The sequence below is a fragment of the Centruroides vittatus genome, unplaced genomic scaffold (genome assembly GCF_030686945.1).
Source record: "Centruroides vittatus isolate TY-2023 unplaced genomic scaffold, ASM3068694v2 scaffold_2569, whole genome shotgun sequence".
Lineage (NCBI taxonomy): Eukaryota > Metazoa > Arthropoda > Arachnida > Scorpiones > Buthidae > Centruroides > Centruroides vittatus.
This window is the reverse complement of record NW_027122690.1, coordinates 1031951-1090153: the sequence shown is the minus strand read 5'-3', so window position 1 is coordinate 1090153 and position 58203 is coordinate 1031951. Positions and strand designations below refer to the sequence as shown.

At 33.5% G+C, this 58203-nt stretch overlaps 5 protein-coding genes across 8 annotated transcripts; all 5 read left to right on the top strand.

Moving 5' to 3' along the window:
• The first annotated feature begins 1488 nt into the window (after positions 1-1488).
• Positions 1489-16934, top strand: LOC136987705 (venom metalloproteinase antarease TserMP_A-like). Its single transcript, XM_067285472.1, has 14 exons — positions 1489-1646; positions 12651-12868; positions 12958-13130; positions 14504-14593; positions 14669-14795; positions 14871-15034; positions 15451-15522; positions 15616-15752; positions 15821-15873; positions 15948-16077; positions 16142-16309; positions 16377-16560; positions 16624-16734; positions 16811-16934. The coding sequence occupies exons 2-14, from the start codon at positions 12793-12795 to the stop codon at positions 16835-16837; spliced, it is 1512 nt and encodes a 503-aa protein (XP_067141573.1). The 5' UTR covers positions 1489-1646; positions 12651-12792; the 3' UTR covers positions 16838-16934.
• A 5332-nt stretch (positions 16935-22266) lies between these two features.
• LOC136987675 (venom metalloproteinase BumaMPs1-like) lies at positions 22267-23050 on the top strand. The gene is made up of 4 exons (XM_067285425.1): positions 22267-22377; positions 22491-22660; positions 22739-22828; positions 22910-23050. The coding sequence occupies exons 1-4, from the start codon at positions 22320-22322 to the stop codon at positions 23048-23050; spliced, it is 459 nt and encodes a 152-aa protein (XP_067141526.1). The 5' UTR covers positions 22267-22319.
• An 88-nt stretch (positions 23051-23138) lies between these two features.
• On the top strand, positions 23139-24704 carry LOC136987719 (venom metalloproteinase antarease-like TpachMP_B). The gene is made up of 7 exons (XM_067285487.1): positions 23139-23275; positions 23636-23704; positions 23775-23929; positions 24024-24073; positions 24143-24254; positions 24312-24479; positions 24556-24704. Exons 1-7 carry the CDS (start codon positions 23177-23179, stop codon positions 24584-24586), a joined length of 684 nt encoding a protein of 227 aa, XP_067141588.1. The 5' UTR covers positions 23139-23176; the 3' UTR covers positions 24587-24704.
• A 5252-nt stretch (positions 24705-29956) lies between these two features.
• Positions 29957-34485, top strand: LOC136987723 (venom metalloproteinase BumaMPs1-like). Of its 4 annotated transcripts, XM_067285492.1 has the most exons (7): positions 30000-30088; positions 32946-33010; positions 33124-33293; positions 33403-33486; positions 33562-33697; positions 33775-33840; positions 34170-34485. In XM_067285492.1, exons 2-6 carry the CDS (start codon positions 32953-32955, stop codon positions 33816-33818), a joined length of 492 nt encoding a protein of 163 aa, XP_067141593.1. In that variant the 5' UTR covers positions 30000-30088; positions 32946-32952; the 3' UTR covers positions 33819-33840; positions 34170-34485. The 4 variants fall into 4 exon arrangements, with proteins under 4 accessions (XP_067141595.1, XP_067141593.1, XP_067141591.1 ...); XM_067285490.1 differs by lacking the exon at positions 34170-34485 and having other exon boundaries at positions 33775-33957; XM_067285494.1 differs by lacking the exons at positions 32946-33010; positions 34170-34485 and having other exon boundaries at positions 29957-30088; positions 33775-33957.
• Positions 34486-43456: 8971 nt separating this feature from the next.
• Positions 43457-46083, top strand: LOC136987710 (venom metalloproteinase BumaMPs1-like). The gene is made up of 11 exons (XM_067285479.1): positions 43457-43566; positions 43672-43841; positions 43958-44047; positions 44112-44235; positions 44311-44489; positions 44588-44656; positions 44730-44884; positions 45366-45415; positions 45494-45608; positions 45676-45843; positions 45922-46083. Exons 1-11 carry the CDS (start codon positions 43509-43511, stop codon positions 45956-45958), a joined length of 1215 nt encoding a protein of 404 aa, XP_067141580.1. The 5' UTR covers positions 43457-43508; the 3' UTR covers positions 45959-46083.
• Positions 46084-58203: the final 12120 nt, after the last annotated feature.

Below are 58203 nucleotides of genomic sequence, written 5' to 3'. Positions count from 1 at the left end.
GGTGTTTAGCCGGAGGAAAAAGGGGTAAAAAGGGAGAGGGGAAGAAGGAAGGAAAGGAGATAGACAGTAGAGAAAGGTCGGATCCCTCTGAACGGCGTACGTATGGCTACTGTACAATCTACATTTGATGTTGGCGTACAGTTTTTAGGCTGCAAGACTGTAGTCCCCCGAAGGTCTAAAAGAAAACCTGAGTGTAGTGAACACCAATAATCGAGTGTCGCCACAAATAGCTAAGTGCAGAAGTTAGTGCCAAGTGGATGATAGTAGGAAGACTGATAAGGCTAAACGCAAACGCAAACCTTAATACTATTAACAGCTAGACAGACAGTACAAAAACAAACGAACACAACGACAAACTAGACGAGAGGAATAAACCGACAGAAGACAAACGAGCAAGACCTCAATTTTTTTTAAACATTAACTTACTCACTAAGCTAACCTACCATAACCTAGGACGAACCTAATCAGATGACTAAAGCTTACAAACTCTAATCATTTTAACCTAACCCTGAATACCACAGTCACATTGTGGATTGTCCCCAAAGTTAAATCTATGCAATTGTTGCTTAAAGTTGCCGTGTCCTATAAGTAGCTGAGTGAGGGTGTAACTAGGGTAAAAGTGACGAAGAGTCGCAGTAGTGTCAATCTTTGAGACGAAAGTGTAGGTGAACCAACCAGTGGTATCATGGTCTCAGCTGTCTCGCCAGGGAATGAAGATTTGTTTTTTGACGTAATTGTTGATGTACGAGGTAGGAATGTAACTGAAAGTACTAGTGACTGAAGACTTTGCAGCTTGTTTGGCAAGACGGTCAGCGGTGTTGTTGCCAAGGGCCCCCGCATGATCCGGGACCCTTTGGAAATCTATTCTAATGTTGTTGTCTATGTGTCTAAGAATGTGGTGTATGAAATGGACGAGATTTAAGCGGCTATCAGACTTCTCAATCCTGTGTAAAGCTACTCTGCTGTCAGTCAGAATAAATGCGATGGTGTAAGTAGTGTCTTTTGTCCCTCCTATGCCTAATATGAATTAAGCTGATACCGGCGCCACTTAGTGGAAACGTTGATCCCAGGTTGAATCATAGAGTTTGAAGCTCTTAACGTAATGTACGATGCCCCATTTTATAGCTTGTGCTCCGTTTTTCATAGTCTGCAGGCGCCACCGAAACACACACAACAGACCATACAAAGAGAAAGAATTTTTTGACATTTTTGGGTTCAGAAGTCTGAGATTTACAGAAAACCCGGAGAGTCGAATTTAACACGATTACAATATTTTCATATTTTTTTCATATATTTTTAATATTTTCATATATATTCATATTTATATAACAGGCGAGAAAGTAAAAGTTATGTTTAAAATAAATTGCCAATTCTCTCGAAATTATTAGAGTGTTTCCGTCATTTTGTGGTATAACATCTGGACATTTCAAACGTGCAGCTGGAGTTATTGCCGAAGCTTCCGTATAAAAGGCATTAACAACTAGTCTCTGGTCAGAGGTCATGCGAAACGTTTCTTTTCGCTGGTAGATTTTGAAATTTTTGGGGAATTTCAGATTCTCTACGCTTCTATATATCAAGACTCGTATCTGCAACGATACTGAATTGATGATTTATCGTTCATCAATACTCATCTTGGAAGAAAAGAGGTAACATTAATTTTATTCTTTAGGATTCTTACAAGATAACTAATAACTTTACGAAATTCATCTAATTTTATTTGATATGTAAAATTTGGAATACGTTTTAAAATGAAATACAATAATTATGATAAATACCCGGATATATTTTTGTTTGTATACGGAAACGCGACAGGAGGGGGATTTTCTATAGGAAACTGGTCCCTTTTTAGGTGTTGCAAACGTGAAAAAAATTGCACGTGGCTAGCCTGGGCTCGAAAAGTTTGGCCATCCCTGTTCTAGAACAATCCAAAGTCACGTACTATGTGAGTAAGCGATCGTAACAGAACATTCACCCTTTTATTGTAACGAGAAATGAAATGATTAATATTGAATTATTCATTATTAATAAAATGTAATTTTAGATTTGTTGTTTAAGACGATTTTTACTTTCTCGGCCTTTATATATAACAGAGGGAAAGTATGGCTACAGTACCCTCTGTGTTTGATGTTGGCGTGCAGTTTTTAGGCTGCAAGGCCGTAGTTCTCCGAAGGGTCTAAAAAAACCTAGAGTATAGCGAACACCAATAATTGAGTGCCACCACGAATAGCTAAGTGGAGAAGTTGGTGTTATGTGGATGTTAGTAGGAAGACTTACATCTACATAATACTAATAAAACTGAACGCAATCGCGAATCTTAATACTACTTAATAGCTAGACAGACAGCGAGAAACTCCGTCAAACATAAGGAAATTTGTGCCAATCTTCTGTGCTTACAAGTGCAAGGTTCGCTTCTTTCTTAGCGACGTGGCCTGAATTGTATGACGATACGACAAAGTCACACGATGTCCTAGTTAAACACTAATTTGAAACCCTTAGAGTATCATTAATTAGGCCTATAAATAGAACTCTTCCTCGGAAAAAAAATTTGATCATCTTATTCTGAAGTGTAATATTTCACCAATAACTGATAGATAACTGATATATCAAAATTTAATTTAAAAAAAGCCTTTGGAATAATCCCTACACGTGTTTTTAATTAAATTCTCTAACAGTAGATGGTGTAACTGAACAGTTTTTATAACTAGCTTATTTTAAAGTGGCGATAACGGGCACAGTGTCAATTATATTGCATACTTTCAAACATTTCCAAAATTTTTTAAACAAATGATTCTGATATAAATTTATAAATTCATAATAAAATGCTTAACGAAAAGAAAATGTCACACATTCTTTTGTTTATTCACTGCTTTAAACGCCTGGAAGAAAGCGATACGAAACCATGCTAAGCGGTAAGAAAAAAAAAAAAAAAAAAAAGCTAGCAATGTTGTCGCTGGACTTTTCCGACATTCTTTGTTTTCATCTCTAAAAATTCTTAACTACACTTTTTATCTTTTCAGATGTACATAAAATTACTAATACTAGTGATTACTCGTATTTAAAACGGGGATCAAATTATTAAGGTCATATATTAAGGTTTAGGTGCCATATCTCCCGAACCAATGGTCCGATTTTCTTGAAAATTTCTAGAAACAAGTTTTTCTAATACTTAAACCTCCGCGCATACTTTCAGAAATTTTCGACAAAATCGGGAATTATTAAGCTTGGGATTGGGTGAACATAATCGTACCCCGTACACACGTATACACTAACATCTATATATTTATTTCTTTAAACATACTAGTACATGACCAAAACAAATATATGCAACTCATAACTATATCACAATAGTGAAACAGAAATTAAATTCATTTTAAACTAGGAGAACCATCAAAAAATAAAAGTAAAATAATTACCAGATAACTAGTCTACCTAAAAATTGAAAAATAATTACTCTCTTATTCACAAATCGGATCGTCTCCCAAATATCAGAAGCTAACCGCTGGTTAAATAACGTGCAAAACACGCCCCCACGGAGCAATTAACATAAAATTACTAACAATTTTCACTATAAACATAAAAAGAACCACACACACAAAAAAAGCAAAATTACCGTAAAGCCAACTCTGTGAGATAAACAATTTAACCTTTTTTTAAAAAAATAAACACCTTGAAAAACGAATCAGAATCCAAATGCTTTCCTAAAATTATTAAACGAAAAACAAATAACACCAAAAATCTCAACTAATTTTGACAAAAAGGCACAAACTGCAATCGCGTGATGGTTAGTCAACCGTACAGTACATACATGTAAATGTCCCTTCTGTAATTACATAAAATAAAATTAATGAATTACACCTAACTTGCATTAATATTGCCATAACATTACAAAAAATATTACTGTTATAAATAAAACAGTCAAAAAAGATTTATTCAAATTTTGATACCACCAGCAGTAGGTACTGTACTTAATAATATGTCATTATTCAGTTTCAAAATATGATTATCAAAAGTATTTAACTTTAGTAAATAAACTCTATTGACATTTTTAAACAAATGCTCAAAGTCAATCCCATTTATCGTACAATTTACAAACAGATACTTCGTCCAGGGCGACTCTATCCGTTTCAAAACAAAACGCCAACAAATGTTGCTAACACGCTCTTCTCCCAAGCTTAATGTTCTAAACACCCAATTAACGTATTTGTTCAGGATCATACAAGGTATTAGGCAATCGAATCAATGAGCATTTCATACGTACTCAATATCCAGGAGTACATCTTGGAAGTCCGTACAATCTCTTAACAAAAGTAGGTAATACTCCTCAATGTCAGATGTGGTAGCTGCATAGTTAGGGTACGCCATGAAAATGCACAGTAAGAAGGGATTTTGGAAATTCTCCCCGCGGGGGAAAGGGAAAGAGTTAAAACATAACAATGAATATAATAGTTATTTTTGTATATGTGTGCGAGGCCGAACTAACATCAATAAACAGGTGATATATGCTTTGCGCTAGATCGGGCAAGCAAAGAAATTGGGTACCTTAAAACTTAATTGTCGCATTTCTGGTCGTATATCTCATGAAAAAGAGAGGGGTGACACTGATAGAACATTTTGCAGTCATTTAATCCCGAGTCTAAATCGAAAAAATAAACGCTTCCTCGGGGAGATGCGACCCAGGACCGTGCAGACACAGCTACTCCTTGCAACGGGAAGAAACGCGCCATTTTTGTAATTTACGGGACAATTGTTCGAAGAAACGTAACCCAACCGTAACATTCTTCAAGAAGAATGGATCCGCATCGGGATGCAAGATCCATCCCATTTGTTCGTCGAGGTGTTTTCGGGGGTCGAGGAAGGTGACGGTTTGAAACCAATCAGAAACCGAAATTCGGAGACAAATTATATAAAAATCCTTATTCTCGGGGTCGTTTTCGTCCGGTGAATCCTGCCGTCGCCGCTCCGAGCTTTCCCATCTCGGAGTGCTCCCCATCTTTTCCGTGCCAGCATCAAGAACTGCGCTACTAGTCTGCACGAACCCGAAGTACCCTCTCTCGACAAGAAGAGCGACGGCAGGATTCACCGGACGAAAACGACCCCGAGAACAAGGATTTTTATACAATTTGTCTTTAAATTTCGGTGTTTGATTGGTCTCAAACCGTCATATTCCTCGATCCTCCGACAACACCTCGATGAACAAGTGGGATGGATCCTGCATCCCGATGCGGACCCATTCTTCTTGAAGGGTTAGGTTACATTTCTTCGAACGATTGTCCCGTAAATTGTCCTCTAAAGATATTTATTAAAAAGGACCACCAGATAGTAAATTGGATAATATTTAATCAGAAAGTTCTCTCAATCTATATTTTTATTTTCAAATTAGATATATATTTATTTTAGTCTTAATAAAACAAATATATTTGTATATAATAGTTTCGAATTACTGTAATAAATGTTTTTATTTTTATAGTTTAAATTAACGTTTTGAAATTTAGCAAAAGTAAGTCAACTTGGGTTACATTATACAGGGTTAAAAACTAATTTTTTCATCAGTGTCCAAGTTAAGAAAGACATTATTAATCAGCTAAAGAATATGGCCCGGTGGTGGTGAGGTCGACTCTGAAATTTTAAACCGAATTATATCAAAGTATTAACATATTTGAATTCTACGCTAAAAAGCAACAAATTTTAATCACAGTTTCTACAGGAAAAAGCCTAAATAATGGTTAAGAAATGAGTAAATAAGTCTGAAAAAAATTATAAATTTTTATTTTTTTTAAACAGTAGCCAATTTACATTTAAACAGTTACTTTTAGTCTCACTACATAATTTTTTCGAACATCTGCTAACATTGTAGGTGTGATTAATGCACAGGTTTTTTTGTGTTCCCTCTTTCATAGTTTAACGTATTTGCCTAAACCAGCGATTCCCAATCCGGGGTACGCGTGCCCCTGATGGTACAGGAGGGTCTAATGATGTGTTCACTTGTTTATAATCGATCAGCGCCGCCGTAACTTATCCGTTACAATTCCCAGACACGCACCTGTTATCAAAGAGTTAACCGTTACGATTTGACCGTTACGAGATTGACGGTTGCGATTTGCGCTGATCGATTATAAACAAGTGAACACATCATTAGACCCTCCTGTACGCGATAGGTTGTTTAGGGGTACGGTAAAAAGTTAGTTATTATGACAGAAAAAATAATATATTATGTATCACAAATTAAAAATTATTAGGTAAAAAATGTTTCTTGCAACAATCACAAACTTTATTATACATTTCAAAATGCAAGAATAGAAATACAAACTTATGCTGCCGATTGTACAATGCAACAGATCAATAAATGTCGCGCAGTCGGTCAATGGTAGTGGGGATACCATTATGCGTGATTAGTGATTATGCTACGGACTTTTGATGGTGGGGTGTGTTACTGTTATTATTATGATCTCGCAACAATATTCCCACGTGTTGTTTGTATTTTTTTTTTGTTTATAAAAAGTATTTTTTATTGTTAGCAAGGAAAAGGACATAGCTAGTTTCTCCAGATTTTCTCTACAAGCGGTAATTTTTTTCGTTATTTATTCAGTGTTTTTATTAATCTTTTATTGACAAGACTGTCTTCTTTATAAAATCGTACTGCCTGCTGTGTTACCAGCTTAGAGGTATGAAAGAGTACATGTCAGAAGTTGCAATTTGGCACAGAGTAATAGATGCCCAAATCATGCGCGCATAAAAAAACAAAAATAATACAGACTTGTAGGAACTCAGGGGACGGAGAACCCAGTCAAATTAAAATTCAAAATGGCGACACTCTCTACAAACAGGCAGTGAGAGATTTGCGCATGCGTTGCTCATTGGGAAGTTAGAAATGCCACAGGGGTATGCTAATGAAAAAAGGTTGGGAACCGCTGGCCTAAACGTATGAATTTAAATGGGATGTTTTTTAAATAAACAAAAATTCACAAATTTTATGTTTCGAATTTATTTCTATACCAATTTGTTAACCGTTACTTCTATTTTACCCAACGCTTTTTATTAAAGCGATGCGATTTTAAAGACACGAATGAAGCGCCATATGGGAATTCTTTAGCTGAATGGCACCTTTCCTTACTTGAACACCAAACAAATTGTTCTTAATTATTGATTGATATGTGAGATATTGAGCTGCAACACTTTATTGGGCCATCCTGTATAAGCAATGGAAAAAATTCAGACAATTTAAATGTTTATTTTTACTTGAATAAACGAACATAAGCAGCTTATTAATTCCAAGTTTGTTGCTATTAGCTCTATAACTATTAATCCTAGAAAGCAACCAATTTAAAAAGTCAAAAATTACCAATTACCATTCATTTTAATTTTAGTACTTGGACATTAATTGATTAACTTCTAACTCTAACTTTTGATTGTTGGTTTTGAATATGACATGAGGGGATTTTTTTATTGTATCGACACGAGTTCAACTAGGCCCTTAATGGCAGCGAACGAGTGTTAGTCACTTAAACCTACTTACTTTCTTTATAATCGTCGAGCCTTTATTCTGTACCGAGACTTCGGTACAGAACAAAGACTCTCCTTTGAGCTACAACTCTAATCATGCTCTGTTTCTAGATTTAATCATTAAACGACAATCCAAATCAGACCAATCATCTATTTCCACCGTTTTTCTAGTCCTGTGATTCAACCCATACACTCTAGCAATCTCCATTATGACCTTACTCAACTCCAGAAGGGAGATATTAGAAGTCTGTTCCAAGCAGACTTCAAAATCAGCCGAAAACGTCTCTATCAGATCATTATCGCAAAAAATCCTTTCATGAAAACTACCGGTACCACTCAAAGAATCTGTAGAAAAATCTTCCAAATAGAGAACCACCGAACAATGATCCAACCAAAAACGATTTTCAATCTATATATATAAAACTACTTGTCCTGACTGACTGACTGACTGATTGATTCATCATCGCCCAGAGCAAACCGCTCAACCTAAATAGGTGAAATTTGGTACATAGTTAGGGTACATCATGGAAACGCACGCTAATAAGGGATTTTTCGAAATTCCCCCGCGGGGTGGAAGAGAGAGAGTGTTAAGTCTTAACCGGAAGAATGGCTTCTATTCTTCTATTTTAGATGCAATTTTTTTGTTTCTGATGGTAATAACTTAAAAATTAAAAATAAAATTTATATATAAACATCTAAGAAAACTATCTGTTAAATCTTAAAAACATTTCTATGAGTAAAACGAAATAAAAACTTTGTCAATTGATCGATTTACAACTCAGAAAGAAGCATTTGAAAATAGAGTAAAAAAACAATTAACATCTATTGACTTTCGCGGTAGGGGTAACGCGGGGTCTGTGGAAAAATTTTCTCGCAGTAGTACGAAATTTCTACTGACTTCACTTGAGAGTCATATTTCCTCCCTATTTACAAACAAACCCGATGGCAATCGGTGAAACTTGAGATAAATTGCATCGAGTTGAAATCTGATATGTTTATTTTTTGCGTTTACGTATCAAATTACCTTAAATTCGACACAAATAAAGCATTTGTGTCAATATAAAAATATTTTACACAGTTTAAAAGTAGAGAAAATAAAGATGTAATAATAATTTTTGAAGCAAAGCCAAAAATTTTACAATTTTAAGATTAAAAAAAATGGCATCTGTTGGAGGCCACGTGACTGAAATTAGATCGAAAAATCACATCACATGACTGCAGAAGGGTTAATTTCCAAACATACAATATTTACGTATTACGATCTTTTAACCAAATGAAGGCTCGAACCGTTTAAATTCGAATTTATTACATATTTGTTCGATTATAGTGTGGCCGTCGGCCATGATATTGTATACTGTATTTGTATATTTTATTTGAATTAATCTTAGCCTTCCTTCCTGTTTCTTTGTTCTGAATTCCTTTTAGAACTTTCTTATCTAACCCTTATCTTGGGTAGAATTATCTTTTCCACGAAAATAAGTAGAACAAAAGACGGTGTGGGGCCCTGGTGCCAAACGGACAGAGAGTCACTTTTGGTGAGGACCTCGAAGTAGTAAGAGGGAAAAAGAAAGTTAGTATAAGTTGATACGACCCACGTTTGATTGTCGCGCGTGTGAGTATTTTATATATTTAGATTAGATTGTTATAAATTAAATAATTACTATGGTGTCTGAAATACTAAATATAAATGGTGTTATGACGCCCCACACCATCGTTCCAATTATAAACGATGGAGCTTGCCTCTTTAGAGCAATATCCTTTGTTTTATATGACACTCAAGTGATGGCCAAAGAAGTACGTGCAAAAATAGTGGCTTGCGTGATGAGTCACTGGGATGAATTTTCGATTATGTTACATGATAGTGATGGAAATAATTATAGCAGTTCTGTCGAATACTTCGACGATATGTCGCGATTTCATACTTATGGAAGTTTGTGCGAGTTAGTAGCAGCGGAACAAATATTTCTGTTAACTTTCGAAGTTTACTACAATGGCAAGCTGTATGAGAAATTTGGTGTAGAAGGAAATCCCGTGAAGCGACTGCGTTTTAGTTCTATGCAAGACCTGTCTCATGCAGGACAGGGCCGGATTTACATAAGGGCATTTGCGGCCTGTGCCCAGGGCCCCAACAAAATAGGGGCCCTCACAAAACTAAAAAGAAATTATGTTTAAACATAATTTTTTTCTATTACCGTGACAGCCTAGTGTGGCCTAATCATGAGGGCAACAGGCAGAGAAAACCAAACCCGGGAAAAAACCTATGAAACGTCGGAAAATTTCTGGAAAAAATTTCACATAGGTATTTTTCAGTTAAATTGAAATAATTAGTTTTACGCTATAAAATATATGTGTTTACAATACCCTTATTTTTAAATGAAATTTACAACTTCCTAGTTCAAATCTAATTGAAAGTACAGTATTTTGTGTAAACTTTCTAAATCATCAAATTTGCCTACTCTTAAAGGGGGAACCCCCACCGAATTTGTGCCCAGGGCCCCTGGATTGGTAAATCCGGCCCTGGTCTCATGGACATTTTGATGTTTATTTGTTAGTAACAACTAATGATTGAGAACCTTAGTGAAGTACCGAGGGAGGATTATTTCTATCAAATTGCAAAATCCGAGCGGGCAAAGCCGCGGGTAACAGCTAGTTTAATACAATTCCACATACAAGGGGTAATTGTTCCCAAATCAATTACTGAAAACACAAAAGTATACTTTTCCGCTTCATCACTACACGCTTTACCATTTAAATTGCGAGGATCTGAAACCCCCTTTCCCTTTTTGAGTAGTATAGCTCTTTTTATAAACCTTTTAATTTTATGTAAGAATTTGAAGTAAGAATTTTAAGGAGACCTTCCAAGGTTATCGACCGCAACGATCTTTACGAAATGGTTGTTAAAATATATATCAACAAGAAGGAAATAATCGTTTGTATTACAGTAACTCGATAGACGATAGAGTCAACAAAACGGGAAGAGGCGATGTTTTTCATCCCCCCTTTGTTGCACGTGACACGTGGCTGCAGCAATAAATCACCCAGATCGTCGTCGAGCCCGACACTTGACATAAACAATATCGAGATTGTTGACCAAATTGTAATAGTTATTGTCAGCTAGACGCTAATTGATGGGTGAGAGCTGTCATATCTATAGAAATTTATATTTTAAGTTCACCTCTGCGAGGTACTTAGGTCTGTAATTTAAACAAACGTCTCAATTCCCGGCGTCCGTACCAGCCAGATCCGGACATGAACACACCAACAGGTGTGCGTATAAATCCTGATAGTATGACAGTTCACACCCCTTGAATTTGGTATAAAAAGGGCTCGCACCCCCATTAGAGAGATGACGTCAAGGATACTAGACCAGGACTGACCAACTTTCATCCGCCGTGCCTTCGACACTAATTGACGCCGACAACAACAGATAGCGAGATAATTCTTGACTTATTATATGGAAATCTCTCTCTTCCCTCAGTTGATCGAGGTTTAGTTAAGAATAGAGAAAAGGGATTAAAAGCCTCTAGCGGATCGCGAATACGTACGGCAAAACCTCGCTAACCGCCTTGTTAGTAATTCCGTTAAGGATTATTGTCGTTACTATTATCTTTATTATTATTATTATCATTATTGTCATTATTACTAGTATATGTATCTTTTACATAATATCCTTATTAAATCTGTTTAGTATCTTAAATATGTGTGATTACTCGAACACGGCCAACACCTTATCGACTTATCCGCGACCTCCCACTCGAAACGTTTGTTTTTTTTTTTTGCTCTCCTAAATTGCCATCCACTAACTACGTGAGCGGGACTCACCTTCCCGTCGTCGGAAAACGGGTAAGCCCCGTCGCTTAACCCCCGATTCTCACAAAATAATCAAATTATCCGCATAGTTTGCTAGAATGCTAGAGCTTTCCAACCTCTGGCATTCGTATTTACGTCTTTAGAAAGTTAGCTTCTCTCGTTAGCACCAATACCAAAACTACCACATATACATGTCGAAACCTCATTATGAGCACCCGTTCGTAAATAGTCACCCAGCATAATCCAATTCGGTTCCTCAACCTCAAACTTAGACAACACTTCAAAAATTTCTTTCCACCTTTTTTCCTGTATGTAAACAGAACAAACATTACATTCTCCAAACGGTAATAAAATATTAACAAGCACAATATAACTAGCTCTATAAATAATTTTAAATTCTGACGAAAACCTAATACATAGCAACCTACTGGTCATTGCCCTACCCCCTACTGCGATCTCTCAAAGCATCACAAAAATACACGGGGGTGCAAAAGTAGGTATACCTACTTTTGCACCCGCCCTGTATAATGATGATCGCTTAATTCCTCCCAATTACGTTTACCACTACCCTCGAACCATGTTTCTGATAAGAAAAACACATCATAAGTATAATAAAGAGATTTTTTGAGTACAATAAAACAATTTTTTGCAAATAGTCTTTAATTTAGGGAATTCAATATAAAGTTGATCGTTGATTTTTACGGCAGCGATGAAAAAGAAAAATTTAATAGTAACATTAAGACGACAATATGGAGGGTGTAAACAAGTAGTATTTCTAGTATTGACGGAGGGATACGAAGATAAATATATTGGGATGGGAGTAGATTGTTAATCATTTATAAGTATATATAGGCCTATACAATAAAATATTCAATGCGTTTATAGAAATTAGGCAAACCTAGACGAACACGTGCTATTTCTAGAGATTCTGTAAAGGAGAGGTTAGAAATTTTGTTAAGTAAAATATAAAGTTTATTCAGGATAGAAGCGAATAGGTTAGGCACAGTCTATTATAGATCGTATGTTGGCGAATAATAATATTCTAAGAACGTTTTTACTAGAAATTATTCTAATGTTTTTCCACAGCATTTCCCTACAAATCGAGACTTGTTTGATTAAATTTTTTATATGTAGTTTGAAAGAGAGTTTCGACTCTTATTTTTGGTAATAAGTCGAAATTTCTCGAAAAATTGACGTGTTCTATTTGTATTAGTGATTTTATTTTGTCTTCAATTGATATAATTTTTTACTATTATAACAAATATTTTTTAATTAAATAAATATATCGAAACTAACGAGAAAAACTGATTTGTAATTTATTAATTTAATATTTTTAAAAGAATCTCAGAGAAAAATAGGAATTTTCCATAACACTTGCAACGTTGTGCAACCTGCCACGCGTAGGAAGAATTAACATTTGGTAGAAGTTGCATGCACAGCATATATATTCCAGCTTGTATATAGCTATATTATCATCGACTAATGAATACGAAGTTTACGATGCTGATATTCCTGCTAAGCGTTTCGATTTTTGTCGCAGTTTCGGGGAGACTTACTGGTAAACATAATTTAAAATATCATGAAATTTTCAAAAATATCGGATATTTCGATAGAAATATAAAATTATTTTGAATTAATTTATTCCAGGACGAGAAGAAATAGTGTTTCCATCTATCGAAACACTCAGATCCGGAGAGAAAAGATTAAGTTTTCGAGCACTAAACGAAGATATCGAACTGAAATTAGAATCTGCTGGTAACGTGTTTGGAGAAGGATTTTTTGTTGAATCAATTCACGATGGTCGATCAGCTATTCCTGAGGTAAGGTCTTTCGTTAATCTGTATACTGTCTAAATAGAGTTGTATATTTGATTATAAGAGTAGTAATAAGGGGTTGCGGAGGTGCGGGCCATCTTGGTGATAGCCACAGTACATAGTAAACTTAGTATAAGTTACCAAACGGAAAGAAAAATTCTCGGAGGAAATATCAGAGGTAATGTGAACGCGGAAAGTAGATAAAAATATACATTTTGACATTGAAGTTTGGATAAATTTTTAGGGAAATTCACTGGTTTTTTTTTGTTCTTTTTCGTCTCTTTCCGTTCTGTGGATATTGAAACGATATTTTAAAGTCCGTTTCAGGTTCTACCAGGCCTACAGTAGGAACCGGGTGATGAGGAAGAGGCCAGACATATTCGGAAAATATTTTTGGGGTTTCCTGTCAGGAGTGTCCTTTAGCATCTCGGCCATCTGGTCGGCAAAACTGACTGGTTTAGCTTTCATGTCAGGATGCGTGCAAGCTTACATGCCTGACAGCTCTTTGAAATTCGCTATCTCAATGCTCGCGCATATATACTCGAAAAAGAATATCGCGATGGCAACACGTAATTAGTCTATAATAATTATAGAACACACAACACACAGCACATAACCATAGTATACGATAGCGATTTTATGGCGATAGTTGCGAATGACACATTGATTGTAATTTATTACGAAAATGCAAAAAAAAATCCATCTCGGGTACAAACTATTCTGATTTTTTCATAAATTCTGATAATCATTAATTTGAAATAGCATTCGATCGAAATCGAGAATACAGTTATAAAATATGAATATTTTTTCAAATAAATTATGATTAGTTTCTAAAATTTTGATGTTTGTTCTTCAGTTATTAGAGAGTTTGCGGCCGAAGTTTTAAACGCGAAAACGTGTACGTCGGACGTTCAGCGCCGCTTTTCTGTAAGCCTAGAAGTTTGACAATGGCGTTTGGAATGTCGAGCATGATTCCACTGACTTTCCAAACGCCATTGTCAATCTTTTAGGCTCACAGGAAAGCGGCGCTGAACGTCCGACGTACACGTTTTCGCGTTTAAAACTTCGGCTTCAACCTCGCTATTAAGATTATCCCAGTTTTTTCTTCCATAGTATTCGATTATTGCATTTTCTTTGCATGATTTATAGCAGAAGTTTGTCATAAGGGAAAGTGGGGCAAGAGATGTAAAAATGTGTGGCCCACTTATTTACTGAAAGTAATGTTTTTTAATACAATTATAAGTTTTCTGCTATATATCACTATAGCAAAAGCGTGCCTTCTTGTTTCACTTTCTTATGTTCTTGTTGTTTGTAAAATTGTTAATCACGTAAAAACAATTTGAATTTATTACACTCATCAACTTATTTTATATTTTAAGCTAAATCTTCACGATATAAAACGAAATCTCTACAAAGATAAGAGGGCTGGAGCATCTCTCCATATTGAAGAGAAAGAACACACATTGATTGTAAGTTTCTTTTATAGTTATAATAATTAATTTCTTAATATAAATTTTTCGATGATGATAATTTTTCCCTTCCAGAGAGGAATCATAAATCACAAATTGAGAATCGAACCTCACGAATCCGAAGCGAGAATAAGAGACGGAGTAAGATCTCATCGGATAGTCGAATATATAGAAGAGGATGGCTTTCACGAAAACGATGCGGGTAACGCTTTGTAATATATTAGAGTAAAAAAGAAACATTAACATAACAAACTTTAAACTTAAAACATCATTTTAGTCATTCCTACTAATTTTCATGCGAATATTAACAAGTCTAAGGACGGTTTGAGATCTGGAGAACCGATATATGTGGAACTTTGCATTGTAACCGATATTGCTTTTTCTATATCATTTCCTAACGATCACGCTATTATAGTATATGTGGCTATTTTAATTAATGGGGTAAGTATACATTTATTGGTAACAATATGTATAAACCTGTTATATTTATTTTGAATATATCAACATGAAATTGAGTTATTGAAGAAATCATTTTGGCTAATTTACACAAATCAATGTAATAGTAAAAGTAATATGTAACTGGAAACATAATTATCTTACGAGTAAAAGTTTATTTTTCTAATTTACTTGATCAATTTTAAGAAGACAACTTTATTTTTCAATGGAAATTAAGTGGGGGGATATTATCTTATCCCTCTTGGCAAATTGCATTGTCATTTCTCATCATTTCGCTTCTCTCCTTCGTAGAATAGAGAAAATATTCTATTCAGTTTAAATTGTCAACATCTCCTTTTATATCTTTAAAATATTAAAATCTAAAAAAATTATTATAAATTTGATTATTGTCTGAATTGCAGGCACAATGTCGTTATGACAATCTGAAGAATATTCGGGTGATTTTGGTTTTCAGTGGATTAAGAATAGTCAGGGTAAGAATTAAAAGAAAATAGTAAGGGTGATATTAAAACTGTTAAATTATTGAAAAAATTAATTATTTCTTATTTTTTCAATGCTTTATTTAGCGGGCAAGAGACCAACCTTACATTCAAAACAATTTAGTCGAAGGTCATCTTTTAAAAGGTGGTGATGCATTATATGATTTCGGTGCATTCATGGGTAGAGCCGGATATACTTGTGACATAATAAAGCTCATTACAAAGTAAGTCGAAAATTTTATCGAAACGAGAATCTAATTTTATTATATAATTTTCGATTATTTTATTTTAGACTAGACCTGGTTGACGATGTTGGCGACGGATCAATGGCACATGGCCTTCTTGGTATAAAATATAAATTTAATTTTTATTTTAATTTTTCTGCCGTAAGAACCTTAATTAAATACGATCAATTTCAGGTCTCGCTTATGTAGGAACAGTCTGCGATACATACTATCAGCCTGATTTCACTTACAGAGTAGGAATTAGCGAAGACGATGCCCATTGTTTCGTAGGTGTTCGTACGGTCGCTCACGAACTCGCTCACAGGTAAGCAATTTATGAATTTATTAATTCTCAATTGCATAATTAAATGGAACGAATTTCATTCTAGTCTTGGTTGTGGTCACGACGGTGACAAGCCAGTTCCTTACATCGAGGGACATCCAGGATCCGAAGATTGTCCTTGGGACGATGGTTATATTATGAGTTACGTGTCAGAGTTCATGAAGCGTTTTTATTTTTCTTGGTGCTGCGAGGATTGTATTCGTCACTCAGCTAGGCAAGAGTCGGGTTGAATTAATCAATCTTGTTTTGCAGTTGAAATAAAAATTTATTTTTTATTATAGGATCTTTGAATGTCTCAGATACAATAATACCGGATTTAATTTAAGTCCTTCCAGTCAAATACCTGGAGTACAGTTGGAAAATACACTCGGTTACTCCGCTTCCAAATATGAAACTGAGAAAGTCGCTTATTACGATCATCGCTGCAAGAATTTAAGACGCAACTTCGTTTTGTATTCTTTTGAAGTAAGTTTTCGTTTCTGTTTTAATCTTGCATTACTTGGAAAATAAATATGTTCTGTATTGCAGTATCCGGATGGCACGTGTAGTTATGCTTGCCGCACTGAAGCCGACGAACAGAATCAGTTCTATTATTGGGTTGTGGATTGCTTGGATGGAGATATGTGCGATACAGGAAAGGTAAGGATGTTTAATTAGTTTCTTTTGTTCTTCGATAAGTTATAGTGTATAATTAATACAGAATTTTATATTACAGAGATGCTTGAATGGAGAATGCATATAGAAACTGCTACAGTAATTAATTACATGCAAAGCTAAATTTGATCTTAATTCGAATTAATGTATTTGAACGATAAAACGAATAAATTTATTTTGAAGCAGTACTAGAGGTTTTATTCGATATTAAAATCGACATTTATCTAATATTTACAATATTAACTGTTGTAGAGAAAAATTTTTTCTCAACTTAGAAACTATATAATTTTCGGCCTTCATTGAGCGTGTTATCCCGTCGTATCAAGTATGGTAGTGTTTAGCCTATTATCCGTAATTTGCTATAATATCCTATTTCTTTAAGGATAATGGCTCTCTATAAGAATAATGCCTGCGTAAACCATGTGATCGTGGATACACCAAAAAGCGCAATGTAAACCAAAACTAAATGAAAATAAAAATATCACTTATATCAAAATAACATTTCAATTAAAAACAAAATAAATAAATAATAAATAAAAAGTAAAGGATAGACACAAAATATGTATTCGACGCTAACAAAATAACCATTTATAGGGACGTATCGATACTGCCGATACCAATAACGGTATCGATACTTTAAAACTACTCGTGCTACTGGTATCGGGACATCCCTAACCATGTAGAATGTCCCTATTAGAAGACCAACTTTTTTCATGTAAAAGACGTGGGCATATTACAAAAATATACAGAAAAACAAATAAGGGATACCATTACTATAACGCGATGCATTAACAGCAAGGTCTAACAGATCTTTATCACCTATTAGAAGTGGTTTAATGTTTTAATATACAATCAGGTCGTGGAAAGGAAGGGGCCGAAGAGGCACCTGCCAGAGCGCCGAGACGATGGGGTGCCAAAATTTAAAAATTATTACATGGGCGAACTAATAAATTCATAGAAAACTGTCACATATAAGAAAAATTGTATTATGAAATATAATATGCATTGTATTAATAAACAGTATTTATTTGAATGGTTTTTAAATAAGACGAAGTGAATGTGCAAAACAAGCATTCTCGTATGTTTGTATACCAGTTCCATTACCAAATGGAGTTTTCTACTTTCGTAAACATGTCGTAAGCTCTGATAAAGGAAATTTGGACATATTGGTGTCTATGGAATATGTCTACTAAGGAATACAGTCACATTTAAAAGATAATATTTTTGAAATTAGGTTCATGTTTACGAAAATCGTGCGTTAAATGACGAAGTTTACATATTCATATCTTTTTTCGTTCAAATTGTGAGCCCACTTCTTTTTTTACTTTGAGCAACGATAAAAGTAAAATATCGTTATCAGAAAAAGCATTGTCTCACGGCACAATATGAACACCCACCATCTTAAAGACTGACGGAAAAACGAGCTTTAGCGCAGTTTTCTTTGTGGTCACTCAGAGAAAATGGCTGCAAGACCGAGGCTTAAAGCTTTCTCTTACAGCCATCTCTCCATCTTTTAAAGGCTGGGACAAAGATAAAAAATACATGAATTCTGATAGAGGAAAATATGCTATTTCTAATGATCCCAAAAATAAAAAAATCCGAGACGACCCATTTGGGGATATTTGCCATTGAAAATTGGTACAAATCTGCCGTGGGGCGTTTTTACTTAAGCATATCTCTGCAAGTCCAGACAATCAAGATTTACGTGAATTATGACACCTCTCGTGAATAATTAACAAGTAAACTAACGCAGGACAGGCATGCTTATTTTAAGACAGAGATGGGGAACATTTTTAAATGTGAATGCCAAATATGTGAAGGAAAATTTTTGGGAGCGTATTATTATTTGGTTTATTTTAAGTATTGAGAGAACCTTTTCAAATTATCAAAAATATACACTTTAGAAACCCGATAAATTCTTTACGAAACACTAAAAATATATATAAAATGATGGTAAAGAAATCACTTCATGTTTGGCTACCCGGAGAATGGTACGACTGAACCGGGTAAAATTTGTACAGTACGTCATTATATAGCAAATATGATGCCTTGAAAATAGGATGTTTGCTTTATTTTCTTATTACTTATTATTACTAAAACAGTTAATAGCGTTTGTTTGTTTATTACATTTTTATTTAGAAACGCTCTATTCAATAAAAGTGTATTCCGTTATTAAGTTAAAATATACAGCTCAGTTGGATATTCATTTTTTTAAGGTGAGCCCTGCGTGGCTTACTGGAAAAACTCGTTGGCTTATGTACCGAGGGTTATCCACCCCTCTTTTAGAAGTTAGAAATTGCTAAATTACGAACCCTCGTTTATGCGAAATTGATTTTTACTCTCAATTTATAGAAAACTTATGCTAGGCCGATTAATACAACTGAATTTATAGCAAAATTTTGCTGTAAATCACTAAATTTGAAAGTGTACGTTTGCTTCAATGACATACAATAGGAGGACAAAGTTGATCATTGTACAACGTTCGCGTGGAGGCGAGTGGAGCGATCACATCAAGACCTCTATATTAGAAACACAAAATATTTAGATCTAATATTTTGCAGATATCTTAGTTAAACACTACAAGCTATGGTTAAGGGATTCTCCAAAACGTTAATATTTATTTGGGTGTTACAAAAATAATGTATGGCCCTTTTTTATACGGTCACAATTAAGGGCAACATTTTTCCGAACACGCTGGTGCCGCAACTTACTTCTAATAGAATCGACACTGTTGTCTTCAAACAAGATGGGCACCACCCCATTTTGCAACAATTGTCTATGACCAGCTTCACGAATCTTTTCTTGGTAGATAGATAGGAGGAGATTCAATTAATTTTTGGGCTCCACATTCACCCGACTTCATCTTGGATTTTGTGTGTGGTATTTTATTAAATTACAGGTGTACAAAATTAAGACAACAAGCATTAATAAACAGAGCTGTAGCGGCTAAGATTATACAGATCTTGACTAAGATCTTAGAACAGTTTTACTATACTACCATTGAATATTGGGATTCGTGTATTAACAAGCCAATGGATGATGTTAAACTGTATTAATTTTTGTTGTTTCCATATTTCTCATTTATTAGTAATACAACGAGAATTATTAAAACATTTCTTTCACAGAAATGGATAGTTACTTTATAAATATTCTGTATATCAACTTAGTTTAATTAGATTAAATATATAATTAATTAAAAAATATTTCTTGTTTATTTAATTTATTTTCAACCCAAAATTAACTTATTTAATTCCACATTAACTTTTATTTAGAAACTATTTCTTCTTACCTACAAAACAAACGTAATCAATTCCCGTTTTGCTTTAATTAACAACGAAAATTAGTTCCAAATCACGTCATTACAGTAGACGTAGTAACGTCACATTTTTACGCATAACACATCGAAAAACATCTGTACATCACGTCTGTTTTTGTTCTCTAATAATATTTCTACTGTATTAAAAATACTGCAAAATAAAAAATCGTATTATTCAATGTTTTCGTTATAATATTTTGAATTGTATAATGTAACAGGCTTTGTATTATAGATAAACAACAGTAAGAATCGCCCTTGACTTATTATATGTACTGTGCAATTACCAAAAATAAGTGTAACTATAAACAAAAAATTAACAAGTTATCCAATACGTGACTTATTACGTGTATACCGCTATGGATACTTTAAAACTACTCGTGATACCGGGATATCGTGGCATCCTTAGTCTCATCATATACATGACTAATGCCAGAGGTTATCCAACTAAATATTGTTTATCTATTATCCAAAGCTTATTTTGCATAATTGTTTTTATCATTAACGGCTAAATTCGTTTTAAATAAAAGGATTTAATCATGTTTGTGACTTGTAGCGGTGGCTTGCTGGTGTTCTTAACATTTTGAGGAGGAATTTGATAGGAGGAGTTTTACAAAACTTAAAAAAATGCCTATTTGTGACAAATCGATTTTTAAATAAAATTAAACTTTATTTTTATTTTACTTTTATAATTTTTTTCTAAATTATTAGTAAGAATATTTAAAAGAAAACGACCAATTATTTATTGTGACATTGTCACAATGTCGGCTCTCTCCACCTCAAACTAGTAGTGTCTTGCCCCTCTACATCATACTTTTCCTTTAACAATAAAGTCGTGCTGGTCATCTATCTAACATCTTCCAGAAAAAATTATGAGTTAAAATAATGTGACTATTACATCAAACGAACAGCGGATTCTTTTATCGAGTTACGTTGGAAATATAATTAATAAAAAATTTGGCAGGAGATAAGTGGCTAGGCCGTCATCTCTTATTAAATTTAATAATTAATTATAAATAAATAAAATTTAATTTTGGAATATTCTATAAGAAAAGGTGCTCGTCCCGGAGCGAGACGAGCAGCCGAAACTCCTGTTTTCTCGTGCCAGTTATGCTACCCGACCTATTGTTTCTAGACTAATTAATTAATTAATTTAGATATACCGAATAGCGTAATATTATGCGTAATATAATTCATATAAATCTAATAAATTAATGCATTCAATAAAATAAATCATTTAACAAAAGAAACTAGTGGCAATGCAACTGCAACAGATTTGGTACCAGCGGGATGGCACCCATCTCATTCCAGCACTATTCCATTGCATTTGATAGAACAAGACGGCTACCGTGTTTCCCAGACTCGAACCCTCTGGATTTTTCCTGTGGGGGGTCATCTAAAAGAATCGAATACGAGAGGAGTTTCATCTGCTATTCGTAATGTCACCTTGACCGTCTACATCTTTGTATTTCCGCTGAAGGCGGGTTTAATAATTTAATTTTAATTTTATAATTTATTATAATTTTTTTTGTTTCTGGTAATTTAAATTTTACAGTTTCTAAATTTAAGAGTTTATTTTTATATTTTTAAAGAATAATATTTTAAATAAAAACAGTTTCCCCTAAACGTGGTGATGTTTCCACATAAACTATCGCCCATCAATTACTTATTGTGCAGCTACTTTTAACACGTGCTGTGCATAATGTAGTTGTAAAAACTAACTTATTTATTGAAATTAAATTAAATAAGACAAATATAAAATACACGTCTTAATTATTTATTATAAAAACGGTTTTGATATAGTTTTTATATACATAAATCTTATATAAACTTTACTAAATAGTATAAGATGATAAGATTCGATATAAAATATAACAGATTTCAAGAAACTCTTCTGATTTTATATTAAAATATCATTAACTTTCAATTTATTTATTGAATTTATAATACATAACTTTTATTAATTCTAAAAAAAAAATTATATATTAAAATATTTTATACATTTTTATTACGTCAGTTTTAAAGCTTATTTAACGTATATACTTAATCGTAAAACTATTTCGAGTATATAAAAATAAAAATATTAAAAATATTAATTTATATTTAAATAATTCATCAATTATCTTTTAGAATTAGAATGTGTAGGCGTAGAGTATGTGGGCGAATGTGCTGTAACGACGTAACACCCCCTGAACATGTTTCTGAACACCGTTACTATATAAAATACACGCAAGTTTGCAAGTACAGTACATTAAACATGTTCTTGTATCTAGCAATTCTTCCTTTCTGTGCCGCCGTTTCGGCAATCTCTACTGGTGAGTTAATCTAATTATTTTGTGTTTCTGTCATTAATTTAATATTATTTTACTTTTGCTAAACATTTTCAATTTATAATAATATATATATTTTTAAATTTTAAATGTCGAAGATCGAGTAGATGTCGTGTATCCAACTATAGAGACGTTCAGATCCGGGGTAAGACGTATCAGATTTAGAGCATTCGAACAGAATATAGACTTGAGAGTAGAACCAGCCAGCGAAATAATTTCAGATGATCTTGCAATCTGCGAAGGGGAAGGAAGTAAAATTGAAAATTACGTAAGATTTTTATAATTTATTCCTTTAGTATTTTAACTTTTTCATGAAATATCTAAACATTTTCTAATTTTATTTAAGGTGGACGTCAAAAATATTAAGCGTAAAATGTACAGAAATCAGGAAAAACGTGCAGCCCTTCTCATAGATGACGATGGTCCTCTAAGTATTGTAAGTGTTGCTGTAATAATTAAAAATAATGAACAGTGTTTTGTATAATTAAAAATTCATTTCATTTTTTTTAATCTCTAGAAAGGAATTGTCAATTCAGATTTGAGAATAGAGCCACATGAATCCGAAGAAATGGCTAAAGATGGAGTAAGAGCACATCGTGTTATTGAATTGAAGCACGGCGAAGAAGGTCGAATCAGAACCAACGATGCATGTCAGTAATCAAATTTCTTATTAGAAACAAAAGAAATATTTGATGATATTTATAATTGCTCATGTCTTTTTTAGTGACTATTCCAGAAAAATATAGGAATAAACGAAACCGAAAGTGAAAGACTCAGTTGTATTATGGTGGAATTCGTATTAATTCTAGAAAGTACCTATACACATTTACATAACAACGACAATAGTGTCCTTATATCTGAATGTATTATCATTGCAACTGAAGTAAGTAGGCTATTATAATATTTTTGTTAAACTTAATAAATAAATTGAATAATGTACTCGGTGGTGTATTCAAGAAGAAGTCTACAGAGAGGCTTAATCCCTCCCAATTAATACAAAAAAGGGAAAAGTTTAAAATTTATTTATTCAAACTTCAAATTGTTGCTTTTAAAAACCCTTATGACGACAAATATAATTTATCGATCTATCCACATTACAATCGTCGTGCACTTGCTAATAAAAGGCACTTAATTATTCAAATATTTTTAATGTTTAAGTTAATTAACCCCTCTTTGGGTTCTTCTGAATTATGATACATTTCACTCGAATAATAATAATAATAATATTCAACATTTTTTATAGATGCAAAACCTAGTTGAAAGTATGGATTTAAATATTCAAATTAAACTTATAAAAATTATAAAATATACCGTAAGTACTAATATATAAATTTTTTAATCATAACTACCATTTATTTATTCTTTGCCCAATTTACTCACAGAAAGATTATGAACCTTCTTTTGTTGAAGCTAGCGCTCTTGAACAAGATCGAAACAGTCTAAGTTCTTCAGCAATAATAGATAATTTGAGGATACATTATCAAGATAAACACGATCAAACTGTCAACAGCGCGGATTTGGTCTTATTAATAACCGGGTTTAATATACATTTAAATATTCTAATATCTTTAAACATAGAATTAATAATATATTAAGATCTGTTGATTCATTATATCAAATGTATATTACAGGAGAAGAATGGCCGATGTTTACAGTGGTAGAGTTTCATACGGAACAATAGGTAAATGTTTATAAATATTTTAACGATAAAAAAAAATATACAATGATTTATAAAGTTATTCCAACACAGGGATAGCTTACGTAGGTGGAGTTTGCAATTATAAATACAAATTTGGGGTGGTGGAATATCTGCGTGACACCTTTAAATTCCATGAAACTTGTATACACGAATTTGCTCATTTGTAAGTATTTTTGATTATATAACTGTAAGAATAGATACGATAGAAAATATTTTGCAGAGTGGGAAGTCCACACGATGAAGATCCTCCCGTTTCAAGCATTTCTGGAAGCCCCGGATCAAAATATTGCCTATGGTCATGGGGATTTATTATGAGCTATCACTCAAATTTGCAAAATGGAACTTTATTCTCGTCATGTACTCGAGACAACATTAAACATTTATCCGGGTAAGCATCAGTCTATTATTCCTACTGAATTCCGATAGAATATAAACTTATTTTTATATTATTTTCGATTTTACAGGTTATATGCTGCCCGATGTATTAGATGTTAAATGAAAATCAACTTACTAACAACCAGAAGAATGATTTACGAAAAGAATCAGTTGCAGATATTTTCGGCTTAATTCGGCTTTGCTTTTTTCCGATAAATAAAAATTTTATTAAAGGTTATTGCATAAATTCTACTGTTTATTGGATTTTATATAAAGCTTTTATTAATTAGATTACTTTTGTTAAAAATAATAAGTAATGTAATATTTAACGGCATCCGTGCCGAGCTCCAATTTTTAATCATATTTTCAATTCACTTATATTATATGCTCTCCACCTCAAATTAGTAGTGTCTTGCCTCAGCACATAATACTTTACCTGTTAGCAGTAGAGACGTGCCGGTCTATCTAACTCCTTTCGGGAGGAAATTTTTAAATTAAAATGACATAACTTTCGGTTTAAATCAGAAGCTTATATATATAGTTAATCGGGGCCTTCTGCTGCTGCGGTTTCTATATTTGATCTCGTATTTCATCTATCTAACTCTGTTCTTGAGATTAAGGAAAGACAGGCAGACAGATGGATAACAGTGGGAATTTACAGGCCTACAATTTCTTCAAATTGCTGCCAATACAGTAATGATAATGGTGATAAAATTAAAATTAAAATGACACCGCTCAGTTTCTTGAGAACTGAGTGTTTAATCGTGTAAGAAAGCGGAAGCAAGAGACTTACAGTTCTGTTTTATTCCAAAAAAACATATTTTAAAATTTATTTGGAGGGTTTGTACACGGCATATTCTGGACAATGCCGCAGCGACGTATTTTATTCGAAGAAAGAGAGGAGGGAGAGAGATATTTAGATTTTTAGGCCGTTCGGATTAACCGGAATTTTGGAGTATAAGGGTCTGGATTAGCGAGATCTTACTATATTAAAAGCGGTAACTTATATTGTTAAATGAGTAAATTTATTAACATAATTAATTACGATATAAACCAGTGTCAAATAAGAGTGTCGAACAGATACATTGATGTTTAAAAATTTCATATTCCAGATTAGTAGTGTCTAAATTGCGCTTAAGTCATAGGTAGGCGAGCCAGAAACAACATACTGTATATATATATATATATTTGGGCTATTTCTATCGTTTATAAGTGATGTGTCATGCATGTTCATAAACCAGATTTTTTTTATGATTTCTTTCCATTTAATTATAATTTAATATACACGAGAATAATACTAAAATCACATTTTATTATATATGATCAAAAGTTATATTTCTATTGTTTATATAAAATATATATAAATCGATAAAATAAAATGGTTTTATAAACCTACTCATATCTCAAACAATTACACTTAAAATTTAAATTTGGCTGGAGCCAGTGCTAGAAAATTCACATAGAGCAGTGTTGGAACCGGAGCCACAATCAGGACCGTACTCCAAAGTTTGTTTGGTTTAGTTACGGCAACGCAATACTTGGGCGATTTGACAAGGGTAACTGGCCCCTATTCAGGCGTTACGGACGTGGAAAAAATCGGAAAACTCCACGTCCGGGTGAGGCGTGAACCCACGACCGAACTCCCAGTGTTCAGGGAAGGGAACGCCGTACTTCAAAGTCCTGTCTGTAAACAGGAACATGTCCATTCTGAAAATTTGGGTAAAAATATCCAGTATATCATAGAGTTAAAACACAGATTTAACTCTGTTGTATAGAGAACATTACCTAATAGTTTGATATATCAGAGAATACAATTAAAATTAAATTTGTTATAGGCCTATGTGATCAAAAGATAAATTTTTATCGTTTAGGCCTATACAAAATTATATAAACTGATATAAACAAATTATAAATAAATTAATAAAATAAAATGGTTTGAATAATGCCTTACTATCACGAACAATCGCACTTAAAAATTAAATGTTTGGATGGAGTTGGAGTGGAGCATGATGAGGATCCTGCTCCAAAATCCTGATTTCTTGTAATCATAATCTACCTCAACGTTCTTAAGGCTTGATTTTAGGTTTTAATTGTACAGAATTTTTAAAAGTATATGTTAAAACTTCAATATCTAAATACAAAAATCTAAGTAAAACCTGCCAGAAATGCCCGGACAAAAGGAGCCTCGCGCCAGATCAGAAAAAGCCAAAATAATATAGTATTTTATTATTAATATACATAATAAAAGTACATAATTATCTGTAAATTTTAATAAGTAAAAGTCAGTTTTGAATTTTTAACGTGCGTATAATAAAAAAGTTCAATCGTTGTAAATGTTAGAATAACGCTGTACTGTATATTTGGTTTTTATTGAAAACAAATTACAGGACAGTTATGTTGTTAGTAATAATAGTACATGCATAAATTGACAAATTGGATGTGTCAGTTTGGTGTAGGAAAAGTATCTTCAATAGGAAAGTAATCACCCCGTCCAGCAATACAGCACATACAGCGATGTGTGATGCTGTCAATTATACGATCTATGAGGTCAGTAGGAAGTGAAAGCCATTGTTTTTGTAAAGCTGCTCTAAGCCTGGCAACAGTCTGAGAATGAGGATTGAAAGTAGCAATACGTCTCTCCGTAGAGCATCTCAGACATGCTCGATGGGATTAAGGTCCGGAGATCGAGCTGGCCACTTCACGGCGTTGAATTGTTTGCTGCTGAAGGTAACCTTCCACGTGTGGTCTAGCGTTATCATCTTGTAGGACGAAATTATCACTTATTGCACCGGCATAATGGTGCACATAGGCACCAAGAATGTCAATTTCGCGCAGAAAGACATAGAGGTTTGTGCATCCACTCCAAACACAGACACTGCCTTCTCCATATGAATCTCTTTCACGGATGTTTGATGAAAATAACGTGTTCCAGGTTCTCTCCAAATCAAAATACGTCTGCTATCACTTTGCAAGCTAAACCTGCACACTTCCGTGAAGAGAACAGCCTTTCATTGATTTGCAGTCCAGTGGACATATCGACGTGCTCACATCATACGCTCCCTCCTCCGATGAGAGATGAGCGACACACAAATGGTTGGTCGTCTCGCATACAAGACCATCTTCAAAAAGCCTTCTGCGCGCAATAGATGTTGACACTATCCTTCCGGTGGCTGTAGCAAAGAAAGACCTAAGTTAGGCTGAGGTTGAGGTTCTACACCTTCGTGTGAATAACTGCAAATATTGGTCATCGGGGTTCGACGTAGCTCTTGGCCATCCTTGGCTGAACCTTGGCTGAACCTTCTACTTTTATGCTACTTGCAGATGATGCATTCCGATTACAGTACCACTATATCGCATATTGCGGTTTTTTTCAGTACCTTTTATTTAACAACATACTCAAATTTCGTAGCGATTGGTTTATTTTTGAACGAAGTTTTGCTATTTTTGTGATTTTTCTTTAGTTTTCCTGATTTATTTACGATGTTGCAGTTGTTTTAACGGTATTTGATCAAAATACCGATAGGATCAAATGCTCGACAGATGGAAATCCTGACAGGAGAAATTCCCTTTAGATAAATACTTGACATTTTATAAATAATAAATAAATATATATAAATAAAAATCTCACAAACAACTGTGTTTTTAATGAATCAATGTCAGATCATTGACAAAAGAAGTTATTTTGGCTTTCGTTGTGTCAGAATTTTGATCCTGCCGGGATTTTGAACGTCGGGATATTCATTTATCGGGATTTTATAACTATTAATTGACCTGATTTTAACACTAAGAATACAGAAAGAGCTTTCTCGAAGCAGAAGTTAATTAATAAAATCGTTCGTATTTAGGTAATATTATTTCACAGCAAAGCTTCGGGATTAAAAAGCGAAGAAAATGAATTAATGGAAAATATAAACTTTGCAGATATAAGACGAATAATAGACGCCATTGTAGAATTTTAAAAAAGTGATGGACTTTAACTTGAATTGAATTAGACAAAAAGCCCTTTAATTTGATCAAGATTTAGTGTTTGTGGCTAACAATAAATTCCAATTAAAAATATTTATCGAATAGTATAGTATCAAGATGTCTTTTTTAGGTTAATGTTACCTATAGTTCCAAAATGGCGGCTCGTCTCTGATTCCAACAAATAGAAGAAAGGAAACAGTGGGGACGCACATTCTAACCTACCCTAACCTACTCTAATAAATTACCATAGTTATTACCAACAAAATTATTAGAATAGGTTAGGTTAGGTTAGAACGTGCGTCCCCGCTGTTTCCTTTTTTCTATTTGCTGGAATCAGAGACGAGCCGCCATTTTGAAATCATAGGTAACATTAACCTTTTTTTAGTACAAAATATTAAAGATTCAGTACTTCACCAAGCTTACAACATATGTAAACATCACGATGTATACTGTATTAAGCTTACAATAAGTGTGTGTTAGGATCAAGAAAAGATCCCGTGGATGTTTCTCTGTTAGATTAATTTATTCACAAAACGAACTTAAATGATTATCTACATCGCCAATCTCAGCTGCATGCGTACGGACAAAGTGGAATCTTCTGTAGCCCACTTCCCTGTCTCGTCTTGTATCAGGTTTTATTTATGCAATTATAAATAAATAAATTTATTTGTTTACAATTATTATATTTAACAAGAGACGGCCTGCCTCCTCCTAAATTGTTTAGTAATTAGTACTTTGGTAACCCGATAAAGGAATCTAATTATTCGTTTAGTACACGTCTTGTGTCTTTTGTAGACTATTATAGGTGAATGAAGTTGGAAAATCTACATAAAATTTTGGAACAAATATTTGTAGGCCTATTATTTTGTAGTAATTTGTACTAGCAAAATTCAGCCATACCTGGAATACTTAATTTATGTATATATAAAAAAAAGATATCGACTTTATAAAAGTAGACAGGAAAATAAAATTTGAAATATCAAATAAAACTTCAAATTACTTCCTGTTACATCAGAAATGAAGTATTTACTATACAAATTCTAACAAATATACATATCCAGCTTATAAATAACGTTGCCATAAATCAATAGAGTACCAATAGGGAGCCAAAAGCACCCTACAAAGAACAAGGGGAAAAATTAAAGTAGAAAAAAGAATAGGGTCACGTAAGGTAGGAATTTTATTGAATTGGTATTAAAAATTGTTTTATCCGTTCAACTCGCTGCTATAAACAATGAAATGATTTTTCGCTACCCATTTGCGACGAATTTAATCTCCACGCTTTCGATCAATGTTATCTCTACCTATAGATTTACAAATATCTAATCGTTCGTACAAAATAATAAAATGTAAAACACATTTTCTAATCTTTGTACCGTACAAATTAGTGTAAATCAGTAGTAAATTTTTATCAATAATTGGCATGTGAGCTAATTAGCGTGAAGTTTGATGGGTGGTACACAAATTAGCGATTTAAAGTAAAATACTAATTTTATTTGTACGAAATGGTATAAAATGCGTAATAAATAGTACACGCATTTTCGTCGGAAATATTGATATGGGCGTCTCCAACATCGCAGACCACGTTATGATGAAGTCATTCCTATCGAATCCTCTGTTGGTGCTGGTAACCTGTCGGTAGAAGCTACATGGAACGTCAGTTCTCTTCTTTTAATTTTCTGTTAAATTTAAGTAGTTCTAGTTTTAAGATGTCTTCCGATGTGTCCTTTGTCGTATTTAGTCGGCTAATTCTCGTTTTATTTAGGTTTTTCGATCGTTGTGCGTAGTTAGTGTTGTGTCACCGCAGTTGGCACGTTGCCAATGCAGTAGATGTTGAAGTTAACTCATTTTTCAGCTATTTTCAATGTTTTATTCTTATTCCTTAACATTTTCCTTCCTTCGGACATCCTTTTTGTTAACTTTTAGTAGTTTTGTAAGTTTAGACGGCTCTTAAGGCTAAGTTTAAGTGTAATTCGGTTTCGCTTCCTTTTTTTTACGTTTGGTTCCTTTTTAACCACTTGTGTTTTTGTAAGTGAATGAGTTAGAGGTTCAGTGTCGGAAATTTCTTTATTTTGTTTGCCTACGTTCGGTAGTTTTCGCGTAATTTGGCTATTTCCGGTTCATTGCTATCGTGTATCTCTAAACTTCTGGAAAATTATTGATTTCCTGTGTCTTTAAATTTTTTTTTCTCGCCTCCAGAACCTGATTTTCAAATAGTTTTAAGTACTTTTAAGTTAGCTTTAAGTAAACTTTAACTAATTTTAAGTAGCAATATCGGTTTATCTCGCGTTCAGCTTACGTAAAGGCTTCAGCTTACGGTTCTAGGAACCCGAAATCGAATCCGGACGGTCTTTCTCTAATATATTAGGCCCAATCTTTTATAACCCGATAAGACGTAGACCTATCATTCTGATAAACGATTATTATATTCTCAAACTGTTTACCTTGACGATTACTTCTGTGATTTCTAATCTACAGTATGTTTAAGATTTACATTGATGGCCCTACATAGTAGGTTGTATCTTATGCCGATACAGGACAGGAACTTAAGAACGATGGCTTTAAATTAGGATATCACTGTTTTTACAGCTTGAATAGATAGTAGACGTGAGGTTTAATTTACATATAACGTAGAAACAGCAAAATTCTACGTAACTTCAAAAAATGTAATAGTTTTACATAAGATTTCGAAATTCGATAGTCTCTTAAAGTTCATACACTTGATTACGTTACATTATTGACACTTAGACAATACTTGGATGGATTTTTGGTCATGCGATGCTGTCGACTCCATATTATTGAAGTTTAGTACAGAGTAACTTAGCTTATCTGTTAGGAAAGGTAAAGGAAGGCCCCATCAAGGATTCAGTCAGACCCATGATGTCAGTCAGTCAGACCTATATCTGAGGTAGACCATTTTTGAGAGTTTTGAGTATTCGACTAGGACTTGAAACTTGATCCATTGAATAACAGACTAAGTTAGCAGAAAACTGCGTGGGCCATTCGGCTTTAGGACCAGGTAGAATACAATTAGGTTACGTTCTACTAGGACTTTTTAACGATAAGAGGATAAGGTCAGAAGTTCCATTCAAGCTTTATTTTTAAACGAGTTTTAGAATAAGTAGTTTTTAATTAGTTGTAAATTAACATTAAGCAGTTTTAATATAATTTAATAGTGTTTTTATCTGTAGGCTAGAAATTAATAATAATCTGGTAAATTGTTTTTAAGTTAGCTAAGATTTGTATAGGGTCTAAGCCTTTCAATAACAACCAGTTTATAACACTATTCTACCTAGCTAACAATTTATTATTGCTTCACGAATCTTGGCTGCATTTAATAAACTACATGAACTAGTCTTGCAAATTAAGTCCGAAGTTCTTTCTTTTACTATCTCCCAAAAACAGGTTTCTCTTTCTACTCCTTCCTCTCCTACTCCTCCTATTTTTCAGGCTAAACAGACTAACGCATCCCTTTATACACAATTGAAAGGAAGGCAATGGTTAAGGTTGATATACAACCTCCCGAAAGATAAACATAAAATCAAGAATAATAAAATAGAAAAAATATAAAAATAAATTCCTCAGTTTGACCATAAATTTAAAAATAACTTAAAATACATTTGAGTATATTAAAAATTAAAACTAATCGCTACTCTCTTCTAAATAGCATAAATATGATGCGATGGATTAGACCAATAATATCAAAATATGTATGTTAGGTAAAGGGTTTTATATAGTTCAACATATACCCACCAAATCTGGCATGAATATTCTTCGACACTAGAAAAATGAGGGGTTCCAATCTCCAATCACCCCTAAAACCTATTCCTCTTAAAGCCGAGCAGTTTTTTCTTCTTGTAGTTTCATTATTGTAAATACTCCGGTCAATAAATATACATTTTAGCTAGTAAGACCATTGCTTTTACCACCCTTTTCCAACCCAGCCTCACCAATCCCCATCAAAAATCCAAGCACACTAGACACACGCAGCTATTCATAAATAAGTGTAATACGGAGAATAAAATTACTATCTAAAACATAATTTTATATATTATAATAAATGTACTCATCACAATAAAGAATCAAATAAATTATATCGATATTAAAATAATTTTTTAGGTAATTTGATATGAATTTATTTATTAAACCCTTAATGCATTAGGCATTGAAAGTAATTTATTATTTTATTACAAGCATTATAAAGCTTTACATTCAATTACAAAAATTATTGGTAAATATCAAAATAGTTTGTTTACTATTAAAAATAATTTTTCAAATTCTAAAATCTCTTATATGTTCTCTTCAAACACCTGTTATTACCTGTACTGTACTTCTACACTTAATAACTCATTACTTTATAATTTAAAGAATATAATGCTAATCATTTTTAGTAATATTTAAAAGAATAATTTTTGAATTTGCCCAGTAATTTATTTTAAAATAGACAGATAACACCTGTCGACCACATCCCTCAATAACGTTATTTTATGGGAGAGTGTTAAATTACTTTTAGATTAATCATGAATGCCTACGTGACAAGTTTACTCTTCTTTCTAGCCGTTTCGGCTATCCCAACTGGTAAGATACTGTAGGATACACCATTACAATGCTGTATTTTTAAAGTAATATTTATCGAAAATATTTCTTTATTACACATAATTTAAAAATCCTTATATTCTTTTAAATAATAGGTCGAGAAGAAATTGTATATCCGTCATTGGAGACATCAAGATCGGGAGTAAAAACAGTCAGTTTTAAAGCTTTTGGCCATGATATAAATTTGAGACTAGAATCTGCTGGGGATATACTAGCAGATAATTTCGCTGTTTATGATGGAGAGGGTCGTAAAATAGGCGGCTCTGTGAGTTTTATTATATCAAATGTGTTTTATTGTTATAGAAAACACTTAACGAATATATTTTATTAGCTCGTACAATAATTTAAATTCGTATAAATATATATATTTTAAGGTTGAAAGCTTGAGATCTAAAATGTACAGAGATAGTGAGAAGGATGCTGCTCTTCATATTGACGAAGAAGGCCCTTTATCTATTGTAAGTTCTTTTAGAATTAAGTTATTGGTACATTTTGTTTTAAAAAAGTAAAATATAATTTAACGAATATTTTAGAAAGGAATTGTCAGTTCAAATCTGAGAATAGAACCGTGTGAATCAGAAGAAATGATCCGAGACGGAGTAAAAGCACATCGCATTATTGAATTAAAGACAGATGAAGGGGGTAGAATCAGAATGAACGACGCACTCGGTAATCAAATTGTTTCTTATTAAAAGCAAGTATATTTCTTTTGGTGATATTAATAATTCTTTATCTTTTTTTTCTAGTGATTCCACAAGAAAATGCCACTGGAGAGGCCATAATAAACTAGAAGCGAGCTTGAATAATTAAAGGTTGGTTGGCATTGTTACGAAATCCGAGGCATCATTAATGTCAATGTAAACGTTTCCTCGAGGAAAAATTGATAAAAATCGTGAAATAAATGCCAATTTTTTTGTTTTAGATTAAAACAGTAATAATTTTTTACAGTATTTACGCATTAGACTTAAATGCAGATCACGCTCCGTCAAATTAAAATAGGGAATTAAAATGACGAGACGGTTGTTGCTACAAATATAATTCTTTCTTATATTAATTGTAATATTAACATTCTGATAAGACAATATAAACTTTTTTTTTATAAATTAATATTTTAAAATAATGCCACGAATTTTATTTCAAGATAATTTTAACACTTTTTTTTTGGCTCACATTAGTGGATTTCGTCACGGTGAAAAACCAACCTTAAGAACTAATTCCATCCTTTAAACGAAGCTTATCGAAGCTTAAAGCATTACTATTATATTTTTATATTGTAATCTTAAATTTAGTCAACTATTTACTAACTAGAAAGCTAAAACGCACGAATATTACTGCAATTAATTTTTATTTTTAAGGAATAAGATTAATTAGTTTTAAGTCTTGATTCTTAATTTAAGCACGAATATTTATGTATCGAAATGATTCAATAATGCACAAAATAAAAATGATTATAAATATTTCTTTGTGGGTCTTTTTATTTTCGTGTTTAGTTTAATACTAAATCATATTTATACAAATATATATTTTAAAAATGCATTTAATTGTACGTGGTATCTACTCAAACATTTCATGTTTGACTTGTGAGTAGATACCACGTACAATTGAATTCGCTGTAACTTCTGTTTTTCTGTAATTTTCTTACAGAAAAAAGAAATAATATACTAGGTATTGCCATTTAAATAAATTAACAGAAAAATTTGAAGTCTCAGTCAATTATTTCAGGTCCTTTGACCTTCGATACTTCATGGAATGGCGCATTATTATCAGACGGCAGAGCAAATTTTCCCTTGATCTAATGCGAGGAACACCTTCCCCAATGACTCAAATATCTCCAATAATACTTAGAAAATTCTAATTTTACCAAATCTATATATATTCAACAATTGAAATATAATATATAAATTATAAGATATTTAAGATTTTAACTAGAGTTACAATGCTGCCATTTTGTGTTCTAAATATAAAGCGAATTTCAAATAATTTTTGTCCATTTAGATTGTAAGATGAAACAAGCGTAGATAAATGGTAAAAATTTCACATCTTGTGCTAGAATATTTGTAAATTTTGATTAGTCTGTCAATCTGTTGATCCGGAAGTTAGAAATTTGAAACAAGTGTTGAACTTTTTACTGAAATAAATACAATTGACGAAATTCTCTATAAATTTTTAAGTGATAAAATGTTTAAAATATCGCCTTTAAGGCAAGAAAATGCTTTAATCTTTACAATACGTGAAAATAAGCTGACCAAAACTTTCTGATTGGTCGGAAGTTGGCTCCCTCCAAAAACATTTAAATTGGGGATAGGGTCGGGGGGAGAGGTGTGAATGGTAAGGCTCGGAAATGATAGTACTTGGATCTCAGATTCTCAGGAAGCGCTCTAAGAATAGGGAAAGAGGTTATACTCCTCCGAGCCCATCAGAACCGAGTGGATAAAACCACTGAACATTAATAGTTGGTCGTGGGTTTGCAGGCCAACAGGAGAGCTACTTGGAATTTTCCGGGTTTTCTTTACGTTACTAACACCTTAATAGGGGTCAGTTTCCTATACAAAGTCCCTCCCTCCTCGACAGATCGTCCACGTGTCGCATTGCCACAAACAAACCAAACTGGTATACCCCTATATATTGCATATATTGAATCGAGTTGAGTGAAAGGGTGTACTTCCAACGAATTTATATTTCTATCATCTCGGACCAGACTCACTCAAGAAATCGGCTTGAGGAAACGGAAGATAGAGAAATTTCACTTTTATCATGTTACTAAAGCAAGAATCCGAAGTGGAAAGACAATAGTAAAAAAACTTATGGTATGGATTCGAAGCGCCAAGCTTATCTTTACCAAAGTGAAGCTCCCCCCAAAAAACTCGGACTATTTGTTTACCGACTCCACCACACTGCAGGTTTCTAAGAATTTAGTAAATTTTGAGTGGGTACCTTCACGAGATTCTACAGTAGCCAATCTGTAATTTAGTTCTTATCAAGTGTTTCGCGACATATGTCGAAGACTGAAATCATACTCCCATATAACTAGTTTTTTTTTTATTTTCGACATGTCATATCTACTGATAGCAGCTTTCATAATATATTCGTGAAGACAATAAGCATTGCGTTCTCCGTGCCTTTCTATTTTGAGTTTGCAGCGCTATTTTTTCCTCTGGCGGAGAAAATTTAGACTAATTTTTCTTCAATAAATCGCTTCCACATAAACCACCTATCAATTTTCGCAACAATATCTTCACCCGTTTCTCTCTGAGACTCTGGAATAGGGAAAGTTATTTCATAAACTACCCACTACTAAAAAGCGTGTTCCTGAATGAATGATTCTGATTTTTGTTGTTTTGATCTCTCAGTGGAACTCGCAAATTCAATTTAAATGTTTTGAAAATATATTCTTCAGTATTTTATAACAATTACAGTGGGTGATCGGTTAACGAACAAATCGGATAACGAACACTCTCGCGAAAGATTTTTATGTTCGGACAACGAAAACCTCATATAGAAACACAAGAAGCGACGTAAAATAACGAATACCGATTGGTCTTCCCTCGTCTTCGGGCAACAATTCAAAACTTTTCGGAGCGCGGGAGACATCAACATCGACGCTCAACCCGGTATATACCGATCGGATAGTATTCCTCCGAACTTTGAAACTTTCCCTTGTAATTCCAGCCTTTTATTTTTCTGACAGAAACAATTCTTTTATAGTATTCGCGAGACTGTCGGGCGGGCACTCGTAAGTTTTGCGTGAATTTTTATTTTCGAAAGGTCAGAATATAATAGCAAAATTAGAGAGTGGGCGGATGTCTAATGTTGCTGGGTAGTATGGCTCGAACAGGTCTACAGTAGGCCGCAGTAAATCTTATCTAAGAAAGATACTGTACTATTAAGACGACTCAATCAGCTTAAGGAGTAACAAAAATGACATCTGAGAAATAACGAACATTGAAGAGCTCATAATTTAACCTGAAACTGATCTGACGACAGAAGAACACCAAGACTCTTGAATGAATGACACCAAGAAACTCGGCGAGATATGTTTTCTTCTGAATAAGAGAATTAATGTCGATATCTGCTATTAAACATTTCTTTGAAGAAGTGGGAGGATGTCAGAACAACAGTCTTAGAATGACATCCAAACCAGGTTGAGGTTAATAGGTTTAAGGTACAATTACAATGCTATTAATTACTTCTGAAAAATCCCGAAAAAGAGAGTAAAGCAATCGACATTAGACAGATTCTTTAACCCCTATAAACGAAAAAAACCATGACTAATAAAAATGCAAGACTGTGTATGTGTTTTTATTATTACATATAAATAAATGTAATAAGAAAGTATATATTTTTTATTTTTTGGGGTCTCCAGAACGAATTAATTAAATTCCCATAAAAACCTATGGTAAATCGATAATCGGTTAACGAACAATTCGGATAGCGAACAAAGTCTTGGAACGGATTATGTTCGTTAACCGATCACACACTGTATATATATTTTAAATAATAATATTTCTTATGACTTAAGATCGCACTATAAAAATATAATGTCATTCTGTATAATAACAATGAACATAATAGTTTTTATTGTATATATGTGTGAGGCCGAACTAACGTCAATAAACGGGTAATATACGCTTTGTGCCAGATCGGGCAAGCGAAGAAATTGGGTTCCTTAAAATTTAATTGTCACATTCCCGGTCGTATATCGGACCGGAAAAGAAGAGGAAGTGACACCTAATCCCGAGTATAATTCGAAAAGCAAACGATTCCTCGGAGGGGATGCGACCTAGGGCCGTGCGAACACAGCTACTCCTTTTTCCAACGGGAAGAAACACGCCATTTTTGTAATTTACGGGACAATTGTTCAAAGAAATGTAACCCAACCCTTTCAGAAGAATGGGTCCGCATCGGAATGCAGAATCCATTCCAATTGTTCGTCGAGCTGTTGTCGGGGGGTCGAGGAAGGTGACGGTTCGAGACCAATCAAACACCGAAATTCAAAGACAAATTGTATAAAAATCCTTGTATTCGAGGACACGGAATCGTTTTCGTCCGGTGAATCCTGCCGTCGCTCCGAGCTTTCCAATCTCGGAGTGCTCTCCATCTTTTCCGTGCTAGCGTCAAGAACTGCGCTACTAGTCTGCACGAATCTTGTCTGGAATCGACCAGAGACACCACAACATCTCGCCTTTCCTTCTGGAATCACAACCTCGCGTTCTCTTGGAAGATTCGAAGATCCCAAATTACTTATTGTCTTAATAAATGCAAATAATCTTGTAAACCCGTATCTGTGTAAGTCTCTGCATCCGACAACATGACCCCATACTGATCCCATTTTTTCGCGTCATCCTGACAAAACGCCAGAGCTTCAAGCAACACTATCTCTCACTTTAAGATAGGAGGCCTTACATATGAAAAAGATTTAAAAGAAACATTTTTCTGTAATTTTATAAGAACAGTAAAAGCATTCTTTGTTGTTCTTAATCTTTCGCTAAACTTTACTAATTTGATTAAAACAAAAAATATAAAAAATTTTCGACGAACTCTACGATTGCCTGCTGGTCTTCTTCTCCAAGAAAGCTTAAAACTAATAGCAAATTTCATCTTATACTCGTGTATATTTATATTTTGATATTGTTACTAATGTTTTTACAGTATATTGGTTATACAATGAAGTAAAAAATAGTCCGCCTTTCCTTCCTTAATCACGGGAACGATGTTAGATGAAAGTCAAGACTAGATATGGAAAGCTTAGGGGCAGAAGTCCCCGATTAACTATTGATATATACGAACGTCTTATCTAGACCGGAAGTCACGTGAATTTAATTCAAAAATTTTCCCCTCAATGGAGTTAGATAGCCGACCGGCACGACTGTATTGCTAACAGGAAAAGTATTATGCGCTGAGGCAATAGAGTACATTATTCTTTGCAGCTCCAAGTTATTACCTTCAATTATAAACACGCAATACATGCACAACTAATTCAGATGCACTTTAAACCCATAAACACATTTAAATGATATTTAGGATCCAAATATGCATAGAAAGATTTTCAAGAAGATAAAATGATCCGGAAGTACTGTAATCAACAAAATGTATTTTGCAGAAGGTAAAGTAATAAACATAAGAGTATAAAAATATTGTTTAGAAAGAATTAAAATTTAAATATTAATGTCTTTTTTAAATCGGAAAACTTTTCCACTACTAGATTTGGCTGGAATTATTCATTGACAAAGGACGTATGTATAGGGTAGATCACTAGAAATTTTCTCATTACTAATTTTTAATAATAATTACTAGTACTTCAAGATGACAGACACCAATATGATAATACTTTAATAATCGGTAAGCACAAGCTCTAATTAAAACAAAATTTAATTAGAGGTTGTGTTTACCGATTATTAAAGTGCCATTATATTGTGTATATAAATATTACAGAAAAATAATAATATTAGAATTAAAATACTCAGTTGGACAAGTATACTAGACATCAATTGTAGCATTTCCTCTCAATAACACACAATTAGTATTGTTTCTGGCTTGCCATGACCTTTGAACTTAAGGCTATTATATCATAAGAAATCAATTTTTGAACGTATTTGTCCACTATTTAAATGTTTTCTGAAATTTAGTTGCTGTAAAATTGACAATTATTAGTTCAGAACCTTTAACATTTTGAAAAAGTTTTTTATTAAAATTATTTTTGGGGGGTTACATTTAATGCTTAACATTTCCCAGATTCTTTAGTGAATCAGGATGTTATTATTTATTGTTATAAATAATATAATAAACATTTCTGAAAAAATAATTTCATTTTATTATTTATATTTTAAATTCTTACTTATCCGTATTATATTTTATAATTTAATTATCTAGAAGATTGCAAATTACTTGTATATTCTCTTAAAATGCCTACTGGATTATGATTGTAATAACATTGATAGTTTTAATAATATATTACCAAAAAATTAAAGAAATGTGTTTTTATTTCACTTTAGTACAAGTATAATGCACACATGAAAAATAGCACGAGGAGCTCCTCGTGCTTAGACCCCTGTGGATTCCGGGGTCGAGGAATTTTTCCTGTTCATCTCCCCTCTCGTCGGTTTTGCACAAACTTTGTATGACCACTTAATAGGACGTTTGAAAACACAAACCTTTATAGTCATAATCGAGCAATTATTTATTGTGACATGGTCAAAATGCCGGGCTGTAATTTTTTATTTATTTAATTTAAATTATATGCTCTCCACCTCAAATTAGTAGTGTCTTGTTTTTTGATCTTGAATAGGAGTATTTTTAGTTGAGGCAATCACTCTAATCTGGCATATTAATTTTAGAATATAGGATATTTTATACCTATCATTATCTAAATTAAATAATATTGGGTTAGTACTGTTTCGGGTTTAGTTCTAACTACTGATTTCTATATTGGCCAAGGAGACTTATTGCTAGACAAGTTTAGTAATAAGAGCCTCAGAAGCCAATAAAGCAATCACAAAATAATATTTCTCTCTATTTGTATTTTAATTATTTACATTTTGAGATAACTTTGGAAAGTAGATCGTAGAATCAACGATATTCCTTTAATGATATTTGATAAAAAGGACCACCCCCAGATATTAAATTGGATAATATTTAATCAGAAAGTTCTCCCAATCTATATTTTTATTTTCAAATTAGATATATATTTATTTTAGTCTAATAAAACAAATATCTTTATATATAATTGTGACCGCAGGGTCGGCACCTCTTTGATGCCTGGTCAAGACTGACACAGAAACCGAGTTGGCTCGAATTGTCATCACCCCCTCCCTTTTATTAAGGGGACTCCTCTTGGGTTTTTTCCATGACTTGGTTAAGATTTTTAGTATTTTAGGACCAATAGTCAAATGTTCACTCGTTGGTTCCGAGTAACATATTCAATGTGTCTGTAAGTATCTGAATTTCGGTACCTGATTATGGGCCTACAGTGTATTTCCCCTGTTATGCCCTGACGTCATAGTTGTCGCCTTTTTGTCAACTACTTAACAAATAACTGTCAACTTTTCACATGAGAACGTACCATCCGTTTAATTCTCAGACGCTTAAATGACGCTTTCTCATTACCTTCGCCCTAAAGTGCATCGAAAGGAAAACAGTACTACAAGAATTAGTCAGTTGCCGCCCGGATCGCCTCTCGGCCAGTAACCATTTTTACCTGGTGCGCTATTTTCCCTTGTGTTTTGTGCCGACTCTGGGGATTAACGAGATCGACACCTGGATTATCACTGTTGCTTACGCCTGCCCGAAACGCCAGGACTTAGACTCTCGTCGTTAGTGCCAAAAACGCCAGGACTAAGACTCTCGTCGTTAGTTCCAGAACCACCGCCCTCCGCCCGACGGATTAACCGAACTCCTTTTAACAAGGTATTTATCGCCACGAGAACTCTCTTGTAAACTCTCTCTCTCGGAATCGCGTCGTTGGTTCTATTTCCCCTTGATGTTGTACAGTACATATATCATGCTCAAAATAAATATACGTTATGTTTTAGATAAAGAGGCCTCCGTTATTTCCGGGGCATTGTCCCGTCCTCCATCCCGAATCCGATCGCCCTAAAACGTGACCGCTCGCGCGTCCGTTCGTGGAGCAGCCGCAGCTTCCGTGTCAGCGAGACACGGTGGTGTCAGTCCTGACGTGGCCCCAAAGAGGTGCCGACCCTTCGGTCACATGTCACCTTCAATAGGGAAGTAAGTCCGTGGGAAACACTTTGTCTCTTGGATGATTTTTCTCTAGAAAAATTTGTTTGAATAAATTTTTTCGTCAGGCCTGGGCTCACATAATAGTTTCGAATTAGTCTAATAAGTCTTTAGTCTTTCTTTTTAGAGTTTAAATTAAAGTTTTGAAATTTAGCAAAAGTAAGTCAACTTGGGTTACATTATACAGGGTTAAAAACTAATTTTTTTCATCAGTGTCCAAGTTAAGAAAGACATTATTAATTAGCTAAAGAATATGGCCCGGTGATGGTGAGGTCGACTCTGAATTTTAAATCGAATTATATCAAAGTATTAACATATTTGAATTCTACTCTAAAAAACAGCAAATTCTAATCACATTTTCTACAGAAAAAACCCTAAATAATGGTTAAGAAATGAGTAAAGAAGTCTATTTGAAAAGAATTATAAATTTTTATTTTTTCAAACAGTACCTAATTTACATTCAGGCATTTATTTAGTCTACATAATTTTTTCGAACATCTGCTAACAATGTAGGTGTGATTAATGCACAGGAGGTTTGTGTTCCCTTTTTCATAGCTTAACGTATTTGCCTAACAAGACTAAATAAACGTAAGAATTTAAATGGGATGTTTTTTAAATAAAGAAAAATCCATAAATTTTATGTTTCGAATTTATTTCTATACCAATTTGTTAACCGTTACTTCTATTTTACCCGACGCTTTTTGTTAAAGCAATGCGATTTTAAAGACCCGAATGAAGCGCCATATGGGAATTCCTTAACTGAATGGCACCTTTCCTTACTTGAACACCAAACAAATTGTTCTTAATTATTGATTGATATGTGAGATATTGAGCTGCAACACTTTATTGGTCCATCCTGTATAAACAATGGAAAAATTTTAGAAAATTTAAATGTTTATTTTTACTTGAATAAACGAACATAAGTAGCTTATTAATTCCAAGTTTGATGCTATTAGCTCCATAACTATTAATCCTAAAAGCAACTAATTTAAAAAGTTAAAAATTACCAATTACTATTCATTTTAATTTTAGTACTTGAACATTAATTGGTTAACATCTAACTCTAACTTCTGTTTCTTGGTTTTGAATATGATATAAGGGGGGCCTTTTCATCATATCGCCACGAGTTCAACTAGGCCCTTAATGGCAGCGAACGAATGTTAAGTGATGGGGCCCTACTTATCGGGGACAATCCCTTCGAAAAATACTAAGGTTTTTCGGCCTCACTGATTTGATCGGGGTCTTCCAGAGCAGCAGGAATGTTTTAATTGCTCGGACTAACCTCCCCTCTGTTATATAACTTAATAATTATTTTACATTTAAATAATTGAAGTTTAGTAATAATACAAAATAAGTAACATTTTAAAAATATTTTTGTTAATACCATAAAAATTAAAATTATAAATTTATTTATTAAATAATTTTACATGAATTGTTTTTAATATTTATGCCGTTCTTGAATAATTTCAGACATATTGAATATTTTATGTAGGCAAATTTAACGAATGACGACATAACATCTGTCGATAACGTCAACACAATAAGGTTGGATTCTTATTTGTGCCTAGAAAATCTATCGTCCTCTCAAATGACCAATCAGTACGAGATTTGTTATTATATTTGTGATATGATTGGTCGTTAGGGAAAACACTAACGTTTTACGCACCTATTACGTAGAAGTCGAAATCTGGCTAAATTTTACGTATATAAAGCCGAAACCGTCAACGACGTACAGTACATCGCAATTATGTTCGTGTATTTGACAATTTCTCTTTTCATCGCTCTTACTTCGGCCGTTCCAACCGGTAAGTGAATACATTAATCAATTCGTACAATTAAAATCAATATATTAAATCAAAATGAAAAATTTTAGAGTGCAAAATGATTTTACATTTTCTGCAATTGTTTAGGCCGAGAAGACGTTGTGTATCCATCCGTAGAGACATTAAGATCCGGGATAAAAAGAATCAAATTTAGAGCTATCAATCAGGATATAGATCTCAGATTAATGCCGGCCGGTGAAGTAATTTCGGACGATTTCGTTATTTACCAAGGAGAACACGAGAGAAGACAACCCACGGTAGATTTTTATATAACTCTTATTTTATATATTGAAATTTTTTAACACGAAGGGTGTAACACGTAGAGTTACGCACCTGGGCTATTGTATCTAACCAATTCATTTTATATCTGAAGGAGAAAATTAAAAACTTGAAGAAGAATTTGTATAGAGACAGCCAAAAAGGAGCCGCTCTTCATATTGAGGAAGATGGTTTTACATCTATTGTAAGTTTATTTTAGAGTAATGTGAGGGTTTCGGGAAGCTCGTCTGACTGCTAAAGTTTTACAGCATGGAATCATAAGTAATAAGTTGAGAATAGAACCCGAAGAAACGATTAAGGAGGGAAGGAGAGCGCATCGTGTTTTCGAAGTGGAAAATATGGAGAGAGGTCGAATTCGAACGAATGACGCCGGTATGTCATCGATGTTTCTTAATAGAAACTGGGTATTTTCTATGAGGCTATTACAAATGTATATTTCTTTTGCAGTTATGATTCCTCCAGGGGCTATAAAAAATGTAACTGAAAATGAAAGGAGAACAGGAAACTGCATCCTAATAGAAACTGTGATTGTTTTAGAAAAAACTTTTACACATAGTTTCGGTACAGTATATGATGAGACTGCAGAGTATTATTGTAACCGTTATTTAGCAGTAACGATTACTCAGGTAAATGAGAAAAATTATTACGTTGTAGGAGAATTTTGATAAATTTCTTTGAAATATCACACATTTAACAATTACAGTATTTAACTTTTTTTGTGTAGGTTCAAAATTTAATGGACACTATGAAATTGACGTTAAAAGTAGTTCTAATTGGAATTGTAGTATATGATGTAAATATCACTAATAAGTCATATCTACTAATTTATAGCAAGTTTATGCAGATCGTGTCTGATATATTTACAGAATACCTATGAAGCACCTTTTATCCAGCAGAGTGCTATCAAAATATGTCCTAATTATCTCGACTCAGGAAAATTAATAGACAATATGGCTTCGTTTTATGAAACAGCAGGTATTCCGTTGATCGATCGCGCTGATGCAGTTATGCTTGTAACACTGTAAGTATATTGACTTAACATTTAAAGTTTCTTACTGTACTGTACAATCAGTGCCGGCGCGTGGGGTGAGGGGTGAGGCAGTCTCCTCAGGCGGAACTTTTAAAAGGGTGGCATTTTCGGATTCATATATTGAGTATTTATGTGAGAACAGTTTTCGTTTTTTGTCTGTAATAAATAATCGCATATAAAATATTGTGAAAAACGTTATTTCATTTCTATTGACACGTATCTATAAAAAGTGTTATTGCCTTTATCATAATATTAATTATCATTAGTTAATCATTACGCATTTTATTATTCATAAAATATATTAACTGCATAAAATAGACGTCCACTGAATTTCAACCCCTTTCCTTCCCCTTGTCTGATTTGTTAACCCCCTCCCTCCCTTCCAGTGATCACGTCATTTATGAATAGCCCTTTACGCGGCAATTTTTGGCACGCCGGCCCTGTGTACAATAACTATTTATTTATTTTCTAGGAGACGAATGGCTGACGTTTATAAAAAAAAATGCAATTTGGGCACAATTGGTAAGCTAAAACAATGTTTCCTTCAAAATCTTTATCATATAACATCTCTGTTGATTTATTGAAAAATATTCCATACAGGAATAGCTTATGTAGGTGGAGCTTGTGATCATGCATACAAATATGGCATTTCAGAAGACGATGAAAGCGATTTCTACGAATATTGTCATACTTTTGCTCACGAATTGGCTCATCTGTAAGTATTGATATTTCCAAACTATTAAGAATCTTAAGAAGTGATTTAAAAGGAAATGTTCTTGTAGGATTGCATGTCCCCACGATGAAGATTCTCCCGTTTCGTACATTCCTGGTAATCCGGGAACAAAAGACTGTTTATGGAGTTTCGGATATGTTATGAGTTATGAGACAAACGACGAAAATGGAACCGAATTTTCTTGGTGTTCGAGTGCATGTGTAAAACATTTCGTCGGGTAATTATAAAACATTTCAAATAACATCATTATGAATTGAAAAACATGTTTTTATAATAACAACTCTATATTTAACAGTTTGCCAATGGGATCTTGTCTTGTAGATAATTGCTAAGTGTAATATTTGTTGGAGCGAAGCAGTTATTTTGAGAAAATTTGGCCAAATAATATTATTTTCTTTAACGATTACTTCAAAAAAATGTGAAATTGAGTTAAATAAAATTTATTGAACGTAAATAATTTTGTGGTTAATTATTTGTATTTTGTATTAGCGCTTCACATATGTGAAATATGTTAATTTTTGATTTTTTTTAAACCTAATACACATCAAAAGTTTTAAATTCTGTGTAAATGAAGCTTAAATTAAATAAATTTGATTAAAATTTTTTAAAATTAACGTCACTACTACAAAATTAGATTAATTAATTAAAGCAATTCTATTACATTTGTAACTCAATATTAAAAAATGTTTTATAATGTATAAATGAATTTTAGAGTAGTTCTAAGTAAGTAAGCGAACCAATGACTTGGTATGTTTTATACGAATTAGGATACGCTATTCTTCTGCTTACGTATTTAATTGCTACTTAGAAACATCCATAATCATTGCAAGATGCAATGTAATTTCGAATTTTAATGGCACGTAACGCGAGGAAAACTAAAATAATAATAATAATATTAATACTATACAAAGTTCAATATAACACTAACTGAATAATAGAGTGCTAATTAATTAATAATGAGCGCTATTTCACAGTCGTGACTCGTGATTGAGTTAGTTTAGAAAATGCGATTACTGGATTGTTGATTACGCTATTAACAATAAGTGACCTAACCTATCTTTTTATTTACCCGTGAAGAACGATCAAATTTAGCTTTAGTTCAACGTGTTCAAATTCAAAACAAAAGCTTAAAGTATACCAAAACTCTAAATTTGCTATTCATAACACGGACGAACTATTAGATAATATTAAGAGATTGGATATAGAAGAAACGTTTAGGATTGCCAGTTTGAATATAATTGATATGCACCCTTCTATAATATGGAAAATAATTGAGACTAGACTTATACAACTTAAAAGCGAACCTGAAATAATAGATTTAATTGAATTTACTTATAGAAGTACCGGTAACTACTTTGAAATAAATAGTAAGTATTATACACAAAATAATGGGATTAGTATGGGGTCCGTAATAGGACCAAAATTGGCGGAAATAATAATGATAGATATAGATGAAAAAATCAGTGCGATACACGGGATAAAATTCTACAAAAGATATGTAGACGATGTTCCAATAATATATGAGGACGTAGAGATTAAACTTACCGAAATACAAAATATAATTAATAATACACATACTGTTATTTAATTTAAGACAGAAGAAGAGGATAAAATTAACACTAGTATAAATTACTTAGATATTACAATTAAACGACATAATAAAAGTCTTGAATTTGAACCCTTTAAAAAACTATGCTCAATAAATACTACCATTAAATATAACTGTATATAAAACAAAATATCTTTAACATGTAATATACCAAGATAAAAACTAGAACTAGTACAGATATCAAACGAACTGAATATACTAAAGAACATTAAAGAAAAAATTCATTTTAGCTGGATATTCTAACAGAATAATTAACGCTTGGGAAAGAGAAATATATAAAAAATTGTATGAATGAATTATTAAAAAAAGGTCCTGATAAAGGGGATATAAAGTATATTAGTTCTCCCTACATAAAAGGTTTGTACGAATAAATGAATAAGGAAACCAAACAAATTGATATAAAATTAGCACCAAAATATGAAAAGCTACAATCTAGATTAAGTGCGAAACAGTTTACAAAGAAAAATATTGAAACAAAAGAAGAAACTAAAAACGTTGTTTATAAAATTCCATGTACATGCAATAATACTAATTTTTACATAGGGGAAACAAAACGTAAAGTTGAAGTAAGATTGAAAGAACATATAGCCGATTTAAAATATTAGAGACTAAATTCTGTCTTCTACGAACATTGTCTATTAAATAATCGTAACATAGATAAAACTAACATAGAAATTTTACATAGAGAAAAAGATACATATAAAAAGAAAATTTAAAGAAAGTGTGGAATTTATCAAAACTCAGAATTGTATAAATAAAAATCTCAGCATTTCAATAAGCGAAAACTGGCTAAAAATTCTATGTTAGACCCTTATAATTATTGGGCACGTTTATTAGTTTAAAATTCCTTGTTATTAATACTATAATTCGTGTATTAATTTACTATAGTAAATAATAAAAACTGATAAACTGTCACGGAATGACGTAAGATTATGCAAATTTGTATCACATACGTAAATGGATTAGCAACAACGATAAGATGATAAGATGTAAAACCTTCATAAAATTGATTTTAAGTGTAATATGAAAGATGAAAAGTTAATCATAATTAATTGTGTCTGCCCCAACAGTAATCGTATTTCCAGTCGTAACGGATAGTAGTACTTAACATCGGACTTTGTTCGAAGTGATTGTTATGGAATAGATATGTCAAACACAAATTTTAAGGTATATGGTTTATTGATATAAATGTATTAACTTAAAGTGATCCGTGTAAAGTGTCTAATTCCCAACAGACGTACTGTACGTTAATCTTGTACTATCGGAGAGTTTTTCCTTCGTCTAATTGTCGTAGAGTGCGTTTGTAGTGTTTACGTCACGCACAGTTATAGTATTGTATCGGAGAAACTTAAGAGGAATACGCAAAGCCGTATAATTTGTATAGTCTATGTATGTGCACAGGTATGTTTTAAAAAGAAAAAAAAATTTTTAGATGTATAATATACAAAACTTTTTAAAAATCAAATGTTATGTATATTTTATTCCTTTACTATTTTAGTTGGCTGATGAGGGGCATAATGGCCCCGAAACGTGTGTAATTACGCACGTATCAACTGAATAAAAGATGAAAAACTGCCATGTGTCCTAATTTGTAACACTCAATTGTGTTTGAGGCAACAAAAAATTTCAAAGTGTTAAATTCGTCGCTTGACGATATCAGTGCCCTCTAGTAACAGTTGTGTATACTCGCTCATTGCCAGGTTAAACACGTGTTATAAGCTAAATTGAAAATAAACTTTTTTTGCACAAGTTTGTATTTCAGCAGTATGATGTTTTGTCTCATTTATTGTATATTTGCAAGCTTTATGACAACGTCTTCAACTGAAAAACCGATTAAGTCCATATCCCAAAGAAGAAGAAAGGTAAATGATTTTGATCATACAGCAATTACATTTGATTGTTGTACTGTACAGTACATATAGTTAGTTAAATTACAATTTATCGTAATGATGTTAAAATTTAGAAGATTTAAGGAAGTATTAGCGATCATTTTCGTACATGTAATTAGACCAAACACGTTTCTACAGTTAATTTAGCTGTTTAAGTAAATTATTTATACTGTCATAAACACGTTCTAAATAAAATTTAATTATAAATACCAAAAGCTAAAGTTTATAATAATACTTCTTCAATTTTTTAAAAATTAAGTAGAAAATGCAATAATTACCACAGATTATAAATAAAAATAACGAGAATAATTGTGCACAAAATAATTAAAAATATATTAATTGATTGTTCCTAAATAAGATATTTTTTAAAACCTGTATATGAAATCATTATTTAATTAATTTGCTAAAAATATATAATACGTAGATAACATATTTATTGATATAATGTTAAATACATAATTATAATTTACATATATTTTTGTTGCATGTTTCTTACAGAATTAAAGTTTGGGTAACAGCACCGAAAAACTCTATCTATATATACAATCGAGACGAGTTAATAATAATAATAATCAGCGCAGAGCCCAAACGATTAGGAGTTGAAAGTTGAAATTTGGTACACAGAATACGTCATGAGAACGCACACTAAGAAGGGATTTTTCGAAATTCCTCCCCACGGGGGAGAGGGACAAGATTAAGGCTTAACACTTCCATCAAGAATGGAAGTGTTAAGAGAAAGCGACGTGCAAAACGCAGATGCAGTTTTTTTTCGTTTTTGCGGGAAATCGAATATGTTTTTAGACCCATCTAAAAATTCTCTAATTAGTCCGGAAACAGGGGGACCCAATTCTTGTATTCTGTGAAAACGGGTAAGGTTGACTATAACGTAATAATCTTAATATTCGCTATCGTTACTTTTGCCCGAGCAACGCCAGGCCTACCTGCTAGTTGTTTAATAGTCCTGCATTCCAAGATTTTATTTAATTGTAATTTTATTATTTCTATTGTGGAATTGTATTATAATTATATTAAACGAATGTATGTAAGTTTAATTATTAAATGAAATAAAAATTTTAATTTTCTTATCCATGTATGCCTTTCTTTTTGTTTCGGAAAGCGATGCGATCGCTTTTCTAACGTTAAAGGCGTTATTATAGAACCTACAAATATTAAATAAAACTTATCCTCGTTAGGAAGCTATCAATTGAAAAAACAAAAACGTTTTCTTATTTATTGTGACATCGCCACGATGCCGGATTGCCATTTTTAATCATATTTTTAATTAATTTAAAATATATGCTCTCCATCTCAAATTAGTAGTGGTTAGATCCTGTACATCGTACTTTTCCTTTAACGATAGAGTTGTGCTTTTTCGGGAAAAAGTTTTGAATTGCTATTGTGAGATTCGCCCTTATTGATACATTTTATTACATTTATTACTTAAATTTGCCACTTAAACAATTTGCGTAAATTTTTGGAGGGAAGTTCAGACGGAAACGATCTGAAAACGGAAGTGCATGGAACTTTCGTTTCTTCCCCCTTTTTAAGGTCAATCTTTTATTTTAAGAATTGGGAAGGTCCTAATTTGACACATTTTATGTTAAATCATTGTTTATCTTGAATTCTCTACTAAATTAATGTATAAAAGGACCAAAAACCTCCCAAATTTCGGTTGTGTGAAAGGAAAGGTTTACCCCCTTTCCGTCTAAAGGGAAGTTGATTTCCTTCAACTGATCTCTTATCACCGAATTTATCACAAAATCTTAACGTCATTTTTCCCCTTTTCAACCCGTTCACGTGGGAAAAATCTATCATTTTGATTGGACAAAACCCGAGAATATTACGGATTTTCGCGCCTTGAACTGCGAGTCTGCGGCTGTCTTCGTTCGTAAGAAGGAACAGAACAGGTTACATGTTGCTGATATCAACGGGAGTTCGTTGTCAAGTTTCGAAGGAAGAAGACACACTCCAAATTCCTGCCGATATCCTCATAGAAGAAAAAAACTTAGAGTTCAGTGCCGATCAGGAGAAAATATAGACTCCATCAATTTGAAGACATCAACGATTTATCATGAACTTTGAATAGAACATCGAACAAGACCCACGATTTTGCTACGAACAACTAACTTGTTAAGGTAGTATGAACATCGGATTTATTAGCGAGGTTGAGGCCGAAGTTTTAAACGCGAAAACGTGTACGTCGGACGTTCAGCGCTGTAAGCATAGAAGTTTGACAATGGTGTTTGGAAAGTCAGTGGAATCATGCTCGACATTCCAAACACCATTGCCAAACTTCTAGGCTTACAGGAAAACGGCGCCGAACGTCCGACGTACACGTCTTCGCGTTTAAAACTTCGGCCTCAACCTCGCTATTGTAAACTCTCTTTCACGCGAGTTAGATATTAGTTTATAAGTTAATCCTTTGTAATCCAAGTTTTGTATTTCATCCAATTATTCGTTTATTAAATTTATTTTGTTATTGTTAAATATGGATTCTTCTCTGACTCAGTCCCGACCGACAGTCTTTCCAGCTTACTCGCGACCCTCCCACTCGAAATTCCTCGCGAATGAATGTTAGCGTGCCTAACGCTATAACTATGCTGGGTTCAGGGGCTCTTTACAGACCCTTGTTTCTTACAAAAATTTAAGGAAGCCATCCTTTGACGACAGAGGTTTTGTTTCTCCAACAGGATAGCCGATTAAGTGGTACATGAGTACTTTCAAAACTCCGTGTCCACAGCCGCATTCACACTATAATAAGCTATAATAGTACTAGTTACATATATTTTCTTCTCCGAGCATTATTTACTAATTTTAATAGGTTTTGTTTTACTGTTTCCGGTCTATAGACACTAATGGGCCTTTTTTCGAAGTCGGGTTCGCTAGGCCCACACTGTGAGCGGCCGTTTGTTTTAACTCTTTCTGCCCTGTGGGCACTAAGAGAGCCTCTTTTAGTAAGCCCGTAATGGGGCAGGCGATTGGCGAGATGTGGGTCGACATATTGCTGGTTTGCTTTCTTTCTTGGCAGACCGCAACGTTTTTGATAGAAAGTTTGAACTGGATAATATATTTGTCTCGTGGAAATCATAACAATCAAATATCTCAAAGTATTTTTTAAAAATGGCTGCTTTGTTTCTCTCTTCTAATGACGTCTGGTCAGGGTAATGAGTCAAAATATTCATTAATCAGCGAAGTGTTTTGACGCAGTCATTTTCGGTCAATTGCAATGGATAAGGCAAAGTCTCTTTAGGAGAATAGCAGTAAACGATGCATTGTTTACTACTGTAAACAATGCAGTAAACAATGCATCGTTTACTGCTGTGTGCTAAAAATACGTAACGTTCTTGAAGCATTTAGTAGAAGTTTTTACGGACTCGTTTATGGCTAAGTTTAAGTTGTGGGCTGCATAATAAAACTGACGTGTCAAGCTTTGGATGTTTGTACCTAATCCTTACTTGATCTCTGCGTAAAGTTCACACTGAGCGCGATTCGCTGGCGAAAGCGAAAAACAGAGCGAATAACACGTCAGACACGACGTCGTTTCCGGCGAATTCTACCATTTTGCGAATCGCTTCGAAGTTCGGAACTGTCCAACTGTTTCGCAAGAGAAAAAATTTCGCCACCAATCATATTCCCGCTAGTTGTCACGTGGTTCATGTTGTTTTCGAGATGGCTACAGAAACTTTCTCACGCAATATAGTAAATGTTGTAATTACGGATTTTTAATATTTCTCTCACCCAGCGTCGTTTTCTTTTCGACGTATCTTTCTTTCTCGATAAATAAACAAACGTGGTTAACGACGCAATACCGAAAACGGCCATTTTGTTTTTCCAGGTGACGTTTTCTCTCGCTTGCGAAAAATAGGCTCCTTAAAGTTCGCAATCGCTTTTCGTTGTATGGATCAATTTCGCGAAGCGAATAAAACTCGTTTTTCGCTTTTCTCATTCGCTTTCGCTATTCGCTCAGTGTGAACTAAGCTTAAGCCTATTCAGCTTAATGGTTAATTAACATGTGCTCTGCCAGTTTATGCGATTTTATGTTATGTGACCTTCGTTACAATGCGAACGAAGTAAATCTGCTTCATGTGACCTTCCTTACAATATGCGGATGCCGCGATTTTACGCACGGATCGAAAAACTCAAGGACATTTACGAACGACGATTTTGCGTTAACCGTATGCTGGAATTTTTTGGTAAATGGAGCGACGTTATTTTTCGTATTTAATTACTATCTGGAAGTGTGAGAAACATTTTCCAGATTTAATTTTATTGCTTGGTTTCACAGTTACCAGCAAAATGTTTAATTATAGCAGTTTTTATTTATTACATTTGAATACTTAGGATATAAAAAAAAAGATCATAATTATGATAGAACTATATAAAAAATTTTGATTTTACACTTTCTATATAAATATACTTACAATCCCTGAAGACTTTACGTTCATATATTGTTAGATATGCATTTTTCTTTTTTTTATTTTATTCATTTTATGTAAAGCTATATTAAATTTTTGATCGTTTTTATCTATAAGTAGGCATATATTTTATCAAGTATTAAATATTAGCTTTTTTTTCACTTAATAAAATTTAATTTTAAACCTCATTTTTCGAAAGAAAAATTTTCTTCCTAAAACTATGTACAGATTTATTATCTTTTATTAGTACAGGTAGCGTATAACTCAGGTAACGTAAATAGTTTTTAAAATATAATTTTAAGAGGAAAATAATATAATTTTTAGGTTTTATATTTTAGAATACGCATGTAAAGAAGGGGCATGTACTTTACTGTGACATTTAGAGAGGAGTAATTAAATAGTTAATTAATATTTTATTACGATGCCAAAGGGGAGAGAAAAAGGTCAAGCGGAGAAAAGATGACAAAGTGGGAAAACCCACACACATCCTATTTCTCCCGATTTCTTAACCGATAAGACCGATTAAATGTCTCTTCGATATAAACAATTATTACTAAGGTTGTAACCTATTCTCTGACCTTAGTCACAAACCGGCAATTAATTCCGTTTGTTTGACAGTTGTTATCAAAATTATGAGGTAAGATGAGTAACCATGCCAAATAGAAAGTGTTAATAATTCATCCATACATCCGATTTCTGACAGTTCGTATAAACAACACCCGGACCCAGTTCGAACTTAGAACGTATTAGATCATAAATTGCATTAGTCAGTTCCGACGCAAACGCGTATAAAAAGGGGTTGTATCCGATCGTGGAGGCGGATACCAACGGTGAACATCAACAGGACCCGTCCCCCCATAATCGAGGCTTCAGTCTGCCCAACTCCCATCTTCTCCAGGAAATCCGACGATAGCCCGACACTACCTCGAATAGATCCACGATCGGTTGGCGACCATCGAATAAACAGGATCACGAGACATCGTCGCTCTTTCTGAGGTATTTTATTAGAACATTGTAAACTCTCTTTCCGCGAGATTAGGGCCTAGATTAGCAATCACGCGCACCGCAAGCTGCATATGTAATCCGTGTCACGCGGGTTGTATCTTGTATCTCTTAATCGCATATAATCGCCATATGTAGCCATATCTTCGTAACCTTATGTAACCTAGTTTAGATAGATATTAAACTGTTGTGTTTATTTTAAACCTGTCTATTATTCGGAAACGAGACACCTATCGGCTTACTCATGCGTACTCCCCACTCCAATGCCAGCCCTCCTATTTAAAAGTCATCTACTGACAACGTGAACGGGTTCTACCAACCCATTGCCGGTAAGCGGGGTTTCGAGTTCGCTGCTCTACCTCCTCGGTTCTCACATTACTAATAAAAGATAGCCTAATAGGATCTCTAGATCGTTTTAGTGAGAAAATGTGAATAGTCCTTCGGCCACTGGTCAACGTTGTAGAGTAAATAGAAACGTGACTAAAATGCGTTATAATCTGTCATTCAAACCAAAACATTTAGGGGAAACTGTTTCAGAGAGGCTCCAATATTGTGAAGAAATTTATATAAAATATTTGTTTATTGATAGAATTTAAAATTTTTTTAAAGAAAATGATGTCCTGCCTACGTGCAAATGATTCAATGTCGCTTAATCACACATAATTCCATAAAGATGGTTGAAAATTAAAAATTATTTTTATTCTTAATCTGTGTAAAACAGCAACATACTCGGAAATTATTTTATAAAAACAAATCGTCCTATTCCATACAGTTTTGTTTTATAACTAGTAGCGTAATTTTTATTTGTCGGAACGTAGTGATTGTCGGAACGTAGTGACGACTAATACTTGACTTCGTGCATTTCTTGTCAACAAAATAACTCTGGAAAGAGTTGTCCGATCTTGATGAAATTTTCTTGGACGACTCATCATCACTCAAGGATGAATTGATTAAAATGTCAACTTTCAAAAATGATCTGTTTTTGTAGAACTAAAGATAGGGGTTTTTCTTCAGTATGGATCATTCTTGAGAGTTGAAATTTTAATCAGTTCGTCCTTGAGTGATGGTGAGTCGTCCTAGAAAATTTCATCAAGATCGGACAACTCATTCCAGAGTTATAACGTTGACAAGGAATGCATGAAGTCAAGTGTTAGTCGCTTCCTGCACGCACGTGTAGAAGCGTCATCTAGTGGTCGGAAAATATGACAAGCATTAAAACAGTAATTTTGAAAGGTAAATGTTATCGCTAACTAGATACACAACAATCTTAATATAAAGAATCTTTATAGAATAATAAGTTTTCTTTAACTTATTATTCTATAACGTGGAGCAGCAGTGATTAATATTGATGGCTTTACGATCCATTCTCTCCTTCGTCTTCCTATCGTTAGTACAAAATTTCGATCTCTAAATGAAGAAGCTGCACAGAAATTCCAGATTGAGATGAAGTCGCTCAAATTCATCATCATCGAAGAAATGTCAATGATTGGTGCAAGAATGCTTTACATGATCGAGAGAAGATTGAGGGAGATAAACCCCGAGGAAGATGAGCCATTTGGTGGATTCTTTATCTATTTGTTTGGTGATTTTCGTCAGCTTCCTCCTGTTAAAGTTACTCCTCTCTACTGGAGTGTTTTTTTACAATGTAATGTAATGTCCCAACAAGGTGCCTACCTTGTTGGGACATTACATTACTTTCGCATTTGATTCTTTTGAGAAGTTCATTGAATTTAGTAATTCTCATAGACAAAATAGTGCAGATAGTTCCTTCACAGATGTCTTACATCTAGCTTCGGGTGATTTCTCTGATACAGATCTGAACATTCTGACGACAAGAAATCGAGCCTATTTATCCAGAGATGAACTTGATCAGTTCCAAACGGCTATATCCAACAAACGAGCAAGTTAAACAAAGCAACGAAGACTACTTGCAGTCAACTGGGTACCCTGTTGCTTATATAGCATCTGAAAACACTCCAGATATTGCCCCGCCTTCGTCCAAAGATGACTCAGCCCTTGGTCACTCCAAGTATTTGTATCTCTCAGTTAATGCCAGAATCATGCTGAGAGTCAACTTATGGGTGCAAGGAGGTCTCGTCAATGGTTCACTAGGAACTATACGCTACATTATACATGCTCTTAATGCTCGCCCTCCAGCCCTTCCTCTGTTTATTTTAGTGGAATTCGATAGCTATCAGGAACCTTTAATCTATGGTAATCTGTTTCCAATAATCCTCATAATACGCTCTTCGAACGATGGCAGTATACTGCGATCTTGTAGACAGTTTCCCCTTACCTTAGCATACTCGATGACTATAGATAAATCACAGGGATTAACTCTTCCAAAAATCAAAATGGATATAGGGAAAAAAGAGACAGCTATCGGTCTTACCTATGTTACATTGAGTCGAGTGAAAAAATAACTGACTCAGTATTTTTATAGAGTTATAATAAAGCTCGCTACGAGTCAATCTGTAAGTCCCAGGCCCGTAGTGATAGACAGAATTTCATGAAACATTGGCATAGCAATTAATTAATGGCTTATTCTGAACTTATATTTGTACTTTTAAATGATCCAATAGAAATCAAATATAATGTTGACAACGAATGATTCTTTGTTTCTTTTTCCCTCATAATTTAGAAAATAAAGGTGGGAGCAGCTTCGTTTCGACTACACGCTGATGCGGCGTTACTTAACTAGTTTAAATTTTATTCCTAAAGCATCTGGGGACCCTTATCAATCTCCGTAAATACGCCACAGCTCATAATAGGTGGCAGTGAACATGTTATAAAATTATTTTATCGTAACACGTTCGCGTTCAAAATCACTAATATTTTGGCAAAAGTTCTGAAAAAAAGAGAAAAATTTACAAGAAATTTATTCTAAAAACACGTTTTTAAGGGAGTGATGGAATTGTTTACCAATTCACATATACTCATAGACATAAATTCCCATTGTTTGTCCTTCCTTAAACTCGAGAACGGAGTTAAATAGACGACTCTATTGCTATTAGGAAAAGTATGATGTACAGTACAGTACATTACACATCCTCATACTTTTATTTAACAATAGATAGATGACTGGCACGACTCTAACATTTTTCAGGAGAAAATTTTTGAATTGAAATAACATGACTTCTAGTCCAAACCGGAAGTTCGTATATAGTTAATCGGGGCCTCCTATCCCTATGCTTTCCACACATTCTCTTGAATTTCATTTATCTAACTTTCTTCTCGTGATTAAAGAAAAGCGACGGGCAGACAGACGGCAGTGGAAATTTATAGGTCTACAATTTTTTCGCATTGCAGTCGAATTAAAATTTTTATTTTATCTGCTTCGTTGTTTTGTGATTTGCTCCTCTATCTAAATTAAACTGATTGTAATTTAATTATTTATTGCTCAAAAACACAATGTGATAAACGCGGTTCCGATTATTGGCTACTTAGTGCCTAATATAGACTACTTAGGCCAGGGGTGGCCAATAGTTTTTGCTCCCGGGCCGAATTGGAAAGAAAAATTTTTTCACGGGCCGAACGAAATATTAAAATTAAACCATGTTAAATACAAATACGCTGACCCGGGTGGCAGATCAGGTTTGTTCGAACAGAAGTTCCTGACGCATGCGCAATGTCATTTTACAATGCGAAGAAACGTACAAGCA

Bases quoted from the DNA above. Each gene is read 5' to 3' on its own strand.
- LOC136987705 (XM_067285472.1), top strand. From the start codon at position 12,793: ATGAATACGAAGTTTACGATGCTGATATTCCTGCTAAGCGTTTCGATT. The intron at 13,131-14,503 runs GTAAGGTCTTTC...TTATATTTTAAG, and splicing joins GTCGATCAGCTATTCCTGAG to CTAAATCTTCACGATATAAA. The intron at 14,796-14,870 runs GTAACGCTTTGT...ACATCATTTTAG, and splicing joins CTTTCACGAAAACGATGCGG to TCATTCCTACTAATTTTCAT.
- LOC136987675 (XM_067285425.1), top strand. From the start codon at position 22,320: ATGTTCTTGTATCTAGCAATTCTTCCTTTCTGTGCCGCCGTTTCGGCA. The intron at 22,378-22,490 runs GTGAGTTAATCT...TAAATGTCGAAG, and splicing joins CGTTTCGGCAATCTCTACTG to ATCGAGTAGATGTCGTGTAT. The intron at 22,661-22,738 runs GTAAGATTTTTA...ATTTTATTTAAG, and splicing joins GAAGTAAAATTGAAAATTAC to GTGGACGTCAAAAATATTAA.
- LOC136987719 (XM_067285487.1), top strand. From the start codon at position 23,177: ATGGTGGAATTCGTATTAATTCTAGAAAGTACCTATACACATTTACAT. The intron at 23,930-24,023 runs GTTTAATATACA...TGTATATTACAG, and splicing joins TTGGTCTTATTAATAACCGG to GAGAAGAATGGCCGATGTTT. The intron at 24,480-24,555 runs GTAAGCATCAGT...TCGATTTTACAG, and splicing joins AACATTAAACATTTATCCGG to GTTATATGCTGCCCGATGTA.
- LOC136987723 (XM_067285492.1), top strand. From the start codon at position 32,953: ATGAATGCCTACGTGACAAGTTTACTCTTCTTTCTAGCCGTTTCGGCT. The intron at 33,294-33,402 runs GTGAGTTTTATT...ATATATTTTAAG, and splicing joins GTCGTAAAATAGGCGGCTCT to GTTGAAAGCTTGAGATCTAA. The intron at 33,487-33,561 runs GTAAGTTCTTTT...CGAATATTTTAG, and splicing joins AAGAAGGCCCTTTATCTATT to AAAGGAATTGTCAGTTCAAA.
- LOC136987710 (XM_067285479.1), top strand. From the start codon at position 43,509: ATGTTCGTGTATTTGACAATTTCTCTTTTCATCGCTCTTACTTCGGCC. The intron at 44,885-45,365 runs GTAAGTATATTG...TTTATTTTCTAG, and splicing joins GCAGTTATGCTTGTAACACT to GAGACGAATGGCTGACGTTT. The intron at 45,844-45,921 runs GTAATTATAAAA...TATATTTAACAG, and splicing joins TGTGTAAAACATTTCGTCGG to TTTGCCAATGGGATCTTGTC.